Source organism: Harpegnathos saltator, unplaced genomic scaffold (genome assembly GCF_003227715.2).
Source record: "Harpegnathos saltator strain DR-91 unplaced genomic scaffold, Hsal_v8.6 scaffold21, whole genome shotgun sequence".
In the NCBI taxonomy this organism is placed as follows: Eukaryota; Metazoa; Arthropoda; class Insecta; order Hymenoptera; family Formicidae; genus Harpegnathos; species Harpegnathos saltator.
In genome coordinates, this window is record NW_020229995.1 from 69623 (window position 1) to 141711 (window position 72089).

At 36.5% G+C, this 72089-nt stretch overlaps 4 protein-coding genes and 1 long non-coding RNA gene across 8 annotated transcripts; 2 read left to right on the top strand and 3 right to left on the bottom strand.

Annotated features, from left to right (window-relative positions):
* The first annotated feature begins 12971 nt into the window (after window positions 1–12971).
* Window positions 12972–21792, top strand: repo (homeobox domain-containing protein reversed polarity). Of its 2 annotated transcripts, XR_003112831.1 has the most exons (5): window positions 12972–16149; window positions 17369–17447; window positions 17545–17768; window positions 19636–20819; window positions 20887–21792. XR_003112831.1 is itself a non-coding variant. In XM_025298185.1 (4 exons), the coding sequence occupies exons 1-4, from the start codon at window positions 15747–15749 to the stop codon at window positions 20295–20297; spliced, it is 1368 nt and encodes a 455-aa protein (XP_025153970.1). In that variant the 5' UTR covers window positions 12972–15746; the 3' UTR covers window positions 20298–21792. The 2 variants fall into 2 exon arrangements, 1 of the variants encoding a protein (XP_025153970.1); XM_025298185.1 differs by having other exon boundaries at window positions 19636–21792.
* On the bottom strand, window positions 21691–24348 carry mTerf5 (mitochondrial transcription termination factor 5). 2 transcript variants are annotated; one of them, XM_011138310.3, is made up of 6 exons: window positions 24110–24348; window positions 23860–23993; window positions 23466–23784; window positions 22854–23281; window positions 22093–22323; window positions 21691–22013 (listed from the first exon to the last, which is right to left on the bottom strand). In XM_011138310.3, the coding sequence occupies exons 1-6, from the start codon at window positions 24287–24289 to the stop codon at window positions 21821–21823; spliced, it is 1485 nt and encodes a 494-aa protein (XP_011136612.2). In that variant the 5' UTR covers window positions 24290–24348; the 3' UTR covers window positions 21691–21820. The 2 variants fall into 2 exon arrangements, with proteins under 2 accessions (XP_011136612.2, XP_011136613.2); XM_011138311.3 differs by having other exon boundaries at window positions 23466–23691; window positions 24110–24346.
* Window positions 24349–35626: 11278 nt separating this feature from the next.
* On the bottom strand, window positions 35627–37323 carry LOC112588401 (uncharacterized). The gene is made up of 2 exons (XR_003112832.1): window positions 37224–37323; window positions 35627–35692 (listed from the first exon to the last, which is right to left on the bottom strand). It is a non-coding gene; the product is annotated as an uncharacterized LOC112588401 (long non-coding RNA).
* A 4518-nt stretch (window positions 37324–41841) lies between these two features.
* Window positions 41842–43566, top strand: LOC105184611 (myb-like protein V). The gene is made up of 3 exons (XM_025298184.1): window positions 41842–42322; window positions 42515–42809; window positions 42938–43566. Exons 2-3 carry the CDS (start codon window positions 42518–42520, stop codon window positions 43564–43566), a joined length of 921 nt encoding a protein of 306 aa, XP_025153969.1. The 5' UTR covers window positions 41842–42322; window positions 42515–42517.
* A 6061-nt stretch (window positions 43567–49627) lies between these two features.
* Window positions 49628–68324, bottom strand: eIF2Bdelta (eukaryotic translation initiation factor 2B subunit delta). Of its 2 annotated transcripts, XM_025298187.1 has the most exons (9): window positions 68162–68324; window positions 67271–67333; window positions 64532–64651; window positions 63695–64447; window positions 56361–57401; window positions 53524–53651; window positions 53214–53391; window positions 52751–52931; window positions 49628–50847 (listed from the first exon to the last, which is right to left on the bottom strand). In XM_025298187.1, exons 2-9 carry the CDS (start codon window positions 67286–67288, stop codon window positions 50636–50638), a joined length of 2631 nt encoding a protein of 876 aa, XP_025153972.1. In that variant the 5' UTR covers window positions 67289–67333; window positions 68162–68324; the 3' UTR covers window positions 49628–50635. The 2 variants fall into 2 exon arrangements, with proteins under 2 accessions (XP_025153972.1, XP_025153971.1); XM_025298186.1 differs by having other exon boundaries at window positions 63695–64651.
* Window positions 68325–72089: the final 3765 nt, after the last annotated feature.

Consider the following 72089-nt stretch of genomic DNA (forward strand, 5'->3'; position numbering starts at 1 on the left):
AGAGCGCGTGATTCTACGTCATTTCGAATTGCTTTCTCATGACGTGTGGCTACGCGATGGGCAAAAACGTGTTCGCTCGTCCCGCATATAATATAAGATCACCGTAATGCGATATAAAATGGGACTATGGGTAGGAGACGATCCGTTTAGTCGCATCGGTCGGTCAGTCGTATCTGATCATTCTCCGTACTCACGAGAAACCGCGGAAAAATGCGTCCATATACGTATACAGGCCCATGAATGTCTAAAAGAAATGTCTTAGAAATGTCTAAAAGACTTGTCTCAAATGTTTCTAGAATGTCTCTAAGATGTATTTTATATGCCCTTTTACATATAGAACTCATCAAATTGAACAATCATAATAATTATTAAATTATTATATATGTGTGTGTGTGTGTGTATGTGTGAGTTATTGTTGGATTTTTAAAGTTATTATTAATTAGAAAAAGGTTTGGCAAATAAATGCGAATAAATGTAGTAGAATCAGATCTTAATTTATTGCAATCCTAAAGACTTCTACTTTTACATAGAGATTACAAACGTAAAGCGATCACGTAAAAAAAGATAGAAAAAACAAGAAGGAAAAGGAATCCGAGAAGTATTTTTAAGTATTGTACTTTGGTACGCGTAAATTAATTCGAACGAAGGTTTGAATGTTTGTACGATGGCTCTACACCTTTCAAAAGGAATAGCACCCACACACGAAGGATCGCTCTCGAAATAAGGCCTCCAGGACCCCGTATGGCGAAACCATATGCTTTTAAGTCGATTTATGCTGGCATAGAGATGACTCTTACTGCCACGCGACCCGCAGCCATTCCAAACACTCAATTCTCGGCGGAGTTTTATTGTGACTGAGGGAGGTGTATCGTTAGTCGTGGAGTTTCTCATAGTTGTGTCAGAGAGTTCGCACGGTTAGGAATATAAAAAAGGGAAACAAAATGAAGTGTTCGTTCATCAATGCAGCAAATAAATACAATAAATACAATTATCGCGCCATATATAAGCAACGATTCAGCAGAAAGATTCAGCAATATTTTTCTTTAATAAGTTTCGTAACACATTCATATCTAACAGAAAAATTTTATAGTAAACACATTACTCTCTCTCTCTTTTTCTCTCTAAAAAATTTTCCAACCAATGAATATACCGACATTCGATAATACAACTAAAAAAACTAAAACATAAAATATTTACTCGATTATTACTAATAACATATTTATTTCTATATAATTTAAATCTAGATTCTGTTACCTGGAATATATATTTAGAATAGTTACTGAGAATAAAATAAACTATTGTTTTCATGAAAATCTACGGTTTTAAGGACAAATTTATCTGAAAATAATTCCTTTCTCAACATTAGAAAATGTATATTAGTATAAATAAATGTTATTAACATTAACCGAATAAATATCTTTTTTTATTTTTTAAATATCTTTTCTCTCTAGTATATGCTTTTTATATCTTAAGAGGGCTGAAAACTATAGGAAGGTTTTATGTTTCTTAGCAAGATAAACTCTGCTGGCAGTCTATGTTCGCGTTACTGAAAAACTCTTTGTAAGATTTAAAGAAATTTATATAAAAGAGATATACAACATCTTCTTTATATATTAATTTTCAGAAAATTTTACCGCATTCTATACCAGATGCATTCTGAAGAAAACTCATTGGGACAAAAATATTGCGACCTTTGTGTTGCTGACCATATGTATAAAAGTAATAACAGGTGAATAATTAACGGAGGATATTCGTATCCATCCATGATTTTCGTATAATATTTCGGCTTGTTTCTATCGTAATATAACATACGTTTGCTTGAAATGAACGACGAAGTTGCAATCACAATGTGGAAGATTACATACGCGAAGACCAAACAGGACGAACGGCGGATGCGAGCGAGCGAGCACGTCGCGTGAGTTAATCAGGATACGACGTCATCGTTTAAAATCGCGTTTTCTCTCGCTTCGAAGGGCGATCTATATAAACACTCGTCGAAACCGCACAATATCGCATGTTAACACGACGTTCCAATGGAAATTGTTTGATTTTTCATTTTTCAAGGGAATTGAAATTCAATTTTTTCTTATCTCCCACGAAACATCTTCTTTTCTTCGATGTCACTTTCATTGTGATTTTGTTGGCATCACATGCTATTATTCATTATCATCATTCATAATTATTAGTATACTTGTTAGGCGTCATATGCGCTTTAACATTATAACTAGCCTCTAAATTTCTTGGGGTGAAATCTAATTCGAAGCAAGTGAAAATTCATTCAGAGCAACAATAGAAATACTGTCACTTATAAGGGAGTGTGAATGTAATAAAGAAAAGAAAAGAAAAATATTCACTTGATTCAAAGTGCAAAATTTACTTTATATAAATGAAAAATCACTTGAAAGGGAATAACTAGGTCACTTTATTTTTTAAGTGGAATTTCAGTCGAAGAAATTTAGAGTATAGAGATACTTAAATTATTTCTACTCTTACAGTTAATGCGTAAAATTGAAAATATCGTAAAAAGTCGTAATAAGTTGAGTTTGCATTGATTTATGATCAAAAGCTCCGTTTTAAGGTGATGAATAAATTATATTTTAATAATAATAAATAAGTGTCAAATTTATATGTGCAGATCATATTCATATAACCTTCTTATGAGTTAGTCAATACTTTTTCGAACATAGAGAGTATAATCTCATTAATTGTTGGAGAACTTGTAGTTGGATATAATGAAAAACATTAGAAATATTGAAATGGAATGGTACCGTTCATATTTTCCAAAAGTCCGAACGGAAATAAGAAAAGATTCACATGCCAGGTCGTGTGCCAGAACATACACATATACCCGCACACATATTAGAGATCTGCTAATCAAAGATTTTCTGTGTCAAATTGAATCGAATCAAACTGATAAAATTCCACCTGAATCGAACCGAATCATATTGAATCGTAGAAACTTAACTTTTAATTAACATAATTGATAACCAGTTTATAGAAGTCAATCGCTGAACGTTATTACGAGTAATTATGAAAGGGAGAGTGACAATGTTTAAACATATGATAACCGAGTATTTTTTCGGATCAATTATCTCAAATTATAATTATTAATATTAGAATTTTACTACCCTTCCTAATTATTTAATTTTTTTGTCAATTGATTTCTTTTAAAAGTTACGAAAAATATCGTCTTAGCCAGAAATCGATTTCGAATCTCCCTACTTGCCAGTTCTTGAATGTATTTAAATTTCTACAATTCGAAATTTTCGAATAATTCAAATTCGGATAGTAAGGATTCAGACTTGAATTGGGTCGAATCTTACCTGATTCGATTCAGTTCGATTTGAATTCGAATAGCTCACACATTTCTAACATATAGATATATGTGTAATAATTTATAGAGGGTTGGGAAAGTTATTTTGTAAAAGTATTTAATTACAGTTATAGTTTTTTTCACTAAAAAAGTAACTAGTGACAGTTACAAGTTACTGACTTCAAAAATAACACGTCATAGTTATAGTTATTTAGAAAGTAACGAGTTGTTATTTTTTTACAATAATTGTGCTATTATTTTAAATTTTGTAATTGTATAAATTCCTTCAATTTTATATAAAAGTAGTTTGTTGATTATTATATTCTTCATATTGTATATAATTGTTATAAATTTAACTCATTAATTTAAATAAATAGTTCGTATTTATTCTTTAAGACTATTAATAACATTAAATGTAAGAAAGTGAATGAATTTGATGAGGATAATAAATACTAAAAATACTAAAAATAATCTTGATATCAAAAATTAGATTTTTTCACTAAAATTATATTAATATTTTATAAATAAAAACTTATATTGTTTCTTTTCATTTACACATACATGCCCAGTAAACACAAAGTATCATCGATGATACAATGTCAGCTAAATCATATGGTATGTTCCGTAACTATTACTTTGTTATACAACAAAGCAACTATTATGTAACATACCATATGATTTAGCTAACATTGTAACATCGATGATACTTTGTGTTTACTGGGTGTTATATCGAATATTTCTGCATATGCTGGCCATAGCATTTTACAATCCTTCTCCGAAGATTGAGATATTTTATCCATTGCTTGAATTTTTTATATAACTGAACCATGCAGCGCACTTCACGCTGAACACGGGTTATGTCAACAAATAAGGACTGGCGACGCGCGATAGAAATGTCCAATAGGCGTACAATTTTTTTCAAAGAAACAGGTTGTGTTCGGAGGGGAGATTATCAGAGCTATTGCGTTATTTTATCCTTGTTTTAATCTAATAAACGATAAAGATAGATGATGCAATAGCGCGTTTTCCAAATGCAGCCAGAATAACTGTATATTTATCGAGTATTATCAAGCATCGCATGTCGCGTTATCGTGCTAGTCTGCCAGAAACTTAAATTTGAAATATATAAAGTACCTATTAAAGTAACTATTAAATTAGTTAATAGTTATCAAACAAATATAACTAGGTTAAGTTACAGTTACAGATGGAAAAAATGGAACGAAGTTAAGTTATAATTATAAAAAAAAATATAACTGTAACTGTAACTTCGTTACAAGTAACGAGTTACTTCCCAACCCTGAATATATAATATACAATACATAATAATATATAATATATATATAATAAGTAAGATTTTATACACACACACACATACATATATTAAGAGATTTTATTCTCCCTGAAACCCCGCTCATGAGGCATGAATAGATTCGAATTTCTCACGTTCCATTGTGCACAACGACGACTCAAGTGTCGTTCAGCCACTGGTATGTTACGCCTGATGAATTGTGATGTATATACAAGTGGAAACACGTATCCCATATTGTGTATGTTTTCTTTTGAACGTACGTAATGTAATCTTACCTGCACTTATCTGTGCTACTACATATCTGTAGAAAACTTTGTAAAAAGAATTTATAAAAAAATATGTAAAGAAAGCCAATGTTCATCTTCTCAATTGTCGATCGTAGGTGTATTAGAACTCTTGAAAGAAAATTTCCCAAAATTTTAAACTTTACCCCAATAGCTGAACAGGTAATTTATTACTTATAATTTTACTTAATTAACGTTACTTAAGATATTTGATCTTAAAATTTTAATTCTATTCTTTGACGCGCAGTATGCATCGCCTTAAATGTTTAAGAAGCTTTAACATTACTATAATCGACACCGGAGAACATCGACTCATTTTCTTTTGAAACTTATTTAGCGTAATCTCGGGTATGATAGCCACAAGGAAAAAATGGCTATAAGCTATGATTTCTTCAATAATCGCTAAACAGTGCGTTTTTGTAACCATTCTTGAAGATAATTAATATTTACAGCAGTTTATGCATATATTTTTCGAAATAACAATATTGTGAGTATTATATCTTACTATATTATGTTTTTATTTTCGATTGCCTGCAAAGTTTTTCATGGATGTACTAAAAACTGCTACAACATTGAATAAATTACAATTAAACTGTCATGATCAACGTTAAATACATGATAAAGATATGTAAAGATATGTAATTGTAATGTGACATATAATTTTTATTTCAGTATTCACCGTTCTTTTATAAATATTATAGCCACCTTTCCCTCACAATTTGGGTAAAAAGTAACAATTTGGGTAAAACATAACCCACCTTTTTCAGGGTAAGTTGGCCAACACAATCAATGTATATTGGTATCAGTACCAATTGGTAGCAGGTGGGAAACTATCGATATTTTAAATAGTCAATAATTACTAATAATTTGCAATGTTTTCATCCATAACTGTCGATAATTACCGATAGTGTCGTTAGTAACTTTCATTTATAATAAATCCCGTCCTGCAAAACAAAGCTTTTTTATTATTTTACAAAGTCTTAGGTACATCTCTAATATAAAATATATATGATCATAATATGTATGTGTGACTATATTTTCCTCAAAAGTTAAATAAGATGGTTAATACTTATATTTTAATGTTTGGATAATATAAAATTTCTATGAAATATTTTCTCTTTAACTTCGATAATATTGCATTCTTTAAGCTTCAATGAAACAATATGCCAAGTGCTATTAAAAGATAATAAAAATGAAAATATGTTCTCTGCGTTTAAAAAAACAATGCCTATTACACCCGAGTTTACTCTATCCATACCGAACGAACGAGAGGAATAAAGATGCGATATCGACCTCGATCAGGAGGAAGAGCCTGCCTGAGAACGTTTCGTCGATGAGATATTCGCGTAGAGCAGAGACAGAAAGAAAGAGAGAAACGTGGCCGCGGCCAACGAAGGTTCGCCTGTCGCCTTCGCGCAATTACATCCAATTGAGGCAATTTAGTTCAATTGATGTTAACAGGCTCAATTGGCGAGCCCTCGCTGCGGGCAACACCGGCGTCGTTAAACGGCCGACATACCTACGTCGTAAAAAAAACGGATGATGCGACAAGAAGAAAAAGAAGAGGTCCACTGGTATGTTCAGAGATCGGTCGCATCCGCCTCTCTCTCTCTCTCTCTCTCTCTTTCTTTCTCTCTCTCTACATATCTTTTTCTTGCTTTTGTTGTAAACATACAGACGTGCGATATGTCCATTTAATAATTATGTGTTATTTATATGTTATATGGAATGTCTATTACAATTACATAATGTTTTTACTTATATAATACAAATTCACATACATATTCTTTCTCTCTCTCTCTCTCCCCTTCCCTCCCTCTCTCTCTCTCTCTCTCTCTCTCTCTTTCTCTCTTTCCCTCCTGCACATATCTCTGTATTCCTTTGATTTATAATGATCATTGTCAAATGGCAAAAGGCCGTGACATGAGACAGTTGAAAAGTGAAACTTCGCGAATACTTTACACTGAAACTTTAAAGTGAAATACCTCGCACGACGCTTCGTATTTATTCTAATATATCATTTTAACATATAAAATATATAAAATATATTCTTCCAGCTATATGAAAAACATCTCATAATGATCTGACATGTAAGAGATCCTTCGTGCGGGAAAAATAAAAAGATTAATATCGGGCTCAGAGGGTAGCATATAATTGCGGCGTGGTCAGTGGGTGCTACAGCGAGAAAGGCTAAAAATGACACAACTGCCGCACTAGGACACCACGGTATCGAGGAGTGGTGATTCCAGCAGGCTGGAAGCCGAAGAGGTGGAGTTGAAAAGGCCGAGCCACTTTGCCCCTACTCTCGACGTGGAAGAGGGGGCAACGACGTATCATGCTTGTGTTCTTATTCTCCTCCAGCTCCATGCCTGCCGACCAATCGCCAGAAGAGAGCAGAGGAGGTGGGGAAACTTCCTTTGCGCCACTCATCACTGTGATGGTCTACGTCCATTCCTCCTTTTTTCACGTTCGCATAGCCTCGTTGACTTTTCGTCGCGCGTGTATGACAGACTAGCAATTTCCGAAACATGCTCACGCACACTCAAACTCGCGATTATCCCGAAGCTCGGAAATCCAACTTCTCCCGACAGTGAACCTTATTCCACAACTGGAACGCACACCTTCGCCGCACCTTCCAAGTAGAAGAACAATCTTCATCTTACTGAGGACAAGCTCGGCACTCTTCTTACTTCCCGATCCCGCGTGCCAGTTGGAATAAAGGTCACTGCCTCACATGTAGAGGCGTATACATGGCGCGAAGAGACTGTTCTTTGAGTCTCCAGCCGCACATCGCGCTCGCTTCCGGTGCGCGACTATGGCGTGTCCGGCGACGTGCGAAAACGCAATGGCGGACGACCGCTTGGCGAAGGAAGTCACTGGCGACCGTTGCAGACAGATAGACAGACGCCTAGCGATCTTCTTCTTCTTCCTCGTTGCCAACATTGACATTCCAACTCCTTGTCCCTGACGCGACACCGTTCGATCCCGCGGCACGAAGACAGCACCGTCGACACACCATAGAAGCCGTCGCTTCGGTTGCCATGTTTATCGGCTGCGTTTACGCGCAACGAGGTGCAGCCGCGGTGGATGCCGAAGAGAAAGTCGCGGCGGCGCGGAGGGTCAGTGCAGGAGGCGACCCAGCAGGCGTGTTACTGCAGCCCGGCATCACCGGGCCTTCACTTATATCGTCGCTCGGCTAATAACGCTAGTAATGTGATATGATTAGCTTAGTTGAGTTCAGTTTAGTTCGTATTCGTTCAATTTAGTGGTTCGCCAGCAAAATCACATCGAGTTAAACCCATTTAGGCCAGTTAAGTTACCGACTTCTCCTCGTTCTCTTGCCGGCCGGCCGGGCCGCAGCCTCGACGGGCCGCGGGCGCATCCCCCGCGATGCGCGGAAGTACCCTTCAAGCTGGGGGCACCCTCTCCTTCTCTCGCCCTCCGGCCTGCACTGGCATCGCCATGAAATTGGAAATTAACCGCGGCCAACGAGCGGTGTATTGTTTATCAATCTCTCGTTGCTCAAGTAAGATCACGGAAAGGTCGACGAAGTGGCATCGATCAATCAATTTTACGTCACGATTTTAGTCAACGTCCAAAATCATCTTAATATTTCTAACACACTTAAGGTTCGTCTACATTAGCTGTAAGAATAAGGCTGTAAGGTTGCAAGACACGAAATGAAATATTTTCATTCTGACAGCTTACGTTGCTTGCTGTAAAAGTAAGGCTATAAGAGTAAGCCTTACAGCCTTACTCTTACAGCTATTGTAGACGAGCCTTTAGATATACTTAAACGTAGCAACACGCTCGCAACCTGTGAAAGTCAAACTGAGCAGAAAAATCGTCCGTTATTTGACAAACAAATACGATGATCCTTGAGATACTTAAGAAAAAAGATTGGCGGATCAAATGCGACGGTGCGAGATCTGTAGAGCGGCCTAGTGAGATATTTTCAGGGCTTGTTGACTGTTTCCGAGCAACAGTGAATATTAAATGACAGCCGAAGATAGTTTAGGCTTAGAGCAAAAGGCTGGAGACTTACCAGAGATTAAAAATTGACCAAACTACGGTCGACTATTCTTCTTACAATCCAAAAATAATCAATTATGTTTAATCAATTGCTTATTGTTTACATTTTTACTGCTTACGTTTTCGTGTATGTCAATATAGGATAAACTCGGGTAAGATGGTCATGTGAAAAAGATAGCTATAGGCTGCAATTTCTCGATAATTGCTAAATAGTGCGTTTTTATAGTCATTATCATTCTCAAAGATAATTGATATTTACAGTAGTTTATACACTATTTGAAATAACAATATTGTGAATATTATATCATGTTTTTACTTTCGACTGCCTGCACAGTTTTTTACGTGTTTGTTAAAAACTGCTACAACGTCGAATAAATTATAATTAAGTCGTCACAATCAATGTTAGACACATAACGAAGATACGTAAATGACATAATATGACGCATAATTTTTATTTGTTTTCATTATTTTTTTTATAAATATGGCCCTCTTTTTGTTACCGTTTGGGTAAGATAGCTCATTTTTTTTAGGATAAGTTGGCCAACACAATGTCACAATATATTAGCATCAATACTACAAGTAAAGAACTACGATATTCCACGCAATCGGTAATTACTGATAATTTGTTATATTTTCATCAATAATTGTCGATAATGCCGTTGAGTTTTCCATAGTTATATATATTATAAAATATATATTCAATATTATAAAATAAAGTAAGTATGTAAAATTATAAGTTCTTTTATTATTTTATAAAATGTTAGGTATTTTTTTAACATGTTAGGTACTTTTTTAACATAACGTATATATAATCAACTGTCGCATAATCTCATATAGTATATTTTTCCCTCAAAAGTCAAGTAAGATGGTCAATGCCAATTTTGGATCTACCCAAAAAAAAATATTCTATTTGTAACGTGATTTTTCCCATAGTCTCATATTCTAAGCAAAGCCTTTTACAGAAAAAGAATTCCTCTTTCGAAGCGATTAAAATGAATCATTCATCTAAAATTTATTAGATATTAAGTATTCTAACTGTTTTCCTTTTATTTTTCGAACGGATTTCTTCTTATATCAATTAATTTTTCTCTTATATGAAGAGGAATATGTTGATTTGTATCCTCTTCTCTTGATTAGTCATGCTCTACCTCCAGACACGAACGAGAAAATAACTATATGCTCATAGGTCAGAATATTTAGAACACTTTTTAAAAAAGATATGTTGCTGTAATATATAACGAAGATAATTTATTCATATTTAGTCAAATATAGTTTATAATCTATTGCAAGAAGTTGAATAATATATTCTTTTTCTGAACCATGTTTCACACAGTTGGTTATGATGAATATCTTTGTAGCTATGAAGTCCATAACAAAACTGATTGCAAATTTATTTGTTATGATGATCTTATTTCATTCATACCTACTTATTGCAGAACTGAAACCAGAATCTACATCTATACATAAATTACTTTTCGCTATATATTATAATAATTTTTTCAAATTAACTACTATAACCAGTAAGAATAAAATACGGTAAGAATAAATAATAATCCTCTTAAAAAAGATTAAATAATCTGTGTATAAGAGGAAATTTATATTGAAATCAATAAAATTTGCACTATAAATATCATATAATCCCTCTAACTTTGAGAATAACGTGTTTATAATATTTTCCTCTTAATCTTAGAGGAATCCTCTTGAGCCCATATATAAGAATAAAAATTTAGATGATTCCATTTGTTCTGAAATTACTTTTTTTTTGGATGGATAATATAAAATTTCTATTATTTCTAAATATTTTCTCTTTAAACCTTTGAGCTACGAATTTTTCCTTTTAACCGATTTCCATAAAACTTTGTATCCAGGAGTTTTCTGAATCGCTGATTATCCGTTGTCAGATTTTCGAAATTCAAAATGGCATAGAAGTTTGGGTTTTTTAAAATCCTCGCTTCGCTGTATTGAATCAGCCATCATGAATTTTGAAAATCTAGTAATGGATTCATAATTAGCGACCCATAAACACCTCAATACCAGTTTTTCTTGAAATTGAAGTTTTTTTTTAAGTTTTCCGTCCGACATATTAGATTGGTCATCTTGAATTTTGAAAATCTGATGATGGATTCGTAATCAGCGACCCAAGAAAACCCTAGATACCTAGTTTCACGGAAATTAATTAAATTTTTAATTTTATGTCCACCATATTGGGTCCAACCATTTTGAATTTCTAAAATCTAACAACAGATTCGTAACCAGCGCCCCAAAAAAAATCCCTGCCCTGTATCAATTCCCAAATAAAAATAGTTAATTCTTCGCCTTGCCATACATTTATTCTTAAAAGTATTTTATTGTGTTTACTTATTTACTTACTATTAGCAATAATAAATTTAAAGAATTTATAAGTAAGTAATTTATAAGTAAATTTATTTTACATTAGTTAGGGTCACTAGTCTTAAGAAGCTAGAAAATATAAGTGCTAAGAAATCAATCATTAAAACTGCTCATGAAATATAAAAAACTGACGGAATATAGGTGGATTTTTGAGTGTCCGCCAGCGCCATAAAGTTAACTTTGATAGCACATTTTAAGCTTCAGTAAAGTAACGTGCCAAGCGCTATTAAGAAATGACAAAAATAAAAGTATATGTTTTCTTCATTTTAAAGACTTATAACCATCTTATTCGAGTTTATCCCAATGCTATTAAATTGCGAGCAACATTGTTCAGAGTTACGTACATGATGCTCATATCATCGAGGACCGTCATCGTTACAGGAGATGTCAGAAGTCTGCGAAACTTAACTAATTCGATAGATTGAGCGGTGTCTGTTTAGATTAAGGGACGATTAAGCATCCAGATGGAGTGATAAGCAACTGTCGCGTTTTTACGCTCACTCTATTTTGGAATGATAGAACCGCTCGTGATGACGCGACAGCACCCGCATCGCCGCACGATCGTCTCCGTCCTTATATTAATTGTTACTTCCTCCGTAGCGGTTACCACCCCCGCTATCGATTTTATTTTTAGATATAGAAACTATTGACGGTCACGTGTGCCGTATTGCCTGAATGAATTTTACATGGAATATAAAACTATTCGGTCCTCAGCAATTATTCAAATAACACGAGCATCCTAAAATCATGTTGGATGCGTTAAGAACGTTCTAGGACACCTTGAACGGCATCTTGGGTGCATTCTTCATAATTTTGAATAATTTTCTGAAATACGGAGGTGCAAAAATATTTCAATATAAATCCTTTCACTTTTTTCATTTTGTTCCTATAGACAAGTCATTTTTTTAGAATTAGAAAGTAACATGTTATATTTGACGCCATCATCATTACAGATGGTTATTTTTTCAGTAACAACCTGTTAATGGCATTATTTTTGACATTAACAACGTAATCATATTTTAGGTAAAGAATGTAATCGTTACTTTTACAGTTATTTTTCATATGTAAAGTATATCTATATAAAGGATAGGTGTGGTGACAGGATTTATTTAAAAATAGGTAAAGAAGAATAACACAAATTGTAATAACGCGTCATTCTTTATAACAACAATGGTAACAAATTTTTCAGAATCTTTTTCGAAGTAATTAATGTTGACAGTAACGAGTCAATGAGTAACGACTGAAGAGGTAAGAGAAGTTGCTTTGGAAAAGTGACCTCATCAATCCTGAGGGAAAAATTACACGATCATCATCGAGACTACACGAAAGTGGCAATAAGGTCGATCGGCAACCAATCAGGATGATCCCTAGGTGGCGGGAGAGATTAAAAGAGCGAGAAAGAGCAAAGGAGAAGGAGGGAGAGAGAAAGAGAGAAAGAGAGAGAATAGCGGCCGCGAAGAAATCGGTGCGACGCGCAGCGCGCGCGCTAATTAGTCGACGACGAAATTAGCGGTTAATATACGCTCGTACACACGCGGAACGGGGGGTAGTAGTTTGATTGGGCCAATTCGAGGCAATTCCTGGCGATTGCTGATTTCATTGAGCTTGCGCTTAAGAGCTCTCAGTGCCACGCCGCCGGCCAACCGACATGGATCTCATCTCTTCGAGGCGACCAAGGTGCGCACTGCGTTGTGACACCCTCGGCAATACCGGACGTCGCGTACGGATCGGCATCGGTTGACCAGCGCGTGAAGAACCATTCGGTCTCAGCGGCCTGTCGTTAAAAGCCGCAGGTTCTTCTGGTGAAACGAGACACGTGTTGCAGAAGTTCGCAACGATAATAATGTCCCACATGTTTACTCGCGATGACGTCGCGAGTTGGTGCCGAGTGCAGCAATTCGATTTTCAACCCCGATAGATAATAGCGTTTTCGGTAAACTGAACGAGTCCTGATCGATCCGAGAACGACTGAAGATATCGTAAGCACAGAGCTTATGATGTCATCGATCGCTGCTGGATCGGTGAAAATCCGCTCAGTCGAAAACGCTACAAACTGCACTAGATTGCGCTGTCTGCTGCACTTGCAATAAAGTAGATACATGCTCGACATTCGGTGGGAGAGAGAAGAAAATAGAAAGAAAACAGAAAGACTGTAAGTTTTTTTCTAAAGTGCAGCTATGAGGAAGAAAACTATTGACTTTAAAGTGTTCGGTCATACAAGGGGTGTATGACGCTATTAAGTAGCTAGTTGCAGCTATTAAGTAGCTAATGTTTTGAGAATGAGGTCTAAATGTCGCGTTCAACGTTATGTACCCATGGACAAATTTTCGTTGCAAAAGTCGAAATAGAAGTGACGTCATTCCCACATCAACAGAAAAGAAAAATTTCGAGAAGACATGCGTACAACGAGACGTTGGTGAGACGAGGCAAGAGTTAGTGTGTTGTAGCTGGAAAGTGCAAACGGCAATCAATATAACAACTAATGAGCAAACAACTAATGAGAGAGATTAATTAATTTATTAGAGTTATATCAGTAAGAGTTAATAAAAGTAAAATAAGTGCAGGCGCGCGGAATTGGTGATGAAAAAAAGACTTAGGATGGAGCCGAAGTGTTCTGGCACGCGATGAAAAATCAAATGCGCCGACCACTTTCGCTTTCCTACAGACAAAAAAAGAAAAAGAGCTGTGAAAAAGAAATCACAGCTTTCATCAGAACGATCTAAAAATCAAATTACTAATCGCTAATCGTGAATCGTTCATCGGCGAAACAAGAATCAAGTAATGACCATCAGCAATGACAATCTACAACAACCAGGTTGCTGCTCTTCCAAGTCCCCGGGTTGAAATACCGACGTACTCCCCGACCAAATTCCCACGAGCCCGTCTTGCCAACCCCCGCGAACCTTCACTTCGTACTCTTCTCGCACGATCCACCCTCGTATGCAGAGCTTTTTGCATGCAAGTCGGAGGCGGTCGCTACGGCGAGCCTCGTTTGTTTGCTCACTTATCGTCTGTAAGGCCGGTGGGACCCGGGGGTGGGGGCCGTGGAGGAAGCGGTGGCGGTGGATCGGAGCAAGGCAGCATCACCGCGCCCGCATGAAACGCATCGGCTACGGTGACGACGATGATCGGGCATCGCCGGCCAGGATTGGTCAGGGCCTCGAGTATGGGGGCGGCTTGGTCGGCGCGACGTCGAAAATATAAGCCTGTGTGAGTGGCGGCTGATTAACCAGAGTCCGGGACGGAGTAGTGGCGCGAGAGTGGTGTCCCGATAGTGAGAAGAGAGGACACATTCAGGGAGAAAGCGAGCGGATGCGTACGGAGAGTCGGCTCTCCGCGGCTCGTACAGGCGGAAAGGTGGTGTAAAGCGGCAGGTCGTAAGTCGTAGTCGTTCCCGTCGTCGTTGTTGTCGTCGTCGTCGTCGCCGTCGTCGTCGTCGATTCGGTCGGTCTCCCAAGGTCCTGTCCGATCAGCGAGCCCAACGAACGCGTCGGTATCACGCGAGTTAACGCTGCTTAAAACTAATCAAAATTAATCACAAGCTGGGCAACAATTGATCGCAATTGCTGCGGACTCCAAGTCTTCGTCGTCGTGGTCACGGTGTGCGTATGAGCGGGCAATCGGCGACTCGTTTCTTCCTTCTTCTCGCAACAAGGGCGGCTCCACCGGAAAGCGGGAAGAGCCGCTGAGGCAACGTGCTCGATCATGAGACGTGCGGAACAGTCGGAGGGTACCGTTGCTCTTGGATTTTAATTTAATCGAGGCAGTCGACAGCTTGTAATCAAAATCCATTTTCGATCGGCGGACGTTAGTTGATGGAGGCAGCGAAGAGGAAGAAGAGATTTCACGATAGATTACTTTATGAACGTAGCAAACGATGGACTCTGTGATGCTCGCAATTGCGTTTCGGATTAATTTCGGTTAATTGGGATCTTCGATTACCTGCAATTCAAATCAACTGTCATCGCTGATGAATATTATCAAGGTTACCGTTCAGTGGCGAGTTCATCAATATGGTTTATCGTTTATACCCACTTAAGAAGACTCCACGTCGGACTGCTTGATTAAGCCACACATTTCTTCGGTTTTCTGTTTTCGGACAAGGAGACGTCGCGTTCTTCATCAATTCAGAACAGTTCATCCGACAGGTCGATTTTAAGACAACTTGTATTAACAGAGACCCCCGAGTGAACCTGAAGTCATGATTTCATGGAAGACACCTTCGCGCAAAGCTCTTCGGAAAGAACCAGTTGTCAAAGGCAGTGCGGGTCAGCCTGAAACGTCATAACCAACTTGCAGCTCGATCCTCTCGAGAAGTTCCGCCTCGAATTAGACAAAAAAGTTTCATAATTATATTTCGCCTGCAACCAAAGGGCACCTTGAATTTCAGCAGCGTCGAAGAAGATCGCTCGTGAAGATGGACGGCGCTCCTTTCGACGATCCGATTTTCTCAGACTTTGGTGCGCGCGGTGGCAGTGGTGTCCACAGCATCCAAGTGATGTTGGGTCTGCACGGCGGCCATCACGGTGGCGATCTGATGCCGAGCGGCGGCCACATCCACAAGCTGGATTCACCAAACAGTCCGTCGGCGCATCATCAACATCACCAGCTGCAGCAGCAACAGCAACAGCAACAAAAGGAGCTGAAGGAGCTCGAGTTGTCCGGCATGTACGCACCTATGGCGCAGACCCAGGACGTCACGACATCCACTACGTCTGGTAGTGTCACGCCGACCTCGACGACGCTGCAACAGGGTCTGCAGCTGGGCAACGCGCTCGGCAAGAGGAAGCCAGACGATCCCATCAACGCGCTTGCTCCCGGTAATAGATCTTCGCTCATTTGCTTCGCTTTTTCCCGATACGCAATCCTGTGACAAGCCTTTAGCCGTTTGCCTTAAGCGCAAAACTCCCTATAACATAATCTAAAAGCTCTGACACTTGAAGTCATAATTATTAAGCTTCAAGCAAGCTTCCAATCAGGTTCCGGTTAAGATAGTGGTAAACACCTTTTGCCAAAAATTAAAAAATAACCTAAAAAACAAAAAAAAATCGAAGGTTTGCTACACCTATTGTGGATTGATATTTAGAGTCCTAGATTTTGAATTCTGAACGTCAGAACGATTGAAAAAAAAGCTCTTGACGAATAACAGTCGGGAAATAACATGTTATTTCCTGTGGCGATATTACAAATTACTTTCTTTTCGGTGATGACTTTACAACGAGCATTTTTTTTAGTAACGGTAACGCTGTAAAGCAAATTAAGGAATGCTTTCTGGATAACGGTAATGAATATAATCGTTACTTTTTTATCATTACTTTCTACTTACATATATAAGAACTCAGAAGAATGCGGAATGAACGGAAATGACTCGTAAAGAAAGATAATCTTTGAAAATTTATCAAAAAGAGCAATGGAAATTATAACGATTCATTATTTTTTTAACAATAACGATAACGAGTTGATTTTTTCAAAGCAAATAACGGTCCTCGAGTAGAATTGGTAATGCACGTCACTTGTAACGTCATTACCATTTAATTCTACCTTTTTACAGTTAATTTTTAATAGTTACTTTTGTATCTTTATTCATTAGTAATCTCATATAATACAGAAAATTGAAAAAATGTTGCTGCAACGTTGCAACAATGTTGCAGCGATGTCACAGAAATGTTGCTGCAACTTTTATGCTGTATAGGAATGTTCATTGTAACGTAATTACATTTTTGAGTAATGATATAATGTATAATCATTATTACTTTGCATATATGTACATCTACATGGAAAATGGAAACCATAAGAAAAAATTTTCGAAACTTGGTAAAGAAGTAATGGAAATTTGTAATTTATTTTTCATCACTCCTTTGTCTTGTCTTTGCTTTTTGGATAATGATGATATTAACCAATTATTCTTCAAAAATAAGTGATAACGGTACGGAGTTATTGTCGTCAGTGGGTAACGAGTAATAATAACAAGTTTGCTTTTGGAAATTTCCACAGATAATCCTACGAATAAAATCCAATAAATATATTACATTGTTATAGTCAGCAGCGAGGCACAGCCGGCCAAGAAAGATTCGAAAAAGAAGACTGACAGTAATAATATTAAGAAGAAGAAAACGAGGTATTCATACAAAGCGCGAAAATATGTTAACTTTTTCTTTTTTTACTTTACAAACGTACAGAATTTTGATCATTCACATCCGACTTCTTTGCTTCAGAACAACCTTCACGTCTTTCCAACTGGAGGAATTGGAGAGGGCTTTCGAGCGGGCGCCTTACCCGGACGTATTCGCGCGTGACGAGCTCGCGATGAGGCTCTCCCTGTCGGAGACGCGCGTGCAGGTGTGGTTTCAGAACCGTCGTGCCAAATGGAGGAAGAAGGAACCGCCGCGAAAAACCGCAGGCTACATGGCCGCGGGATCGGCGAGCCCTGGTCTGTCAGGTATATCTTTATTATTATAATAGTTAATTTCACACGTGTTCGAGAGGGTCTTTGATTTCATCGTTTCTTTCTTGAAAGAGCAAGAGAATATTATAAATAAATTAACATAAACTTTTGTCTTTAAAAGTTGAAAAACTATTAAAAAATTACAGCGTTGGGAAATAACAGATTACTTGTAACGTCACTAATGTTGCAAATTACTTTTCTCTTTAGCAAACACGTTTTTGTTATTAGTAACGGCAATTACATTTTTTGGATAACTTATCTCAATAAAGCTTTAATGCAGCTTGTCACCGAATTCTCATTTAATCTCCATCCAATTATATGTGAACTGAAGTTTCCTTCCTGTATAAAATACATTTACACGTGATAGAAAGCGTAAAGAAGCGCCTTTAAAACATCTGAAAAGAATAACGGAAGCAACCCATTACTTCCCGAATAACGTTGAAGATAATAAGTTATTTCCCAAAATGAGCAATAATAATGAGTTACTTTAAATAATTAGAATTTGAAGTATTCGACATTTCAAAATTTTAAAAATTATCTTAAAAAAATAACTTTCCAACTCATGCAGATTTATTAGAATTATAAAAGTTATAAAAAATATAAGCATTATAAGAATCATTTTTTAGAGGAAATCTAAAAGATCTAAAAATTCTTATAAAATAATCCCTCGGTAAATACAATGTTATTCAACAGTATGCCGACAGACTGGCAGCAGATTTGGTCAGAATATCAAAACAGATCCATTTATATCCGTAAGCTCATATTCTGCCGAACCTGAGTTGACATTCTGCTGACATTGACATCAACACAACGATAGATTTGTCATAGAAATCAAGCAACTTGAGTAGCATGTTCCATTGAAACATATTTAAATAGTTACGGCAGATCTATTCGATTTCTACCGTCTGTTAGCAGATCCTGTTATATTCTGCTAACCAGCTGTCGACGAAACAGCGAATAGACTTATGAATAGAATAGAATTCTATTATATAGTATCATAGACAGTATCACCCAATTTTTTTGTAAACGTCATATTTTAGGGAAAAATGTTTCAAATGAGAATTGTATGATTTCAAAGGGGACATGTAATAATTGTATCATTTTGTTCATAAATGGTGCCATTTTCGAGATACCCACTGATTATCAATTTTCTTAAATGAAAACTCCAATTTTTTATTAGAATATTTTTTTCTACTAATTATATTAAATATTGAAAAAGTTACCAAGTTATCCTTAAATAGCTCAAAAAATATTAGGCAAATGAAAAAATGTTTCGACAAAAGTTGTTCAAATTAATTGGTAGAAAAAAATGATGTACAAAGTTGGAATTTTCATTTAAGAAAAGTAATGATCAATGAATATTTCGAAAGTGGCGTAATTTGTAAACAAAATAAGTTATTTACAAAATAGTTGTTACACGTCCCCTTTGAAACTATACAACTTTTGTCTGAAACATTTTTCTTTAAAACGTTTACAAAAAAATCGGGTGATACAGATGATCTATGACATTCTGTATATTAGAATTATATATCATCCCAGTAAACGTCAAGTAATAAGAGTTACATAATTGTTAGTTAAAATTCTCCAGTCAAAAGTTACATTACGATATAACATATGTGTTATATTACTATAACTATAACAATTATGTTAGATATAATTTTCCACTCAGCAGCGTATATGCAATATAACACATACATATAGTAACAATTATGTTATTGTTACTTGATGTGTTTGCTGGGGAAGGGGGAATATATTAGAATTTTAGAAATATGTATTATATTAGAATTTTATTAGAATTAAATGCTATATATATTAGAATTTGCTTGCACAAATCTCAGTCTAAGCTCAGACTGACCCACAGGTTCCTTTACGTCTTTAAACAACACCCTGAATCCATTCGCGTCGCCGACCACGGCAACAGCACCGCCAGATGCGTGGCCGTACTCCCCCGCGTACGACCTGGCGCCGCACTTGAATCTGCTGAGCCCGTCCAATTCACCGTACTCGACGTCCACGTTCGGTGGTGGCCCTGGGGGCGGCGGCAACGGCGGCGCTTATTCTTACGCCGCCAGTATGCTACCGCAACACGATGCGGCGACGGCTGCGTTGTTTTCCACTCCAGCAGCGGCCGGGGTGAACGCCATGCGCGTCCATCAAGACTACATGAGCCCGGCCGGCGGCGGCGGTGGCAGTCCGCCACCGCCGCCGGGTCCAGGGCCGCTTACCCGCGCCGACTACCAGACGATGGTAACGACGCATTCGCCGCCGGGCCATCACCTCGGCAACTCAGGCATGTCCGAGGACGAGCATGGCAGCGGATGCCTCGCCGACAAGTACGCGCAAGAGCAGACCGACTACGGCCAACAGCAGCAGCAGCAGTCGCAGCAGCCGACGGATCAGAAACCTGACTACGGCATGCACTCGCCGCAGACGCGTCAAGCAATGAAGGAGCACCAAGTCATGGTGAAGAGCGAGCCGAACAATCAGCAGAGCTACGTGCAGCTGCCTCCTTTTCTGAACTGACTCGCGGCCTCCTGCGCTCTCGATCACTTCTAGGTGATTACACCGCGTCCAGATGCGACCTGTCTCCGTCGGTGTCTCGCGAGCGCGACGAGTATTAGAGTCCATGGTACGCGGGCTCCAAAATTGACATCTTATTTCTGATTTCGTAACCGTTATCGTAACAGAGACGCAGGTGGCTCTGCCGAGAAGTTAGTCGCAATTGCTTCTCTTCTGACTTTATCGACGTACAAGTAACTTCTTCGCAAAGAGCTTCCAGAGATGACTTTGGACTCTGACTATTGCAGCTCTTTCCAAATCGAACGGTCGACGAGTTATCTCTGCACCACGCCTTAATGCGATACCGCTGGAACAATATGAGTAATGAGTAGTGAGGGATGAATCAATTTGAGCTTGAATGTTAAGGGATTTATATATATGGTCGTTCTCGTGAGCAATCGCGAAGAATCGAGCGAGTTCTGTTCCCGGACAAAGGCGACATCATGTTTGATATATAAGGACGTCGTATAGAGAAAGAGTGTGAATGTGTGTGTGTGTGTGTGTGTGTGTGAGAAAGAGAGAGAATATAAAATATCTTTATTTTATTTAACAGGAGATCGAGAAAGTTGTATCTTTACTGCTGTTATTTCTTATACTGAAGCGCACGATTGAAACTAGGACATGATCATATTCGCGGCCATTTTTTATAATTACGGACGGTTGGTCGCCGTTTTACTTCTTTCTGGAGATTTCTTGAATCGAAGCGCTAGCAAGACATGAATGCGCCGAGTCATACGATGCGAATCATGAGGAAAACGAAGTAACAGTTGTCCTTCACGTGTTTGGTTCGATACCGAAAGCGGCGAGCTCAATTTACTCGCATCTTCGTCGCAATAATCGAGGAGTGACGGTGTCCTAAAGTTTATATTCAGCTAATGATGAAATGTCGCGCGCTCGAGAAAAAAGATGGGAAAAATGTATCATTACAGATCATTAGCGATCCAATTTGACGATATTTACGTGCCTTCGACGAATGATTAACGCCTTCACGCAGTGCCTTTGTATAAGAGATGTGAACTTTAATCAGAATAATTTTGCTTTGTATCGCGGTATACTCGATTTCTATGTGAGAATAATTTGTAATAAATGAATGAGTGATAAAACCAACTTGATGTACAAGCGTTCTTTATTTCCGTGCGCAAATCGATCAGTTGCGCTGATTCTCCGTGATATTAACCAGCATGATCGACAGGATCGTTTAGGGCATATAATGCTCGCGATAGCGAGCTATTCGTCACTTTTACGAAGTCAATGAAGTTTTTGTAAATTAAAATATATAAATTTCTTCATTTATATTCTCTTTCTACAAAATGTAATTTTTCAGCGTTATTAGCTTTTCGATTTACAACAAATTTACGATGTTTATGTACATTATATATTTCATTATATCGTCGTTACAGGTACCTCGTTCTTGTTACATTAGCGTCAACTTTGTTAGTAATCTTAACACTGGAATCATCAACATTTGCATCACTATCCATAATATGTTAATTCTTTGATAAACACGAAGATTGTTTCTGTGTATTGTGCCCTTTATTCCAGATCCCGTCGCCTGTGAAGTGAGTGTCCTTCTCTATCATGTATAGACAGAGCGCTAGATATTGCCTATTGGTGAAGGAATATTCCGTACTCTGAGAATATTTTTTTCGTAGATCAGCTAATAATTCCTCAATTACGGATCTGAAGACAGCACAGAGCAAGATGCAATTATTTATTATATAAAATAATGTTTTTTATTTAATTTATATAGCATCGTTACCGTGAATAAAGCACGATGTGTATATTGGCGCATATTTCATCAACTGTGAAATTCTCCATCAGATAATCCAACATCTTTCCAATGTCATGGAAACCGGCTGTCTTCCAATGCGGATGTTTCATCAATTTTTTGACTACTTCAACATTTGTCAATGGAATTTTCAGTTTAGTGTTGAGCAGATAACGTAGAGGCTTTTGCGACATAAGTGTACTAGAACCATATTGGAGAAATCTGAAATAAAAAGTGCATTAGTCCAAGAATATATATTATATATAAAAATGTATGATAAAAATATATTATATATTAAAACATATAAAGAGTATACTCCATGTATGAGTTATGAGGAATAAAGAAAATAAGAATATCACTCATACGGCTTTGTTTAACTTTATTGTTTAACTTTAAGTCTAATACTTTCTTAACTTCTTTAATTTTCTCTTCTATTTAAGAAATATATCACTTTACACACTGAGTGCTGCATTACCCATATCTGAGCAAAGTGCAAATTTATCATTACCTACTCGTGGATGATTTTACCTCTATGATCAGAAATAATTTAATTAAGTATGTAGAAAAATATCGAGTGAAAAACAAAATATCATTTCTATAACACATTAAGAAATTGAGTCTTGTAAGGTTTATATGACCCATGAATTCAACTAGGTGATCAACTTATTATAAAAATATATTATATAAATTGTGAATCATGAAAAAACATCTCTCATGAAGTTTTTATCAAAAATGTTCCCTCTATTGCTTACCGGTCCATTGTCTTTGTTTGTGACAAGACCGTGTGAGCACGGGCCCACTTGATGCGATTTATGTAACGAAGATACTCCACACGATCCATGGCCATATTTTTGTAAAGAATCAGTTGCAAGATTCGCGGATATTTATGCCATAATTGTAAGTCCGGGTGTTTCATTATCATTGTCATTCGTTCGAGAAAGACATCACTGCCCAAAGTGAAGATTTTCATGAACTTATGCACATAATCTTCTGGTATTTCATAGTGTTCAAATAATTGTAGTAAATGCTTTATGTTGTTTGCATCTTCAAATAACAAATATGAGTGCTTCTTCAAAACTGTTTCAATTGGTAATCCAACAAGACCCGTATCTTTGAAGTTGTTCAGTAATGACTTTACATTCTCAGGAGATGCAGTGATGATCTTGGGATTTTTTTCTATCTATCAAAAATAAAGAAATATAATGATAATATAAATAACTATATTATAACAATGTATATAACATATAATATATAACATGTAATAACTGTATAACATGCAATATATTTATATTGTTATATTTGTTTATATTTATACTTTTATAATATAGCATGTTTAACTTCTTTTTAATACTAGCTATACTTACATACTTATTAATAAAACCAAGATCAAGCCGAAGTATTTTTAACATTTCTGCAATCATACTTATGCTTTTATTTTTCAATTCACCTTTCAATAATATTTCGTTGTCTAAGTTGGGCAAATTAAATATCTGAGTTTTACAAAACAGATAGCACTTGTTGTAATATTCTTTAATTTTTATTTCATTATTCAAGTTCAATAGAGACATATCAGTCGGAGATTCGTAAAGTCTGTTGAATATATTCTCCTTTACATCTTGTTCATATGGGATATAAGTCTGTTCTTTAAATTTATATACAGGTTTGTTCAATTGACTTATTATTCTGTAATTTTGGGAAGTTATTAAGTTTCTTACATTCTTATAAAAAAAAATATTTGATACTTCTATGTGTACCTACTTGCTTATTAGAGTTACATTCAGTTTTTGTACTCCTATATCTTTTAGCATATTAATTCTATGCTCCAACGTATGAGGAAGCAACTTCAAGCAATATCCGAAATGTTCAAGTGGTTTTACTTCAACTTTATGTATCTGAAGCAAATTTATTAATCTCTAGATTGTATCAGTAAAGTCACAAATAAAGAAAAAGAATTAAATTAACGCAGCGTCGATGTAATTGCCAATGAATTATATATTGTTATACATACTCGACATAACTGACAATTGTTTATTAACCTGTGTCTACTATAAGTTATTGTTTTATTATTCATATCGACAAATTGTTTGATTTCATCGGAATTTAAACCTAAATTTGAAGTTAAAATCTTCTGAAATACATCCTTTTTTAGCATTCTCATTCCATATAACCTTGTTTTAACGTATCTCATTTCCTTATATGATTAGTCTAAATTACGATTATATAGCAATACAATACACTTGTTTGTATAATTTATATTTATGTTTATACAATTTTTTGATGATGACAATTTATTGATGGTTCAAATTATACAAATTTGTACACAAGCATATCACACGTAATATGATTAATACCAGAGAGAAACCTGAGAGCGGCACCGGGCGAAAGCATATGTCTGTCCTGATACGCCCCCTGAGAAAATAGACGTCAACTAACTCGATGTCTCGGTAACGATTCGAGGTTTGTGTCTGTGATTTGAGTCTGGTTAGGCCCAGTTCCACAACTTAGGCCCGGTTCCACAACTTACTGTAAACGAAGTTTAACTCGTTAACCCTAGTTTAGACGAAAAATTGCGTTCCATAACTGCCTTAAACCATGGTTAACGTTGATTTCTCACAGTTAAAGTTAAACCCAAAACTTTGGGCGTTTAATGAATTTAAACGAAGTTTAACACTGCAGTACCATCAATTTGAGAAAAAAATTTATGACTATCCCGGTTTTGGAGTTCAGTTGACAAATATTTTGAACGTTTGAACACCAAAGAGATATGGCTTTAGAATACATATTATCTTCATCTAAAGATGAAGATTTTGAAAACCTAATTTATCGACGGACAAGAAATACCAGAATAAGACGACCATCATATTTGGAAGAATTTGATAATGTCGATTTTCATGCACGATTTAGATTATCAAAAGAATCTGTTATTGCAGTTCTAGCAGAAATCGAGCATGAAATTTCTCATAAAACAAAACAGTAAGTATATAAATTTAATTTAAAATATTGGGTTTTTTGCTTCGATAGATTATATTCTAAAACAGAGTATAAAACTATACATAAAAGTCAATTATTATATGATAAATGCAATCAAATCAATAATATAAACTAATTGATTATTATTAACACTGGACTTCCACCTTTTAATAAATTAATACTTATATACAAATATTAATGTTAATGTTGGTTAGTGTTTACTTCATACGAAACAGATATATTGTTCTCTACTAGATGTCATAGCATCCAACTTATTTCAATTTTTCCTCTTTTCACTATTAGCAACAACCAATCATACTCTACGTTTGAAAAGAAACCCTGGTGAAAATTTTTTAATGAAAATTTATGACTTTATCTACAAAGCGGAATTTTCATAGAAAGTACGAAGTTTTTTGTGACAAAATCCGATTTCTTCTTTTCTTTTCAGTAAAATTCTGAAAATATTCAAAAAATTGTGAAATTCTATTTCAATGTAATAGACCTGATTTAATCATTTTATTTTGTATACAAATCAGAGATTTTCGTAATAATTGAAATTATATTTCAGACATTATAAGAAATAATGATTTTTATGATAAAATTCTACTTTTTTTGAAAATGTAACATGTCTTCTCTGATTTTATCTTTTTTATATAATAATGAAGACCGCTCAATGTTAGTTATGTTTCCAATACTTTTTCAGAAAAAGTCATATTTCCAACACTTTTTCGAAAAATGTAGGAATAATACAAACATTTTTTGTCATAGTAATTTCTCCTATAAAATCTGATTTTCAATGAATTTCAAATGTTAGAAAATACTAAGTTACCATATTAATTTTCACGTAAAATGGAAGCAATAGTTAAAATAAATACTAAAAAACAATCGTAAAATATCGTCTTTTTAGAAATTATATAAATTTCCTGTTAAATGAAATCGAAAATATAATCAATACTCATTTCGAAATTTAAAAAAAATTTTAATTTTAGTTTCCTGCATGAATATGTACTAGTGAGTAAAATGTTAGCAATATGCTACCAGATTGATAACAATTTGTTATTAGCATTCCACAACAAAACAACAGCCATCCGCATTAAGCTTATGTCCTGTTGGCAGAACCTGCTGACATGATTCGATGGTAGATTAGCGACAGAAACAGAGTAGAACACATGAAATTGAGAAAAAAAATTCTCTATCACTTTGCAAAGTACTTATAAAATTAATAATAATTGAAAATAACAATGTTTAGAGATTTCTGAAATTAATAAGTGGAAAATTTGCATATTTAAAAAATGGTTAAAGAACTGTTTCGTTCAGAAAGACTAAATTAACAAATATTAAATAACTATCGTATTTAGCGACAGATACAGTGATATTGAACTTTGAATCTTGGACTTTGAGCCTGTTAGTAGATACGACAGTCATCAAATATTTGCACATTAAGTCATTCTGAACAAAACAGTTCTTAAATATTTTGTAAACAACATGAAAATGTTTAAGTTATTAAATAAAGAAACCTGTGAACATTGTCATTTTTAATAATTAATAACTCAAAATTTTATCTGTAATTTTGCAAAATAGTAGAGGACATCTTGCTCAGTTGGATAAGTTCAACATGCACATGAAAGGATATGCGAATGTTTTGTAACATCCAATATTTCGAAATAAATTTATATCGTATTTTATAAATTGTGTTTGTATTTAAAATACAAATCTTATTTATTACTAATGTTTTCTATAATATTACAAAGAATATATAACATGTAATATGTTAACATTTTTACTGGAGATTATTTATTTCATGCAATTAATAAATGAACAAAACAGTTGGAGTCTATATAAATACGCAACTTTATTTTTACGGAGATGCATGAAATAATTTCACTATAGATGCACAAAATGTGGACGTGTTGCCTGTTTAAGAAACTGTTTTTTACATGCTGAGTGACCCGCAATGTGTCAAAAGATTATATGTACAGTACACCTAGACAGCGCATATTTGCAAAGGGCGTTTTAATGATATGCAAAAGATGTCCACAAGACATTATATGTTCTAAAATATCCCTTGGAAATTTGTGCTATTCGGATATTATTTAATCACCGAAACAACCTTGTGGAATAGTACATATATAGTGCATATTATCGATGTTTATTAAAATACATTGTCCTAATAAAGAGTGAGGATTAATAGCTCGTAGAGGACATTTATTAATCAAGCACTTTCGTATATGTGTTATCGTAACATCATTTGTCAAAATAAAAGGATTAGGATCTAATATTATTTCTTTGATGAAAATTATAATTTTGATTTCTTTATTATGCTTATAGCTGCAAATATTGGTAATTATACCAAAAGAATTATTTTCAATTTCAACGACATAATCGTTTGTTTTTTTTTACTTTGGTATAACGTTTTGTCGTAAAACGAATGTTATTATATATCATTTTCGTGGACTTCCGTTTCCGGTAGCGTAGGAGTGTGACGTGCGAGTGAGTAGCCAGAAATTGTAACGCGAATTTGGTGAGAAAAAGAGAGAGTGTAGGTGTGAGAGTGAGTGAGAGGGTGAAAGGGCGGGAGAGGAGGGGAGGGGAGAGAGGGAGGGGAAGGGAAAGGGATAGGAAGGTGGAACAGGGCAGAGAGGAATTCAGGAGCAAGAAGGTTGGGTGACAAAGCAGGAAGAAGGGCATAGAGTATAGAGGAATAGAGTGGAGATAGAGTGGTAACAGTGGGTGACGGGAGAGGTAACAGCGCCAGAGGGAAGTGAGTAAAGGAGGAAGTAGGTAGGGAGCAGAGGGAGTGGTAAAGAAGAAAAGGTAGAGAAAGGTTAGAAAGGGAGATGGAGGATGGAAGAAAAGGAGACTTAAGGGGGTTAGTGGGAGAAAGAGGGGAAAGGGAAAGATTGAGGAGCACAGGAAGCAGGGGAAGTGTGAAAAGTGTAGGAAGTGGGAAAGGAAGGGGGAAGGACAAGGGAAGGCAAAGTGAGGGGAGGGGAGGAGAAGATGGAGGAGGGAGGGTGTGGGGGAGGAGAGGTGAGGGTAAGGGGGCGGGAGGGAAGGGAATGGGGGAGGAGGGGGAGGTGGATAGGACGGAAATGAAGAGGGGGGGGGCGGAAAAGAAAAAGAGAAGGAACAAGAAAAGAGAGCAGGAGCGGAGGATAGAACAGGGGAGAGGGAACAAAAGAGGGAGGGGGAGAAGGGAAGCGGGGGGGAGGAGGGAGGAAGGGAGGAGGAAAAAGGGATGGAAGGGAGAGGGGGAAGAGAGGAGAAGGGGAGAGAGGAGGAAGAAAGAAAAAAGGAGAGGGAAAAAAGGGAGAAGGGAGGATGGAGAGTAGCGTTCTGGAATGTAGCAGGAATAGCGAATAAGGACAAGGAGTTTTGGCAGAAGTTAAAGGAATGGGAAGTAGTAGTGATGATGGAAACGTGGTTGGATGGGAAAGGGTGGGAGAGGATAAGGGGGAGGTTGCCAGGGGAGTATATGTGGAAGGTACCATTGGCGAGACGAAAGAATAAAAAAGGGAGGGCATGTGGGGGAATGTTGATGGGGATAAGAAAGGAAATGAGGGTGGTAGAGGAGGAGGAGGAGGGCAGAATGAAGGGGGTAGTGAGAATAGGAGGGAAAAGATGGAGAATCATGGGAGTGGAGATCTGGAACGAAAAATGGGGGGAATGAAAGAATGGATGGAGGAAGGAGAAGGAGGAAGAACGTTAATAGGGGGAGATTTTAACGCGAGAACGGGGGAAGAGGGAGGGGGAGGAGAGGGAGGGGAGGGGGAGCGCGAAAGAGGAAGGAAGTCAAAAGACAAGAAAATAAATAAGGAGGGGAGGAAGATGGTGAGGGTGACAGAGGAGAGGGGATGGGAAATATTGAACGGAAATATAAAGGGAGACGAGGAAGGAGAATTCACCTACACGGGAGGAAGAGGGAATACGGTTATAGATTACGTGATAGCAGATAGAGAAGGGAGGAGGAAGATAGAAAGGTTAGAAATAGGAGATGAAATAGATTCGGATCACCATCCGATGGTGGTATCGATAAGGGAGGAGGGGAGGAAGGGAGGAAGGGAGGGAAGGGAAGAGGGGATAAAAAGGGGTAGATGGGATGTGGAAGGAAGAGAGAGGTTTAGGAGAGAGATAGGAGAACAAGAAAGAAGGAGTGGAGGGTTGAAAGAGGAAATGGAGGAGAGGGAGGAGAGGATAAAGAAAGCGTTGAAAAAATGGGACAGAGAGGGGGAGAAGGAAAAGGGAGATAGAAGAGTGTTACGTCCTGTAGATTTAATTAGTAAAAATTCTTTCCTCTCGCGGATTTATATTCTCTTAATATAACTATAATAGGAATATATACATATATAAATATAAATTAGGAAACAGAACCATCTGGCGAACAGCCGTCGCGCCAAATGAAAGGCGATTCGGGAAAATTCCATAACAGGAAACAGTGCCCTGTTGTAAAAATCTATATCTGGATAGTGTTCGCCAAGTGTGTCCGTCGTCCCAGCTATAAAAATTTGAAACTCCGCGCTAACAAACCTTCAGTGAAACAAAGCAACTCAGAGCATTCCTGCTTTAAAACTTGAAACTTACATCTTCCCAATCAAAAACCATATGTGCCCAATCAGTCAACCAACAAAGCCTACTTCACTGATAATCGTAAAATCTGATCTCAGCCTTTGATTTACGGCATTTTGATTTTTCCAGCCGGCCACTTGTATACATTTCTCTATCTCAAGAATCCACCACCTCCACGCTTGTCGCGCTTAACTCATTCAGCCAATCATATATTCACTTAAAACTATGAGACACCCACGCTCCACCCTTTAGCCCTTCCATATTCATATCTCCAAAAACTAACTGTCTCCTCCCACAATGTCTTTTAACTTTGCTAATGGCTCAGACTTTTTCCCACTAAGACCAATCCACCCCTTCCTCAAAGGCCATCTCTCTATCCACCCCGATAGCTTCTGCCTCCGATTATCACTATAAAAACCGCGGTAATCCGTCTCCGCGACACACTACTTCTACTTCTAAAGGCAGTCACACTCTCACTCAAATATTCTGTTTTCAAGATTCAAATATTCAGATAATATTTCTAACTCATATATCTAAATTTGTGCAAATATTTAAAACAATCAAAAAAAAATATATATTAGTGTTTGTGTCATAATTGGACAAACGGAAGGGAGTGGACGAGCACAACCTAACCTACCGAGCAGGAGCTATCAAACTACAATTTTATTTTTTTTGCTCACCTCCGGGATAACAGGAGTCAGCAGTAAGTTCTGTTTTTTTTATATACACTCTTATTTATTGGTTCCACCCGTTTATTGAAATACATTTTTAGTGGGCCATTATTGTCATTCTGTGGTATCCATCCAACAAGTCCTTCATTTCTTTGAGACGGTGTACGAGACTAGAGATCTATATGAGTTCGAACACCAACTGCAATATCTCCGTTCCATCATAAATATTTCATTTGAAACAGATTTTCACCCAGACCCGACACTCCTACCCCCTTTTCTACTCCGACGTCTACCTATTAGTCCTCCCTCGTCTCCTACACGCGCTTCTACTCCTTCTACCCCTTCAATATCGTATTCTCCCGTCTCTTTTTCTGAATTATCCACCCCCTTAAATTCTCCCGACTACTCACGCTCCCCCTCACCCGACTAGCTCTTTACTCATATTCCTTCCTTTTTTTTTATTATTTCCTCCTTCTTTCACTCCTCATACACACACACATACACAGTCATTCATCAATTGTATTAAACCGCGCCGTAATTCATTTTGTTATTATACTCATTTTAATAAATCTGTTTATATTTCATTTTTTTCCAATTGATTTCAAAATCACATATACCCTTCCAACAGTCAACTCATGGTCCTATCCCCGGTAAAGGGATTCGCGTCCCTAACCGAAAAACGGACCTCTCGTCGTACGTCGGTGCCCGAGTAAAGGGACCCGTCGAGTCCCTGACCCGTTCACTGACACGCGTGTACGAACGAGGTTCGCCTTACTCGCGAACGAAAGGGTTGCGTTCCTCCTCTAGGACGTAACAAGAGGGTGGTGGGACGAAGAATGTAGAAGAGAGAAGAGGGAGGTGAGAAAGAGGCTAAGGGAATGGAGGAGAGGAGGGGGAAAGGAGGAGGAATATAGGGAGGGAAAGAAAGATTACAAGAGGTTGTGCGAGAAAAAAAAGAGAGAAGAGAAGAAGAAGATAGAGAGGGAAATAGAAAAGGCAAAGACGGAAGGGAAAGTGTGGGAACTGGTGAATAAGGAAAGAAAAAGAAGGGAAAGAATAAGTAGGGAGATAGGAATGAGGGAATGGAAAGAATATTTTATGGGGGTATTAGGGGGAGTAGAAGGAAGAGTGGTGAGAGGAGGAAGGGAGGGAGGAGAGGAGGCAGAGGAGGCGGAGATAGAGTGGGAGGAAATAAGGGGGGTGATAAGGAGATTGAAGGATGGGAAGGCAATGAGGGCGGATGAGATACCAAATGAGGTATGGAAATATGGTGGAGAAGAGGTGAGGAGGTGGGCAGGGGACATTTGCAGGAGGGTGTGGAGAGGAGAAGGATGGCCGGAGGGATGGAAGGAGGGAATAGTAGTGCCAATAATAAAGAAGGGGAAAGGGGAGACAGTGAAGGAGTACAGAGGAGTAACACTGATGCCGTCGTTGTACAAAGTTTATGCGAAGGTGCTAGCGGAAAGATTGAAAGAAGAACTGGAAGGGAAGAGATTATTGGCGGGGAATCAGGCAGGGTTTAGGGAAGGAATGGGAACAATAGACCAAATATATGCGTTGAATTATCTGATTAACAGGCAGGTAGGGAGGGAAGGGGGAGGGTTGACAGCGGTATTCATAGATCTGAGAGCGGCGTTCGACTCGGTGGACAGGAGTGTGTTGATAAGAACAATGAGAGAAAGAGGGGTCAGAGAAGGATTGGTGGGAAGGGTGGAAGAAATGCTGAGAGAGACAAAGAGTAGGGTGAGAGTGGGAGGGCAGATAGGAGAGGAGTTTTGGACGGCGAGGGGTGTCAGGCAAGGGTGTCCACTGAGCCCAATTCTTTTTAATATAATGATGGCGGACATGGAGGAAGAAATGGCGAGGGGAGGATGGGGAGGGGTAAGACTGGGAGAGGGAAAGATATATACACTAGCATACGCGGATGATGTGGTGCTACTGGCAGAGGAGGAGCAGGAAATGAGGAGTATGTTGTATAGGTTGGAAGGGTACTTGGATAGGAAAGGCTTGGAATTAAATACGGAAAAACGAAAGTAATGAGGAATTTAGGAAAGGAGGAGGGAGGAAAAAAAAAATAGGATGGTTATGGAAGGGAAAGAGGCTGGAGGAGGTGAAAAAATTCAAGTACCTAGGATACTGGATACAAGGGAATGGGGGCAAGAAGAGCAATTGAGAGACAGGAGGAAAAAGGCGGCGGTGGTAATGAGAGAAGTATGGGGGATAGGAAAAAGGATATGGGGAAAAGATTGGAAAAAGAGAATATGGCTATTTGATACATTGGTGTGGACAGTAGCGGGGTATGGAGCGGAAATATGGGGATGGAAAGAGAGAGAAGAGATAGAAAAATGCATGAAAGGTATATGAGATGGACAATGGGAGTGGACCGAAGGACGCCGGGATACATGATAAGGGAAGAGCTGGGAAGGGAGATGATGAGGACAAGAGCAGGCAGAAGAGCATGGAATTTTGAGAAAAGGCTGGAAGAGGGGAGGGGGGGAGATGGCGAGGAAATGCTGGGAAGAAATGAAGGGGAGGTGGGGAAGAGGAAAGATAATAGGGAGATGGGAAAGGGAAAGACAGGAGTTCAGGAGGGAGAGGGGGATAGAAGAGGGAGGAGAGGGAGGGATGGAGTATAAGGAGGTAGAGGAGAGGGAGAGAGAGAGACAAAGAGAGGAGAGATGGAGGAAGATAAGAGAGTCGGGATATAATGTATGGTATAAGGAGATAAGAGGAGAAGGAGTGCCGAAATATCTCGAGAGGGGGTTGACGGGGGAAAGATGGAAGAGAATAATTCGGTTCAGATTAGGTAGTGAGGTGAGAGGGGGGAGGTATTGGGAGGAGGAAGAGAAAAGGAGATGTAGGGTTTGTGAGGGGGAGGAGGAGACACAGGAGCATATATGGGAGACGTGTGGAAGGGGATGGAGTCGGGAGGGGGTAAGTTGGCAAGAAGCGGTAAGAAGGGTGTTGGGAGAGGAAGGAGAGGGAGAGGAGTGGATGAGGGGGATAGAGGAGATGAGGGGGAGGGAGGGGGAGGATGGGAGGGAAAGGGGAGGGGGAAGGGAAAGGGGAAGGGAAAGGAGAGGGGGAAGGTGGGGGAGAGGGAAGAGGGTAGGGTACCCACAAGAGAGAATGTAAACGGAAACGGAAGTCCAGGATAGGGCAGCGTGTGTGTGTGTAGGTAGGAGGCAGAATGGCGATAGAATAGGTTAAGGAAGTTGGAAGGCGCGGAGAGAGAGAAATTGTATGGGAGGAGTGTAAGCCCACTAAGTGGGGAGCAATAAAGCATTATCAATCAATATATCATTTTCGTATATGATTTACAATTTATTACTTTATATTGAAAACATTGTGCTTCTTGTGGGCTAAGTATATATTCTTCCCCGGAACCAATTAAAGTATAACGTTGTGTATTAGAAATAAATTTCAATTTCCTTTTGTATGTATTATTACAAAAATTTTGCACTCCGTTACAAATTTTAATACTTCTAGACAATTTTATAAGAGATTGTTCCAATAGGAACCTGCGTGAAATTTGCAATGCAATATATGTAGGAGATTTTTTCATTTGCACCAATAATCTATTTTCATTTTCAAACGGAAATGTATTTATTACCCATAACGGTCCCCAATTTTTTACACTGCTTGAAAGATATAGTAAGAGATGGACATTGTACGTCATTGCACGTTTTCCAAAATACTGTTGATATAAAATAACAAATTTTTTTAGCAGTAAATTTGCTTTTCGTATCATGTCGATTGAAATGGATTTTTGTAAAAAAATATGAATTGCACAGACTAACTGTGCAAGATGTGCTACATATTTTTTTGGTAATATACCATATAAACATACTAAAGAATACCACATCAGCCATGATCTCCATTCAGAAGCTTTCCATAATGACCGTTCATGTAAACTTCTCGGTTGACGTGTTATCCCAGCAAAAAATTTTGTAGCAAATTGTCGCCAAATTGGCACCAAACTTGTACAAAATTTGCTGTCAAATCCGGTGCCATCTGTGTCCTCAATAGCATCGGAATTTGCTAGCAAAGCTTGTATACATATTCTGATGCCAAATTGGGGCCAAATAATGAGCAAGGCTTGCTGACAAAACTATATAGAAAATTGGCGCCAAATAATGAGCAAGACTGGCTGACAAAACTCCACAGCAAATTGGCGCCAAGGTCCCAGCAAGGCTTGCGGACAAAACATCACACCAAATTGTCACCAAATACCAAGCAAACTTTGGCGACAATACTCCACAGCAAATGACGCCAAATACCGAGCAAAGCTTGGCGATAAAACCCTACAGCAAATTGACGCCAAATACCGAGCAAAGCTTGGCGACAAAACCTTGCAGCAAGTTGACGTCAAATACCGAGCAAAGCTTAATGACAAAATTCCACAGCAAATTGGCGCCAAATATCGAGCGGATTCTGCCATATTCATTTATTACACCCCTCCCACTTCAACCAGCTAGGTTAGGTTCAAGTAAAGCAAGGAGTACAGATTTTGGCCAAGTGTATAATGTACAATGCAAAAGCAAATGAATTTATTAGAATCATTCATTGTTTACGTACAGCTGGAAATGACTTCTGATAATGCATTTGCTTGTCAATTATATATTATGCACGAATCTGTATTCCCCACTTAATTATTAAGTAAAATCAAATATGTTAATAAATTTTTATTAATATTTTACAAATTTATTATACTTAATGATTTATTATTATTATTGTAACAATTTTTTTTAATTTGTTACAATGTCGAAAATACACTAAAATATAAGGGTAATATTACATTTGTCGTACGATAATCTTTTCGAATACGTTGATTAGTTAACAAACAGAATATTTCTAGGATTGCTCCGCGTACGCCAATCAATCTATCCGAAAAGCTTGTCGTACGATACATGTAATATTAGCCTAAGTTGGCACTAAAAAGTACCGATTCAGATATTGGCATTCAAAAATGCCTTTTATTGCACTGAGGTGTTCCCGTTATGTTTTAAAAATAGGCGCTGAAAAGTACCGATTTACTTCTCTCTCTTCGAGAAGAGAACGTGTGGTATGTGCGTGCGTATGTATGTGTGTGTGCGCGCACGCGCGCGCATGTGTATGTGTGCGTGCATGTTGCACCCTCCTCTCCCTCTGCCCCCTCTCTCTCTCTCCCTCCCTCCCTCCCTCTCTCTCTCTCCCTCCCTCCCTCTCTCTCTCCCTCCCTCTCTCACCCTCTCTCCCTCTCTCCTTCTCTCCCTCTCTCCTTCTCTCCCTCTCTCCCTCTCTCCCTCTCTCCCTCTCTCTCTCTCTCTCTCTCTCTCTCTCTCTCTCTCTCGACCTCCTGCGACCGTGAGTGTTGTCTTCGACCTCATCCTCGTCCCATGCATCTGTAAATTTAGAAATTTTTTATATTTTTTAATATATATGACGGACGCGATTAATAGATGAGGTCAAATAAAATACAGGGAACGAAAATGAAAAATTGAAGAACATATAACTTTACTACCAGCAATCAGTGAGGAATAATCCCTGCTGCATGCTAAATGCTAAATGCTAAATGCTTTGCTACATTTCTCTCTTACATGACCCTATTTCTGTATTATTTCATGAATGTAGGCATTTTTCAGTGATATTCAATATACAGGGTGTTTGATAGCTGATCATGCAGACAAAAGTTGGAGATAGATTGGGTGTAGCCGAGAAGAAAAGTCATGTACCATAATGTCAAATTGCCAATAGTTATCGAGTTATTAATTAAAACATGTGAGCCAACGAACGTATAGAGAGCGGAGGGCGGCCGCAGTAAGCCCGTAGACATTTGATACAGGCGGAGTCAGCGAGTGACGGTAGGCGAACGCGCGTGGCGAGGGGCAACGTAAACGACAAGAGGCGAGCGCGCGTGACGAGGAGCGAGCGAAGGCGAACCACGAGGAGCGAGCGAGCGCAAGCGACAAAAAGCGAGCGAGCGCGAACGACGAGAAGCGAGCGAGCTATAAGGAAAAAGCTATGAAGAAAAAGCTCGCTCGCTCCTCGTTGCGCGCGATCGCTTCTTGTCGCTTACGTTGCTCCTCGCCGCGCGCGCTTGCCTACCGCCACTCATTGACTCCGCCTGTATCAAATGTCTACGGGCTTACTGCGGTCGCCCTCCGCTCTCTACACGTTCGTTGGCTCACATGTTTTAATTAATAACTCGATAACTATTGGCAATTTGACATTATGGTACATGACTTTTCTTCTCGGCTACACCCAATCTATCTCCAACTTTCGTCTGCATGATCAGCTATCAAACACCCTGTATACATACTAAACAACATACCGTGAAATGTATTGAGTATTACAGAAAACTGTATACATTGGCTGCGTTCAGAAGAACAAAATGATCAGTGAACGGCTAGTGATTCTCGCTCCTGATTGGCAAATACTTCTGGGCCTATGAAAAATATAAAAGAATGCTCCAGTCACAGACAAAATAATCACTAAGCGCTCACTGATCACTTTGTTCTGCTGAACGCAGCCATTAACGAAATAATATTGAAATTGCGTCATATGTGAGGGAGAAATTCAGCTAAATATTTCCAGCAGATGTATTACTCCTCACTGTTCAGATATCACACAATATTTACAAGATATTTTAAAAACATAGATGTTGGATATATATGATAAATATTCTAATGTCTGAGATTTTCAACTATGGAAAAAATATGATAAATATCTAAAAATATTTATGATATTGTTCATATATCTTTTATAAATCGGAATTCTTTTTATAAATATACGTATGACAAACATGTTTAGATATTTATCATACCCTTTCCATGCCTGAAAATGTCGGACACTAGAATATTTACGAAATATTCAACATCTATATTTTCACAATATCTTGTAAATATTGCATGTTTATTCAACAGTGCTATATACCTTATGTCGGGTCTTGCTGGTCCTGCTCCTCTTCCTCGTCTGCACGCTCGTCGCCATAGTTTAACTACATACAGTTACGACCGATTTAGAGATCCGATTTTCTTTTGCGCATGCGTTGACTGTACGGCTAAGAATATGGCGGACTGTTATTACGAAGTCACATGTGAATAAATGAAAACATGTAATATATATGTGAAACGTATATGTGAAAAAGCAAAAAATTAAAAATCTAAGTGTATTTGTGTACTATCCACATAAAATTAATGCCAGAGGTGGTAGTTCCTGTTCTTTTTTTACATGTAAAAATATTTGTAGAGGAACGGAAAATAAAATTAGCTTTTTCCGATTTCCTAAGGATATTAAAAGGTATGGTTATATATTAAAAAGTAAGGTTATGCAAGAATTTATTATAAAAGATATACACAATGATATAAATATTTAGAGATTTTACAACTTTTAAATAATTAGTTTTAATTATTTTGGAATTTAATACGTTCTTTATATGAGATATATGAAAGTCTCAACTTATTTAATAATAAAAATTAAAAGAAAAAAATTGTTATAGAAGTAAACTTTGGGTGGAAGCTTGTGGGCGTCAGGATTTAATAAAGAAGACATGTAAGGAATTGTATAAAAATTATCGTGTTTGTGCTATACATTTCTCACAAGAAATGTTTCTTAATGACTTACGAAACAGGCTTCAGTCGTATGCTGTTCCTATAAAAGAGTGTAATATACAAAAGAGGAAAACTACTCCAATGTCTCAGTCTAATTGCTAAGAACCATTAGAAGCAGGTAAGTTATTTAAGACCAAAATATTACCCCAAAATTAGTTTTATTATATTTTATCTTTCCTCCGTCTCTTTGTTCTTTCTTCTTTTTTGTCTCTTTGTATAGATATACGTACATATGTGCATATATTTTCATTATATTTTTCATATGTTTCATTATTCCAATTGTTATTTATGGTGTAAAAAGTAATATGTTTGTTTTATAGGATCAGCCATTCTAGATAATGTAAAACCTAGTACTTCATATTGTACCAACAGAAATGCAGAAAGGAATAGGTAATTGTTATAAAAGGAAATACTTTTATCACATTGTAATATTTTATGAAACTGCATATAGCTTTAAATTTATTTGCAGATGAAGGATTATCTATTCCTGAACGCAGTAAAAAAACACAAACAGATTTGATTTTATCAAAAAATTCACCTCGGAAAAAATTATTAAGGACAAATTTCTTGTGATGTTTGCTTAACGTATGCAAAACAATACATTGATTTAGACAGCACATCATATTATTGTTTTCTTCAAGCATATAATTCTACTGAAGAAAACTTCTATGGCAGTTTATTAATGCCAAATGACGAGTTTATTGAATACATAAAAAAAGTTAGAATATAGTTTTTTTCGATAATATTAAAGAGTTAATAGTACAACCAAAAATTATTCATAATTTAATATGTATTTGCAATAATATTAAATTTAGTCATCCCTGTCCAAAATTCCCAATACAATATTTAATTAAATTTGTAACGGCCGAACTCCGCTGTTCGGTCGTCGCTACGCGTTTCGCGCGGATAATGCTCGTCGGAGTCCGGATTCGAGGAGGAGTAAAGCAGCAAGACACTTGACAATGGCAATCGAAATAACTTAGCTTTATTGTATGTTTACTGAGATACAAGAGTTCGGCCCCGAAGGCGGTGTCGCGGGTTGCGTCTATAAGGCGCGTCGGTACGGTACGGTGCGGTGCGGTGAGCGGTACAAGCGCTCGTACGGACGGATAGGCCGTGCGGACGCGTGTAGACGGTAACGACGGTAACGGCGCGGTGATCGGTCTCGTTTCGCGACGCTGGGCATCTCGGACAATTATCGCCTAATACTCGTCTCGCAATCGCTCGCGTATAGATGGTCGCCGGACCGGAGATTTCGATTCTCGGTCGAAACGCACGCACGCGAGTCGCGGGATACGCGAAATGATTTTGTCCGTCGGGACCGAGGACTCTCGACAGAGAAGGCGTACGCACCTTCCCTTTTCCCTACGTTCGCGGAGGAAAGCGACCAAGTGCTGCGGACACTCAGCGGAGACGGCGGGCACACCGTCCCGGGTTCTTGGTCGCTAGACGGATCGCCTGAAGGCTGAGTACGCTCAGCGGAGTTCGCCGACGGACGAACCCCTGACTCAAGGCGGCGGGTAAAGGCGAGAGACTGTCGAGTACGCTCGACTGAGCACGCGCACGCACGAGCCCACGAAGACGGGAGACGGCCAAGTATCGAGTACGCTCGATCGAGACTGCGGACGCACAATATTTTTATTTGATGTGCAATTGGACACACAACATTTATGCACCATATTTTTATAAATGTAGCTAAAATTTTAATTGTATTATAACTATGACTATAACTAATAACTATAATAAATTATATAATAAATTGAAATCTAATATATATTATAATATCTAATATAATAAATAATATATAAACTAATAATATATAATATAATATCTAATATAATAAGGATATATAAAATATTGTAATAACTATATTTATGTAATACAATCACTATTATTCACTAATAATAATTAAACACTATTGTTACGTCCTGCGGACTCCGCGTACTTTGAATTTGTTGTCAAGTAGGGCGGATTGCATTTTATATTATACTACCAAATGTTCACATTCCGCGACCCTCCGAGAACTATGACGTCACACACACAGATTTCTCTTTCTTTTCTCTCTGTGTTAATCACCAGAGTTTCCTCTATTTCCGTCGGAAAAGATCCGTTGAGTCATTTTGGCCATATACCTCCTCTCCAAATAACCTTAAATAACTTCCCGTTCGGAGCAATAATTTTCTTTGAAGACGGACCGACCAGACAATCTTTCATGCTGTTATATGATGTTGCCAGCCTTTGATCTTCGGAAACTCACGCGTTTCCCACGTTATTCATAAATTCCTATCGCGCACAACCTCTGACTAACCCTAGCGAAACCTTGAAATCTTTTACTGCCATAGATACCCGATCCTTTATCATATTTATCTAAGAACCCTACTAAAACCCCACTTCCGAAAAGTTTGCAACAAAATCCTATACCCATATTTGGACATAAACTTTGGAGCCTGACGCAACTTCCTAAACCCCTCCTCTCGACCGAGGTAACGTTTTTGGTAAAGTAAAAAAGCTATGCCACTTCTATTTCTCCTCCCGACCGACCCGCAGCCAGGACAGAGCCTTCTCTCCAACACCCCTCAGAGTTTCTTGATAACCAACCCTACTAGTGAGTCAGATCAGTGTTCTTCAGTCATCTATTCTTCTGTGCAACGATCTCGTGCACCCTTGAGACATTGCGAGAGATCCTGCTGAGACCAGTTTCTAGTCCTTGGCGCAACTTGGGTCCATCCTCACAGAGACGCAGCAACCACATCTTTCATTGTCTACTAAAATCAGAGAAGTCCAGCAGTAAGTTACTTATATTTTCTTTTACCTGAGTGACCTTTTTCGTTTCATTTTTTTTTCTTTTCTTCTCTCTCTTTTCTTATCCTTTCGTTTTACTTCCATTTTCTATCTTCCTTGGCATTCCTCCTTAATTGTTAAATCAGACGTCAGTGGCCCAATCCTTTCGATCACAGTCGGACATAACGAACACGGAATATTGTTCTGAGTAATCGAGAATCATTGTTCTGAGCGCGATTGTTAACCACATATGTATACAGACACATTATAAAATCTTACAAATTTTATTTCATTGTGAACTTCCGTCTAATCACTAATAAAACAAGTTGTTTGTAATTGCAAACCAATCACTTTTTCCAAATAATTATTCTCAACCAAAAATTCTCCCTTCCCTCAACTGTCGCTCATGGTCCTATCCCAGGTAAAAGGATTCAGTTCCTTGACCTAAATAAAGGACCACCGACGTACGTCTGCGCCAGATAAAGGGGTCATTCCGATCCTTGATCTGTTCCGCAGATTTGCGAGTACGCCGGAGCTTGCGAAAGCAAGCGTCAAGTTGCGTTCCTCCTCCAGGACGTAACACTATAATAATTAAACACTATAAATCACTTAAACACTATCAATTAAACACTTAAACACTATAAATCACTTATACACTTAAACACTATAATTTACTATAGAACTAAAAATGAAGAAAAACACGTTATAATATATTACAGAATATTCACTACATAAACACTAATAGCACTGAAAAATTTGCGTTTAGCGTTAATTGCACTATGCTGTATTGAATTGTTTAATCATTAACGGTCAAGGCAAAACAAGTCAAAATTAACTTATGGACAAGGGGAAGAGAGAGGAAAAGAGAGGGATCGACTGTGCTGCCGCCTGGAGCACCAACCACTGAACTGAACTTCCGGAGCCAAAAAATACGGGGAGTTTGAACCCCCTGGCTCGTACCGTATGAGACAGGCAGGAGTAGAGCAGGATCAGCCATTGAATACATTTGTCATAGATGGGAGCATAGACTACTCTGTTCCACTCGCTCCACTCTCATTATCGTAAGCACCCACTGTGATGCGATTCTGCAACTCGTTATTGGAGTTAACGACACTTTCGTTATCGTTGCGCAGCTTTTGTATACCGTAGAAAAGCTGCGCAACAATAACGAAACTGTCGTTAACTCCAATAACGAGTTAAAGGCCCATTTATGCTGGCCGTAACCGCTAACTTATGCCGGAAGCGGTAAAGTTCAACACTGGGATTACAATGCTTTCGTTCACAATACATTTCCGTATACTGGTGACTGAAGCCGTAACTGTAAAGTTAACTCAACTTTAACTTCTAAGGAATACGGCAAGCGATCTTAAAAGAAAATGCTATGGAGATTGGTTACAAATACAAACTTGATGTACACAAGTCTATGGTTGTAATCAAGATAACCTCATTTTTATACTGGTTTGTGCAAAGTGCTGCGGTACGAAAATATGAGTGAAATGGATTCAATGAATAATGACATAAAATTAATAACTTTAGTGGAAAGATTTACACATTTATATGATAAGACAAATCCAAAATATAAAGATCGAACAGTAATAGACAATTCGTGGTTATTTATAAGTGGAGAATTACAAAAATCAAGTGAGTATATACATGTTATAGTTTATAATACAGTAATATAATAAAACATATCTAAGATAAGACATTTTGATTTTATAATGGAAGAAATAAAATATATGTATTAACTAAATATATATAAAATTCTTTACTTAAGACAGTTCGGTTAAGATTTAGTCAAATACCATTTATTAATAATTATATATTTTCTTTTAGCAAATGAATGCTCGATGGACGTCGTTACGTAACAGATTTTCCAAAGAGAGAGCTAGAAAAATACTTTCTGGATCAGTTATGCAAACGGCATGGCCCTTAATGAAATATCTAACATTCTTACACTCTGTGGTGAAAAAACGACGAACATTTGGGAACATTGCGATGGAAGACGAATCAAATTCCCCTTCAGAAGCACAGGAATTTGATGATCTTTATAAAGACAGTGCAAAAAGCCTGATCGCAGAGGATGACTCTATGCAATACGTTGACTACATGTATTTAGATGATGAGACAGGTATATCTAAAATTATACTTTCTTATTACTCCCATAGTTTCTAATGTTAAATATTATACACATTATTATAAAACTTTGAATGAACAATACTTTTTATTGATAACTATGTTAATTTTCAACATGTGCAGGGATTGTCACTGACACACCTAGCAGGGAGGCATCTTTACAATCTTTCTCAAATATTTTAAGCGACAATACGATAGCATATCTCAGACAAGAAACAAAATCGATGACACCTATATCGCAAGAGCCTGTGACATCTACACCACAAAGATTATTAACACCGAACAGATCTACACCAGACAGACCTAACATATCTATACCACAAAGACCTGTAACACCAAACACATCTACAGAAGAAAGACCTGTCACATCACAAATATCAATATCACAAAGACCCATAACACCAAACACATCTACAGCAGATAGACCCGTTACTCCAAAAACATCTATATTACAAAAATCCATAACACCAAACGCATCTGCAGCAAAAAAACTTATTACATCAAACACATCTATACCAAAGAGACTTACAAGTCAAAATAAAAAAGAATCTCCGGACACTAAAGAACAATTAGGTAATGCCGTAGATGTTTTTAAAAGTTTCGTTACTCACCAGAATACCGCAAGTGCAGAAGACGAATCTTTAAAATATTTTTGTGACTCCTTGTACGGAGATTTAAAAAGTGTCGATAAAAGTGACTTAATATCTTGTAAAATTGATATTATGCAAATAATTTCAAGGTATACAGAATAAAACTTTGTCTTTATACTAATTAGTATAAAAACAACGTTTTATACTGTTTCACATCTTATAATACTATTTCGTTTTACATTTTATTACTTTTATAGTTTATATAGTTTATACTAAAGTAATATATAAGTGTATATTATTATGATTCACAATAATATATATTAATAAAAAAATATATATGTCGACATTGGAGCTTTGCATGTTTAATTGTACGTTATGCTCTTGATAATCGACAATTATAAATTTGTTTTTGATCGTCTAAATTCTTTCTAGGGTAAGGTCTCAGAATATAAGATTTTAATGGAATATGGCTTTATCTCCTACAAAATAGTGTGGAAACATTATTTGTATTCGACAATGGCGAGTCTGGTGATAACTATTATACCAGATTCCAGTGCTCTTTCAAAAGTTGACTCTTTAAAAACACCATCACTTTGTGAACCAAAAGCTCCAATTTCGACAAGTATATATATATATATATATATATATATATATATATATATAGTTGTATTGGGTTGTGGTAAAAGTTCTAGTAGCGTTGTTTAATAGTTTTTTTCATTTAATTCATTATTAATTGTAATTATGTTTATTTTAATTATTAATTTACAGTATTATTAAATCAATTGTAATTTAGTTTACTAAAAGTTCGCTGCAAACAAAATGTTCGTTACAACTCAATGTAATAATAATAAGAAGGAATAAGACTGAGGTATAAATGCAAACAGTTTATAACACTATATGAACAATTTATTTTCATATGACAGAATAAAAACATAATACATTGTTTTCTTTTTCAAAATATATTAGTTCTTATGATTAATTGTTACAACTCAATGTGATAATAATAATGAGAAGTGTATCAGACGTTACCTTCTTGCCTCGAATGTAATGATAGTAATGGGCTTCTTCACTGCGTTGAAACTGAAGCTCTTCGTTGATCGGTTGCAAAGTGGTGAACGTTAGACACGTGCAATAAAATGTCGCTGATTCCCACGTGACAGAGAGTTGCGATAAAAATGCGTTTGGATACGATACAGGTGTTTCAAATCACTAGATTTGTTTTCTTAAAAACAGCTCGTTTAATAATCAACAAAAAAGATATGTCTCTTGCGAGAATCCGTATAGAGAGTGGGAGACACCTAACTTAGTGCTGCGGTGTACCGGACTTGTGTAAAGAATGACGATGTCTCTTCGGATCGCCTGAGCCTTAATATTTATAGTTCGCGAAAAACCAACCGTGTTCGAGCGGGATTGGTTTAATCTGGATTCACGTTCAAACTTGAAGCGTAACGAATACGACCGTCCTTCGATGTCGCATGAAAGAAAACAATGTCTTGTGCTCGAGTTTTTAATCAGTATTCTAATCAGCATTGGTATTGTTTTGACGAATTTACACGAGCTAGGCTCGGACAACTAGTTTACATTGTTACCTGTTCATAAAAAATGGAACAACAACAACTCGGAATGTGACATCGAAGCGTTGATATTAGCACTATTTGGAAGCTTCTTGCAAATCAAGGCATCCTCTCGAGAAACTTCCAGAAACGTGAAATTTAGATTATCTCGAGAGTTTGTTTTTATATACAGAGTTCACGCATTCGCTTCTTCCATACGAAACAAGAAGGAATAAGTCTTAAGTATAAGTGCAAACAGTGTATATAATATTTTGTGAACAATTAATTTTTATATGAAAAAAAAGCTTTTTATTCCTTAGAATATATTAGCTCTTATAATTAATGGTTACAACTCAATGTGATAATAATAATAATAAAAAGAAGAAATAAGTCTTCAGTATAAGTGCAAACAGTCAATAACACTTTGTAAACAATTTATTTTCGTATAAACGAGTAAATAAATAATATATTGTTTGCTCTCTTGGAATGTATTAATTATTATGATTAATCTCCAATTTATCATGTATTAATATATTTAGCATATATATTATTCAGCATTAATATTAGCATTACCATTAATATTATTCAGCATAAACGCAATTTTGACGTAGCACAAAACGATTAAATAAAAAAGTAATGTGTGTGTGTGTGTGTGCATGCATATGAGTACTTGTACATACAATTTTATATAATGTAACGAGGCGCAGATGCACCTCGTTACTACCGGCCCGACCGACCACCTGTCGGGCCGAAGAATGGCGCTTTGCGCCACCCTAAAGTACAGAAACGATCGCGCCGCCGTTATCACGCGCTGCCGCTAGCGCGCGCGGCCGCGATCACGCGCCGTCACCGTGCCTCGCGCCGATAGGCGCGCCGCTCGATCGCCGCCATATCAATCCTAGCGCGATCAACTATAAAACGGCGGCGATCGAGCTTCTAGTCACCAGACCGATCCGTACCGCCGTTCTAGATAGACGCTCTATGCCGATAGCTAGAAGATCCGGACCGTTTCGCTCTGCTTTCCGTATTCCGACTACCCGACCGGCGACTAAGCAAACGGGATTGTGCGTCCGCAGTCTCGATCGAGCGTACTCGATACTTGGCCGTCTCCCGTCTTCGTGGGCTCGTGCGTGCGCGTGCTCAGTCGAGCGTACTCGACAATCTCTCGCCTTTACCCGCCGCCTTGAGTCAGGGGTTCGTCCGTCGGCGAACTCCGCTGAGCGTACTCAGCCTTTAGGCGATCCGTCTAGCGACCAAGAACCCGGGACGGTGCGTCCGCCGTCTCCGCTGAGTGTCCGCAGCACTTGGTCGCTTTCCTCCGCGAACGTAGGGAAAAGGGAAGGTGCGTACGTCTTCTCTGTCGAGAGTCCTCGGCCCCGACGGACGAAATCATTTCGCGTACCCCGCGACTTGCGTGCGTGCGTTCGACCGGGAATCGAAATCTCCGGTCCGGCGACTATTTATACGCGAGCGATTTCGAAGCGAGTATTGGGCGATAATTATTCGAGACGCCCAGCGTCGCGAAGCGTGACCGATCACTGCGTCGTTACCGTCGTTACCGTCTACACGCGTCGCGCAATAGGCCTCGCCTTCCGCACGGCCTATCCGTCCGTACGAGCGCTTGTACTGCTCACCGCACCGCACCGTACCGTACCGACGCGCCTTATAGACGCAACCCGCGACACCGCCTTCGGGGTCGAACTCTTGTATCCCAGTAAGCATACAATAAAACTAAGTTATTTCGGTTGCCATTATCAAGTGTCTCGCTGCTTTACTCCTCCTCGAATCCGGACTCCGACGAGCATTATCCGCGCGAAACGCGTAGCAGCGACCGAACCGCGGAGTTCGGCCGTTACAATAATATTGCAAAAAACTTGCTGAACAAAAGTATTTTACAATAATAAGCATAATGTTATTACGAAAATATCCCAAAACAATATAATTTAAACAAATACTTTAATATATATACTTATACTTTATTATGAAAAATAAAAAGAATATGAGAATACTTATTCGGGATTATATCCTCTAAGAACATAATCCCATTGCCAAGGAACTGCTCCTTCATTGGAAAGATAGTTAGCCATAATGTCCCGAAGTCTAATCATGATTCTGGAAGCATTATTTGATCCTAAGCATCCAATTCTTTCGAAACTATTCACATGATCCTCTCTAAACAAGCCTGGTGTAATGTTCCCATCAGAATGAACTTTGTCGATAAAAGATGGAGGACAATATACTCTATTATGCACAGGAACTTGTTCTTCAGAAATACGTAAAAAATTATGCAAACACACTGTTGCTGCAACAATTTTCTCTACAGTTTCCACATCAGCAATAATATTATTTCGCAATATTCGCCACCTTGACGATAGAATGCCAAATGCATTTTCAATTGTACGTCGTGCTCTTGATAACCGATAATTAAAAATTTGTTTTTGATTATCTAAATTCCTTCCAGAGTAAGGTCTCAGAATATAAGATTTTAATGGGAAGGCTTCATCTCCTACAAAATAATGTGGAAACATACTATTTGTATTTGGCAATGGCGAATCTGGTGGTAACTTTATTATAGCAGATTCTAATGCTTTTACAAAAGTAGACTCTTTAAAAACACCTCCATCACTTTGTGAACCAAAAGCTCCAATGTCGACGAGAGTGAATATATAATCAGCGTCACAAACAGCCATTAATATGATGCTAAAAGATTTTTTATAATTAAAATAGGCATTTCCAGATTTATTCGGAGCCTGAATGGTTATATGCTTTCCATCTATAGAACAGCAACAGTTGGGAAGTCCATTGTTCATAAAAACGTTTACTCTTGTTTCGCCAATCGTCAATTGTTGGTGTTTTTAAATAAATTGGAGAAAGTACCTCCCAAATGGTTTCACACGTTTCACGAACAATTACAAACACAGTTATTTTTCCTATTAAAAATGACCATGCTACTACCTGCATGTTACAGCCTTGTGCCAGATAACTGCAATAATAATTTATGTAATATTATTATATAATACTATTATTTTAACAGCTACGTTTATTATTTATAAAACAAAAATTAACTATCATAATTTATAACATTTGTATACTTACAATAATGTAATAACAAGTCTATGTTCAGGACTTATCGATGGTCGGTTACTGCGCTTCACTAATTTATGTTTAATAAGATTTAATAATATATAAAAACATTCGGACGACATTCTCGTATATTTTATAAAATGTTCTTCATCAACTCTTTTCATGTCATAAAATAAATTATGAAAATGTTCTTTGTTTCTTCTTTGTTTATTTATTGGACGTACTGTCCAACGACGTTTTTTTCTGTGTGCTTTAGCAGTTGGTGTTGCATTAGCAGCATAATATGTTAACCCAATGATTGTTATAAACATTGCACATATAACTACCTTATTTGAATCCATTTCATTAATACAAAGAATATCAAAATAGTTAAAAGTGAAGTAATACACGTTTGACAGTTTTTAATAAACTCAAAACGATAGTTTATATTAGAATTTATCTATGATTTACGGCATACAGCAAACCATTATAAACCAGAAAGTCTAAATTAGCGGCATAAGTTAACGGCCGTTAAGTTACCGGCATACGGTTACGGCCAGCATAAATGGGCCTTTACAGAATCGCACCACTGTTTCTACTGAACACTAACCGATCGTTGTGAACTCCCTCCCTCTATGACTTATAACGTGTGAGTGGCGTTGGAGCATCTATTGTATGCACAGAGCCATCTATTGAAGAAGAAGAAAAAGATTTCCTAACCTTATGCATATTATTTTTCAGATTTTTATAACTTTTGATCCGTTTGAGAGCAACACTTTTTTCTTGCCAAATCACGTTCTACGCACCAAAATACACAATTGTGGAAAGTTTCACCGCAATTGATAAGGAGGCCTGTATTCTTCACAATTACCAAAATTATTTATATAAATATTCTTAATTTAAGTATTTTCATGAAGTTGCTGCACTATGCTACATTAATACAGTAAATGCAACTATAATAAACAGACTTTACATTGCAATGACAGGCTTCTTAACCTATCATACCAATTATCTTTAACAATTTATTTTTCGCAAAGTAAAGCCGAGCGACGATTTTAACTTATAAATTCGGCTTCTACATGTCAAAATACATAAGATAAGTGAGTTTGAGCGAAATCCAAGGTGTTGTCAGACTTCTAAATAATTACCAAATATTTTTTCATCGATATTGGAGGTGGAGAGGGTATTCTGTATAATTACCAATTGTACTTTTGGAAATTATACTTTTAAATCTACTAACATCCATTTTCTAAAAATCAATCACTCCAAAGTTGCATTCTCTAACTGCAACCATTCTTCTTAATCTATGACGTCAGACGTATTTTGTTATTCGTAACTCGACAAAAAAGTTTTGAAATTTTTGGGCAAGGAAGCAGTGTAACAAGACCTACCGTTGCTTTTTCATATATATGTATATTGATAATTTTAACTTGCTCTACATTGTTAACAGTGCTATCTACTTTCCTTTTCCTTTAAGTTTTTTCCTTTTTCTTTAATTTTACAAAGCTAATATCTTTAAATATTAAAAATTGTTTCTGTATTCTCATATTTTTAATGGAAAATAATTAGCAGATAATAACGTACAATTTATTAATATCAATGTCTATTTATTAATTACATATTTTCATGTTAGCAACAAAGCAAATAATCAAACGAGAGAATAGATCACGCAAAAATCAAGGCTCGATAAATACAATTTTCGTAGAAATAAATCAACTCTATAAGGAATATATTTTTTCATTTCTTACAACTAATGTTCGAGTTGAATTGTATTGTACTAAATAGCGTATCATTAAATCATTATGTGTGTGTGTGTATGTACGCGTGCGTACGTATGTGTGTATAATATATTCGTCGTTAAAAAGTCCCTTAGGTGCTTATTAAGCGAAATTTGCTAATATCCGCAGCTGTAATTTGATTTAAAAAGTTTATTCCAATGTATGTATGTATGTGTCTATATGTGCTTACATATAACATATATATTTTTATATATTTATATACGTAGCAATATACGAATTAATCAATATTAATTCACCTACTTCACAAAATATTTATCGAATGATCGTTACAGTTGTTATGGTGTCGCGTGACAACGAATACACACCATATATATATGTTATACTTGGTAATTTCAACTAATATATGTGCAATTCTCTCGTAGTCACTGTCATGTCTTTAACATCATGCAAGATTTATCGGTTGAAGAATTTACTTCCAGAAGATATCTTAGGTTCATATTTCAAAAAAAGAAAATGCGTGAGTAAATGTATGAAATTACTCTCCATTATCTACACAAATATTATCTTTATTTCTACTTAATTTGTATTTAATTCGTCTGGCAGGTTGAAGAGAAAAATTACATTTTAGAGCAAATGATTGAAATCATTAAATGTTAGAGATAAATAAGTAATATTTAAATAATCCGATATTTAAAGATAATATAGAGTTCTTATTTTTCATTTAAATATATTCACACATTCTTAATTTTTCTCTATATTTAGGAACTCTATAGTTAAAACATTTTTTTTTAATATAGATCTAAAACAATTTAGGGAAGTAAGTTGTTTACATTTGTGTGTGTGTGTGTGAGAGAGAGAGAGAAATATAACATAAATTTAAAACTCTGAAGGTTTAATTCGTAGGATCACAGGAACACTGGTGCATGGCAGAATGGCCAGTTCCGTGACGACGGCAGTAATGAGATCGGCTGGTGTTACGTCATATGTGATGTTTAAGAGATTCAGCGACTTTCTCGCCCGCCAGTTGGTGAGCAGAGACTTTCTCGAATTACCATATTGATTCGAAGTTACGAGATCATCCGCATTCCCTGAAATGATAGGAATGAAAGAAATGAACAAGTATAATAGTCATTAAGCTATGTAGAAGACATGAGATTAAAACTGAATTAAATTGAAATTAAAGATTATAAAGAGTGAATAAATCAATTGAATAAAATGTATATACAGGGTGCACGATTTATCTGAAGACATTGAAATATCTCGAGAACTATGCATTGGATAAAAAAAAGTGGTTAATGAAAGTTGTTAGTCTCGAAGGGGGACATCCAATGATACCAAACTCGACCTCCCACCCCACCCCCTGGGGGTGGGGATTGGGGGCAACTTTGAAATCTTAGATAGAAACCCCCATTTTTTATTGCAGATGCGGATTCTACGTCACAAAATACGTAAATTTTGTCCGAAACTTTTTTTTTTATTCGTGATAGATGGCGCTGTAATCGCAAAAAATTATATTTTCCGCAATTCTCCAGAAATGATCATTGGATTGAGAAATAAAAAATACCTGTTCAATATTTTTAAAGAACATAATAAAAGTTATTCCCCCCCATTCTCTCGGGGTAGGGTGGGTGATAACGTTCAAATCTCAAATGGGGACCCACATTTTTCATTGCAGAATTAGATTGTACGTGAAATTTTTATTGAAACAATTTTTTTCATTCGTGATAGATAGCGTTGAATTTTTCCAAGAAACCATTTTTAGCGTTACACAGGAACAACGACGAGGACGTAGTAGTTTTATGTTCCCTTCGGGTGCTTTTTTAATGTGAGTCCCCTTGCCTCTCACAGATCGGGGTGCTTTTTTAATGTGAGTCCCCTTGCCTCTCACTGTTCAATTAATTAGAGTAAGTGTTCGAAATTTTTACCTTCAACTTCAATACACTTATTGATCTTTTTTTCAAATGACTGTACACAGGATAGAAGCATATCTGCGAGAGTTTCAGCGCAAGCGTTTCTTATGCGTTCTACCATGTTTTCACGAGTTGTTGGCACTTGTTGATAAACCTTATCTTTTAGGTAACCTCACAGAAAGAAATCCGGCGATGTCAAATCAGGCGACCTAGCAGGCCAATTATCGGGCCATTGGGCCACCTCTGCCAATCCACCGACCATTGTAATCACGGTCTAATACTTCGTGCTGCTATTGAGTTATGTGCTGGGCAACCGTCATGCAGATTTGAACGTTACCACCCACTCTACCCCGAGAGGATGGGGGGGAATAACTTTTATTATGTTCTTTAAAAATATTGAACAGGTATTTCTTATTTCTCAATCCAATGATCATTTCTGGAGAATTGCGGAAAATATAATTTTTTGCGATTACAGCGCCATCTATCACGAATAAAAAAAAAAGTTTCGGACAAAATTTACGTATTTTGTAGCGTAGAATCCGTATCTGCAATAAAAAATGGGGGTTTCCATTTAAGATTTCAAAGTTGCCTCCAACCCCCACCCCCAGGGGGTGGGGTGGGAGGTCGAGTTTGGTATCATTGGATGTCCCCCTTCGAGACTAACAACTTTCATTAACCACTTTTTTTTATCCAATGCATAGTTCTCGAGATATTTCAATGTTTTCAGATAAATCCCACCCTGTATAAGTGACGGGTGCACCCTGTATAAGTGACGGGTGAACAAAGTTGGCAAATCTAGTAAGATATATATATATATATATATATATCTTACCGGCCAAACCCGATTTCAGGATAAACTAGTTTCGTCTAGGCCAAACTAGTTCCAAAGTGCAGTAGGATGAATCAGTTTTGCCTAGTCCAAATTAGATTCTCCTATGTGTATTGTAATAGTATAATAAAATGAAAAATATAAAGTATATTTTAAAGTTATAATAAAGTTAAACACAATAGTACATAATAATGGAAAATTGCATGTAATACATTATTGTGTGAATCAAATAGATTTTTTAATTTTGCTTACCAAGTTCATTATACACAATGGAATCAGTCTGCACTCGTCCACATGTCTTATGCGTCTCACACGCTACTAGAACCGGTACGTTGAAGGCTTTGGCTATCAAAGCGATTTGCGAAGTTCCGACTCGCGACATCACCGCGCCATTGGCCAATATTGCGTGAGCACTAAGAAAGACTTTGCTAACCTAGTCAATGATGAAATAATTTGTCATATAAATAACATTATTACATATTTGTTAACACGTTGCACAAAAAAATAAATATAATAGCTCAGTGTAAGAGAGGATAGAAGCCGAGGTATACAAACATATCAAAGTAATGAGAATGTAAACAAGTTGAATTTTCAAAGAATTCTTTTTAGCGTTTTAATGACGAAAGTTGAAATTTATCGAAATAAAATTTGCTTTATTTGTGTATTTTCAGCTTTTCAATTCGCATCCTGCATTAGTCAGCTACGCATTACTTACTTCTGACATAATGAAGCTCACAGCGTTGATGAACATATATGAACAATTGATTCCATGTTTCGCTAAACGTTTCAATTGTTCTCTTCCTTCTAGCCAAGGTCTGCCGTCGACTACGATAACGCGGAATTGTTTACCCGCAGCATGTGCATCCACTAATATATTATAGATTAAGGATGAGCTAAAATTTTATACCGTTGAGAGTTAGACTGTTTGATATCATCAGAAAACATATTTTCTACTTATATGTAAGTAAAAAACTTATAAGCTATATATAATTTGAAAAATCCATTCTTATAAATTCGATACTTACAATCCGTAAATTAAAATGATATTTCCGTTTGATATCTTAGTCTGTATAGTTATGGATATTGCTTTGCCAGCCAGTTGAATTTGTTCCGTTATGTAGGTGTCTATTATACCTGTTAGCTTGGTTTTCGCCTGAGAAATAAATAAGAAATCCTTGAGAGATAGACAATAAAATTCCAATTAAGAATTAATAATGTCGCAATTACTTGTTCTTCCATGATTATAAAGAAAAGCCAACATACAATATAAAACTAAAATATTTTATAAAAATTTTTTTTATTATACAGGGTGCCAAATTTCAAACGTAACAGGTAAAAAACCTCGAAAACTATGAAAGATATTAAAAAAGCTAAAACACGTGTTCCATGATTTCGAAGGGAAAAGAGAATGGCATTATTAGCTTTATTTGGAGGGCATTTTCAAGGTCAGTTGAAGGTCAACTTAATTTTTTTAAATAAAAAGCCCAATATTTTATATCTTCTTTTTCTATCAATTAATTTTAACAACTTTTGTCTGAAACATTTTTTTATTTGCCTAATATTTTTTGAAATATTTAAAGAAAACTTGGTAACTTTTTCAACATTTAACTTACGATATCTCGCTAACTATTCGTCGAAAGAAAAAATAGTATTAGACTTTTTTACTTTATTTACTATCAAGAATATATTACTGTAATAGTGCCCTAACTTTTGTTAACTTATCGACCTTTGAAAATTTCAAAATTATTAAATTAACAAAAATTACGGCAATATTATAATAATATATTCTTAATAGTAAATAAAGTAAAAAGTTTAATACTATTTTTTCATTTGACGAATAGTTAGCGAGATATCGTAAGTTAAATGTTGAAAAAGTTACCAAGTTTTGCTTAAATATTTTAAAAAATATTAGGCGAATAAAAAATGTTTCAGACAAAAATTGTTCAAATTAATTGGTAGAAAAAGAAGATATAATAAAAATTGGGCTTTTTATTTAAAAAAATTAATTTGACTTTCAATTGACTTTGAAAATGCCCTCCAAGTAAAAAACTGATAATACCATTCTCTTTCCCCTTCGAAATCATGGAACACGTGTTTTAGCTTTTTTTAATATATTTCATAATTTTCGAGATAATCAGCTGGAAAATTTTCAAATGAACACCCTGTATATAGTGTCCCAATACTTTCATATAAAAATACCTAAATATTTCTTTTTTAACGATATAAGAAATATTAGAACACAATGTGAATAGTTTCAAAGGAGGAATTTCGTGGAAGAAAAATTTTTTTATGGTCCGTCTCAAATTTGTTAAAGGTTTCCAGTATTTTTTGCAGGAAAGCATATTTTTTCTATTAGGTGCGCAACTAAGTTTCCGCTGTTTTTCAAGAGATGGCTCCAGTAGTAAGTGCTGGTCGATTGTGACATAACCAAAACGTTATGAACCAAGCTTAGACATATGGTAAACAAACCGCTTTGACACATTAGTGATTTTGTTTTTGCGTCATATACTTTTGGTTGTGTGAAAATATCTGATTTTGTGCCAAATAATCGTCATTTGCGGGAAGTGTTGCTTTTCTTCTTTCATTCGAAGAAAACGGCAGCTGAAGCGCATCGAGAACTCCAAAAAGTTTACGGAGATGCTGCTCTAAGTGAAACAACGTGCCGTGATTGGTTCCGTCGCTTCAAAGACGGTGATTTCGATGTTGACGACCGTTCGCGTGAAGGAAGGCCAAAAACCTTCGAAGACGCTGAATTGGAGGCATTGCTCGATGAGGATCCGTGCCAAACGCAAAAAGAGCTTGCTTCAGCATTAGGAGTTACCCGCCAAGCCATTTCCAAGCGATTGCATGCGTTGGGAATGATTCAAAAACAAGGAACTTGGGTTCCTTATAATTTGAAGCCAAGAGACGTTGAGCGTCGTTTTTTCGCCTGTGAACAACTGCTCCAGCGGCAAAAAAGGAAGGGTTTTCTTCATCGCATCGTTACGGGTGATGAAAAATGGATTCATTACAGCAACCCAAAGGGAACAAAATCATGGGGACTGCCCGGTCATGCTTCTACGTCATCGGCTCGGCCGAATATTCACGCTGCGAAGGTTTTGCTGTGTATTTGGTAGGACCAGGGCGGTGTTATTTATTATGAGCTGTTGAAACCGAACGAAACCATCACTGGGGAACGGTATCGAACTCAATTGATGCGATTGAGCCGAGCACTGCGCGAAAAGCAGCCACAATACGAGCAGAGGCTCGAAAAAGTGATTCTACAGTATGACAACGCTCGGCCTCACGTTGCCAAACCCGTTAAAACCTACTTAGAAACGCTCAAATGGGAAATCCTACTCCACCCGCCATATTCCCCAGATATTGCGCCGTCCGATTATTACTTGTTCCGTTCGATGGCACATGGTCTGGCTAATCAGCAGTTCCGCTCATATGAAGACATCTCAAAATGGCTTGATTCGTGGATAGCCTCAAAAGACGAACACTTCTACCGTGACGGTATTCGAGCTCTGCCAGAAAGATGGGAAAAAGTTGTCGCTAGCGATGGGCAATATTTTGAATGATTCATTTGTAACCATTTTTTCACAATAAAGTTGCATTTTCATAAAAAAAACAGCGAGAACTTAGTTGCGCACCTAATATAACATTTTATAGAGTATGTTGAAGTGCATCGAAGTAGTTATATGAGTTATGACCGTGAGATGATTTTGAATATAGAAAAGCAGAAACAAGTTCCAAAAAAGTGTTAGGATAATATGATATTGTTAAAAAGAGATATTTAGTTCTCTTTGGGATATTCACTGGGACACTCTGTATAATTATGGAGTCGATTTTCTCTTCTCCCCTGAACGAAAGCACTCACCTCGCATGTCGACATAGTGACCGAGAAATTCGTCATGTGCCACTTGAGATGACGCATCGCGTTTTGCATTGAAACAGCCACCGGCCGACAACGATGTAGGTATGCGAGCAAATCCCGCAGACATATCTCGAGGCTACGAGTGAAGTCAGCCTGTTCCGGCTTCTCAAAATCCAGGATTACCTGCTTGACAGCTGCCAATAGCGCGACACACCTCGCATTGCTGCCGACGATCGTTCTGCCCGTGTACTGCGCGCCCAAACCTATGATTGCCGGATGAATATTCGAATTGATCGGCACGCTGGCCAAAGAGAGCTCCCTTTCATTATATAGGTGCTGGAACAGGTTCACCTGGTGGTCATTACTTTTCTTCACGATTTTTTTTACACTCACAGCTTCGACAACCGCTTGCTGTGTACGCGGTTTTTCTGAAGGAGTTTCTTGGCTCCTTTCGTTGCTTTTCGTCGAGGATAGTTGCTGCTTTGCTGAGATTTGTTGAAGCTGCTTCGCCGCTCTCTGAGCCTCCTGCTTAGCTCTTCGTTCCGCACGCAATTCCGCCTTGCTCTTGCCCTCAGCTTTACCGTCGGCTTTACCGTCGGAGATCGTGTTGTCTAGCCTAGAAACGGCCGGAGACATAACATTTGCGACTTGAGCGATCGGAGATTGCCTAGTCGCGCTTTTTATGGAACTCTCCTCGGTTTCTTTCGCAGCTTGGAGACTCTGTGACAACGTCACCATGACGTTAATCTTTTGCGAGTTTTGCGCGTTGGCCACAACGGGATTGTCTGAAACTTTTTTCACCGAAACCGACTCGGGTTCAGTTGGCGAAAGCTCGTTTATGCTGTCTTTCTTAACATTGTCCGTAGTTTTCTCTGCTTTTTTGCTCTTTGCTTTTGCTTTAGCGGCCGCCTTAGCAGCCTTCTTTGCTTCGCGTTCTGCCTTCACTTCTTCTTTCGTTTTCTCGGGAAGACTAGATACACTATCTACGTCTATCATCTTGATCGAGGACATCGGTTCGCACGGAGACGTGTCCAATTTCTCATCCTTAAAAATAGCGACTAAATTATTTTGAATATTCTTCTCTCCTCTACCTTTATGAAAAAACCCTCAATTTTGGATGTTAACACTAAAAAAAACCCTTAACTTTGGGTGTTAAACACCAATAAAAACGCTTAACTTTGATGAGTTATACACCGAATGAACGCTCAATTTTTGGTGTTATACACTGAATAAACATTCAAATTGGGTGTGATTTCAGATTGTCAATTGAAGGTTACACCCAAATAAGGGTTAACGCTCAACGAAAACCCTCAAAATAATATCCAAGAAAAGTCTCAAAATAATACCCAAATAAAACCCTGAAAAGGAAACCCTGAAATTAAATGCACCCAAATTTTGCAATAGACGCCAATACACACAAATTAAAGCATATGTTCGTGAAATCATTGTTTATTTGTTGTTTCCACTTAAGAACTTAAAATAAGCTATTGATCGAATAAATAAATAGGCTAAATATACTTTCATTTAATTGTATCAGATTCATTTTGATAGTATTTGTTTTCAGTTTAATTGTAGAGTTAATTAACCATCAAACGTAATACTCGAATGAGGTGTAATACTCTAATGAGGGTATACAGAGTGTCCCATTTTAATGTCCCACTCCAAATAACTCTTCAGTATTGAAGTTTCAAGGAAAATAATCTAAATAAAAGTTGTAGGGATTTAAGTGAGCTACCTCATGATGACCTTGACTCTATTTTCAATGTCATTTGAAGGTCAACTTGCGTTTTTTAAATGGGAACCCTTATTTTTTATTACACTGTTTTTTTCTACTAGTTAATTTGAACAACTTTTGTTTAAAATATTTTTTTATTTGTCTAACCATTTTTCAGATATTTGAAGAAAACTTGAGAACTTTTTCAATATTTAACTTACGATATCTCGCTAATTATTTGTCAGAAGAAAAAGTGGTATTAGACTTTCTTGCTTTATTTAGTTTCAAGAATATATTGTTACAATAGCGCTCTGATTTTTGTTAACTTACTGATTTTTGGAAATTTCAAAATCATCAAATTAACAAAAATCAGAGCGCTATTGTAACAATATATTCTTGAAACTAAATAAAGCAAGAAATTCTAATATCACTTTTTCTTCTGACAAATTATTAGCGAGATATCGTAAGTTAAATATTGAAAAAGTTCTCAAGTTTTCTCCAAATATCTGAAAAATGGTTAGACAAATAAAAAAATGTTTTAAACAAAAGTTGTTCAAATTAACTAGTAGAAAAAACAGTGTAATAAAAAATAAGGATAATTCCCATTTAAAAAACGCAAGTTGACCTTCAAATGACATTGAAAATAGAGATCGAAGTCAAGGTCATCATAAGGTAGCTCACTTAAATCCCTACAACTTTTATTTAGATTATTTTCCTTGAAACTTCAATACTGAAGAGTTATTTGTGATGGAACATTAAAATGGGACACTCTGTATATACACTCATTGCGTAAATAGTAAACATTAGATAATGAATACATATGTTTAATGTCCTACTCAAAAAGTACGACATTAAACATATGTTATGTATTTAATACCTAACGTTTTTATATGAGTATATGTATATATATCTTTATTCGAGTATTACACCCAGTTGATGGAACACCATCAAAATGAATATGTAACAGTCAAATGAAAGTATATTTAGCCTGTTTAGTTATTCAATTAATACCTCATTTACAAGTTATTAAATGAGAATACAATGAATAAACAAGGGTTTCACAAAAATATACTTTCATTTGTATATATTATCGTCTACTGCAAACTTGAAATATTCTGAAAAATGAAGAATAAAAGACTAATTACTCAACATTATATTTTATTTAAAATATAGATTTCTTAACCACTGGCACGCGCGCACTATTGCACCATTGACGCTCTAACCGACACACACTATTAAATATCTACATCAAACTAACACTTAATATTAATGGTCATATTTAACCGACCCAATACTAATGCCCAATGCTTAACCACTCAATATTCAGTGTCTATACCAATAATACACCGAATATTGATGGTTATACCCAACTGACACCCAATATTGAATGTCTACACCAAGATAATAACGAATGTTGATGGTTACACCTAATTGACACTCAATATTGAGAATTTACATCAATGTTAAACCGAAAATTTGATAGTCACACTCAACATTGATGCTCAACACTCAACTAACACCGAATGTTGACGGTTAACACTCAACTTTTATGGTAAACATCCAAATTTCAATGTTTATACCCAAAATTGAGGGTTTTTTTTCATAAGAGTGGCCAGCGGTGGTAGCGTTGTAAAGAACGAGCCTTCGACGACCAACGATAAGAATTCGAAGAAGAGTCCCAGGAAGAACACGGAAACGGCGTTAAAAACGCAGCGGCGAAGTCACGGAAGACAGATGCCGCGGCTGATCCACAGAACTCTCAACCCGTGAAAAAAACCACACCCAAGCAGCAGAATACAGAGAAAAATAGTATCGAAAATGGTTCGAGCACCATCAGCAAGAGCGAGAAACCAAGCAGGTCAGCGCGGGAACTGGTTTTTCCGACCAAGAAGGCGAATGAAAAACTCGTAGTTCTGGAAAAGATGAGGCGAAGTGAAAGCGCAGCGCGAGCTAAAGAAAGTCGCTAAATTAAAGACGAAGACAGCGGGAAGCACGGCTAGCGATAACAATGATGTCAAAGACAGCTTTTCAACAGCTAACTGCACGGGTAAGGAAATAAGAATTTTCGTAAACACGGCGGATCATTCGCCAAAGGCGACTATCGTAGTTGACGCGCAATGTTCGCAGCTTGCGACGAAAATCGAGCCCAAGCTGGACTCAGAGGAGAGCAGTGTCCAAGGTGACCCGATCGCCATTTTCGAAACTACGAAGTTGAATGTTTATGCACAGGAATTGACCTCGTCGATTGAAACCATGGATAAGAAATCTAATTTCCCGGAAAAAGGAAAACAAGATTTGAAAGAAACGGAGCCTGATTTACTGAGTTCGCAGTTCGTGTCGGAAACTGAACTCAAGCAGATTACCCTTATGAAAAAAAAAAATTCCTCAATTTTGGGTGTAAACATTGAAGTTTGGATGTTTACCATGAAAGTTGAGTGTTAACCATCAACATTCGGTGTTAGTTGAATGTTGAGCATCAATGTTGAGTTTCGGCTGGGTGTAACTATCAAATTTTCGGTGTAACTTTGATGTAGATTCTCAATATTGAGTGTCAATTGAGTGTGACCATCAATATTCGTTATTATCTTGGTGTAGACATTCAATATTGGGTGTCAGTTGGGTGTAACCATCAATATTCGGTGTAGACACCGAATATTGAGTGGTTAAGCATTGGGCATCAATATTGGATGTCGGTTAAGTATGACCATTAACATTCAGTGTTAGTTTGATGTAGATATTTAATAGTGTGTGTCGGTTAGAGCGTCAATGGTGCAATAGTGCGCGCGTGCCAGTGATTAAGAAACCTACATTTTAAATAAAATATAATGTTGAGTAATTAGTTTTTTATTCTTCATGTTTCAGAATTTTCAAGTTTGCAGTAGACGACAATATATACAAATGAAAGTATGTTTTCGTGAAACCCTTGTTTATTCATTGTATTCTCATTTAATAACTTGTAAATGTGGTATTAACGAGGTATTAATGATTAATTATAAAATGAGGTATTAATTGAATAACAAAATAGGCTAAATATACTTTCATTTTGACTGTTACACGTTCATTTTGATGGTGTTCCATTAACTGGGTGTAATATTCGAATAAAGATATATGTATACTCATTATGCAAATAGTAAAAACGTTAAGTATTAAATACATAACATACAGGGGGTGGACAAAATAATGTGAACACCAGACTAATATACAATATTTGTTAATTAATAATGTGTAGTGCCACCGTTTGCTTTTAAAACAGCTGTATTCGTCGCGGAATAGATTCATAGAGTGTACGGATAATATCCAACGGAATGTTGTCCCATTCTTCCGGCAACATCTCCGCCAATTATCTCAATGATGATGGAGGTGGAAATCTGCTCCTCACTCTCTGCTCCAAAACTCCCCATAGCTCAATGATGTTGAGATCTGGCGATTGTGCTGGTCAGGACAGATGCTTGATAATATTCCGATGTTCCTCGAACCAAGACTGAACTTTTTTGGCCGTATGTATGGGCGCATTATCGTCTTGGAATATGGCAGTGTTTGGCAACAATATACTGGTCATAGTAAGAACTTCATCATTGAGGATGTTTAGATATTCATTCGCCGTAATACGGCCATTGAGAGTAATAATCGGACCAGCGGAATACCATGATATAGTCGCCCCAATCATCACGGAGCCGCCCCCATGCTTGACTGTGGATAGTAAGCAATCTGGATCGTAGGCTTCTTTGGAGAGTTTCCATACATAAACCCGGCCGTTTGTAGGGAACAAAGTAAACGATAATTTATCGGACCATACTACATTCTCCCAATCATCAATTGTCCAAGTTTTATGATCATGGCACCACTTCTTTCGCAGCTTTGCGTTGGCATCCGTTATAAAAGGGTTTGAAATTTCAGCCCTGCTATAAATGTTACTTTTGTGAAGCTCCCGCCGCACTGTTTTTGTCGAAACAGGGTTGTTCAGATGACTGAGTTCTGCTGTCACCTTTGCTGCAGTAGTTTTATATTGCTTGGTCACAATCCTTTTTAATATCCGGCGTTAATAATCCCTGTTTGTTAACGTTGTTTTGCGCCCACTCCTCTTCGCAAATGTTGTTTTGCCACGTTTTGTGTAGGCTGTCATCACAGTGGATACTGTCGCTCGTGAAACGTTAAACAGTTCAGCCGTTTTTGTCACAGATGCTCCTGCTAATCGAGCATCCACGATTTGTCCTCTTTCAAAGTCTAACAGGTCGCTAATTTCACCGTCTGATTGTTAACACCATCGCAGAACAAAGTGAGTAGTATACTGAGTTATAAACTAGAACGATTATTAGGTAAAGTGCGCCACATACCACTTTGATAAAAAAGTTTCAGGAATTTATTCAGAAAATTAAAAATACAAGTTTATTCATCAAAATCGATATTGTCCCCTTCAAAATACTCTCCATCGACTGCAACGCACTTATGCCAGCGCTTGATCCAATCCTCAAAACATTTTTGATATTCAGTTTTCGATATGGCCATCAGAGCCGTCTTCGATTTTTCCATTATCTCCTCTTGGCTGCTGAAACACGTTCCCCGGAGCGGTTTTTTAAATCGACCGAACAGGAAGAAGTCGCAGGGAGCCAAATCAGGCGAATTCGGTGGCTGTTGGATGGTATTCGTTCCGTTCTTGGTCAAAAAGTTGCAGATAATGGCATTGTGCGAGTCGATTTCATTTTTAAAATCGTAAAAAATCGAAAATATGCACAGAGGCAGATGTACTCAAGACGGCGTAACTTTTACAAATGTCAAGCTATGACGCTGAAATTTGGTGGGAATGTCTATGACAGATGTGGCAACCTAACCAAAAAATAAGAACTCAAATCGGGTGACTGAGAGCATCACACGCTGGTCGTTCCTGAAACTTTTTGATCAAGGTGGTATACGCGCCGCACCGTTCATACCTTAGCAGGGAGCCCAACACAAACAAATATGTAATATTTAGCATGGTGTTCACATTATTTTGTCCGTCCCCTGTATATGTTTAATGTCGTAGTTTTTGAGTAGGACATTAAACATATGTATTCAATACCTAATGTTTACTGTTTGCGCAATGGGTGTATATATACTCTCATTAGAGTATTACATCTCATTCGAGTATTACGTTTGATGATTAATTAACTCTACAATTAAACTGAAAACGAATACTATCAAAATGAATCTGATACAATTAAATGAAAGTATATTTAGCCTGTTTATTTATTCGATCAATGGCTTATTTTTAAGTTCTTAAGTGGAAACAACAAATAAACAATGATTTCACGAACATATGCTTTAATTTATGTGTATTGCTGTCTATTGCAAAATTTGGGTGCATTTAATTTCAGGGTTTCCTTTTCAGGGTTTTATTTGGGTGTTATTTTATGAGTTTTCGTTGAGCGTTAATTCTCATTTGAGTGTAACCTTCAATTGACGATCCGAAATCACACCCAATTTGAGTGTTTTTTCGGTGTATAACATTCAAAATTGAGTGTTTATTCGGTGTATAACACTCAAAGTTGAGCGTTTTTTATCGGTGTTTAACACCCAAAGTTAAGCGTTTTTTGAATGTTAACACTCAAGATTGAGGTTTTTTTCATAAAGGCATGGACTCCGTTACCTTGTTGCCGTACGCCTTCATTTTAGCGGCCTTCTGTGTACTTATCTCCTCTTTCGTCTTTACCGGAGAATGAAATGTTTTTCCCGATGTACTGACGATCAGAGATGTTGACACGTTCATATCTTCGTTCTTGGCGCTTATGTCGCTTTGACTACTGGTTGTTTTTATGATGCTTCTGTCGCTTACGTTATTCGCTGATAAACAATTCACGTGGTTTGTTATGCTCACTTTCGCTTCATCACTCTTGATTTCGATACTCTCGGGCTCGATATCGTTTTGCGCGGAGTTATCAGAATCAGCAATGTTTACGTTTACGCTTTGTTCTAAAATTTGTCCATTTTCCGTTAAATCCGAGTCTAACCTACTTGCGGAACAACTAGAATCACAGTTTAAATTGAAAACATTCGATTCGGAATTCGACGAGGAAGCGTTTAAAGAGTCCTCCTCTAATGTTACGCTAGCAACAGATGACTCTGCATTATGTTTCTTCTTCTTCTTTTTCTTCTTATCGTTTGTAGTCTGAGAAAAATTTTCCACTCCATTTATACATCTCGCTTCGTCGATCACGTTGGACGAATAATCCGAATGAGGAAAGTTTGTTAGTTTAGCATGACTATCTTCTAAGCTCGCAAGTTTCTTAAGAATAGCAGCGATGGTAAGATCATTCAACGGGTCTGGTAAAGACAAATTTACCGCTGAATGTGAAAATACGGATTTATCCCATCCGGCAGACGCCAAATCCAAGGCAGTTTGCTGCGATGTTAGTGTCGATTTATCACTTATGTCTGCACTATTCTTTGTTGTGCTATTCACTTCGTCCTTGATGTGACTACTTACACCGTCGAGAATATCTAGATACTGTCGTTCCTCGGCTCTTCGAGCATCCTTAAGGCGCTTGCGACGGAGATGCCTCGCTGTGGCTTTTGTGACTGATTTTCGAGCCTCTTGTTGAGTCAACTGAAATATATAATTGTAATTATTCGATTCTATGATATATGTATGTATGTGTGATTACTTTGTTTGAAATATATAATAAAGTTTGACTAAAACATATACTTGTAAGATATTTTGTCTAATCTTCCATTATATCTAATATATATCTCATTTCTTGTTACATTCTATATTGTAAATGTGTATTTTAGAAGAAAAAAATTAATGTTTAATGGATATTTGAACTGATAAATCAATAACTATAACTTGATAATATTGAAGTAAACAGTTAAAATAATATATTTGTCAATAATTTTTATAAAAATTAAGGGAACTGCGTATAATTTTTATTAATTGCCTGATATAATTATATAAAGAATATGAATAAAATGATATAGAAATAAATATTTAATTTGCTTATTTAATATATATCTTTAAGACTCAAATTAAAGCTCAATAAAAATCATATCAAAATATTAAGATTAATTAAGAAATCTGAATGATTGATTCTTAATTAACATGTAAATTAACTGAAAATCTGAATCATGAAGTTTGTTATTTATTAATTGCTTTGAAGCTCAGCTTTAGTTTTCTAGAAATATATTATTTAAAGTTATTTATAATTCAAAGCCAGTATCTTAATATTCATTTAAAAGAAGGATAAATATTAAGAATAAACCAAATAGTTTAGTAAGGGTCAGCCTACGCATAAAATCATTAGAACAGTAAAAGAGAAGTTCAAAGTATTATTATTATTCTATTGTATGTAATAAGATCCAGTAGTTTTTAATACAAAGATATAATAAAGACGATAAAACAGCTATCTTTATGTTTAAATATAATAAACGGTTATTTAAAAACATTTTAAAATAATAAATTAATAAAAAATAAATTCTGTATTATTAAAAAATAAATTCTGTATTATTAAAAAATATCCTGAATTTTTCTTTTTAACATAATTTAACATTGGAGACATTATTTTTCATCACTGATAGTTACACAAATCAGACTTAAATTGTGAAAATAAAAAATAATTATTAAGGACTATATTTGAGTAAAGATTACTATTTTATTTTCAAAATTGAGGTTTAATTTATGTCCCAAAAACTATCAATAGAAAATATTTTTTTAGCTGTGCAATAGTTTAATGGTTCAGAGAAATTAGTTTATTGTTCTAACAAATATATTGAAATAAATTAATTTCAATTTATTATACAAAAAAATTATACAAATTATAAAAATAATCATTATACGTAAAAAGAAAAGTAGTTGTTTCATTTCAGGTAATTATATGGAAAAGGGTACACCTCACCAATATTTTTCATTTTGAAATATGTTATGAAGGATGAAATTCTGAGTGACTTTTCCTAATATAATTATATGGGGGTCGCTTATAGTTTCTGAGATATTTGACTTTAAAGTTTCATATTTGTACGTTGAAGTATATGTGAAGTACATGACAAGCAGTTTTCATTCACTTTAAATATAGGAAATAGTACATATAAGCGGGAGAGGGGCTTCGTCCCTCTCCCGCACCCCAAACAAATCCTAACTTAACCTAACTTAGTGCATCTTTATATATTTCTGGACATTGTTGAAAAAAGTTCTTTTAAGATCTATCACCTGGCTCAACTTAACTTATTATATCTGCATATAATTAGGTGTTGTGGCTTTAAGGAGATCTTTTCAACATCGTCCTACAATATATATAAAGATGCAATAAGTTAGGTTAGGTTAGGATTTTTTAGGGAGAGGGTGCGGGGGAGGGGCGGAACCCCTCTCCCGCTTATATGTATTGTTTCCTATATTTCTATGTATACACTATGTTTGAATTAACTGTTTGGATTGTACTGTAAATAACATCAGCTTATGATATCTGGAATTTAATTCCAGAATAATAAAAATTCCAAAACTTTAAAATCAAATATCTCGGAAACTATAAGCGAGCCCTATATAGTTGTATCAGGAAGTCACTCAGAATTTCATCTTTCATAACATAGTTTAAAATGGAAAAAACTAGTGAGATGCATTCCTTTTTATATATTTACCTCTACTTCAAATATACTTCAACATACAATTATAAAACTTTAAAGTCAAATATCTCAGAAACTATAAGCGACCCCCATATAATTATATTAGGAAAAGTCACTCAGAATCTCATCCTTTATAATATATTTCAAAATGAAAAAAATCGGTGAGGTGCATCTTTTTCTATATATTTACCTCATTTCATATTATATTCTGAGTTGCAAAATTTTGGATTTTACTACATATGTTAAAATTAATAATAGATATACACAGAATATAGTATTAAGTGATATAACAAGAATATAGTATTAAGTGATAACAATATTAAGCTAAATGATAAATAAAAAATAAATAAGTCAATAGAAGGAAACAGATGAATAGAAAAGAAAGAGAAATATGTGTGTGTATGTAAACATACTTAAATATTTAAGCAACATTAATAGCAAAGCATACAAAATACCCATGTGAGTAGCTAGTTTGTTGAGATTATTGATTCTGAGTATGCACTATCATTAGTAAATGAGTAAAATTTATAGATTTCATGAAATAAAGATGTTCTTTCTTAGAAAAAAAGTAATAATTTCAATTTCATTTAGATATGTATGTGCATTTACTAACATGGTTCTCTTGCTCCATTGTTACAGCCCCGATGCTCAAAGCGTGACCAAATGCAGCAGCCAGCTAGGAAGATTAGAATATCTTAAGTTTAACTTTATGCTAAAATTTCTATTATCAGGGAGATATTCTTTGATAACTTCTTCGAGCACTTGGACAAACATTTCCCAGATGTCAATGTAGATTAAATGATATTTCATATAAGTAGAGCAGAAAATATAATTTCTTTTCTTTGGATCCAGAAGACATATCATATGATTCATTAGTTGTAAAATATCCTATATGACATAACCTCCTATTACTATGTTAAAAGAGATATTCTCATTTACAACTTTCAATATGTAATTGAAGAATCATTATACAACATATTAATAATAATAATAATAAAAGTATAGATTTTTTTATATACATCAAGATTTTGCTACACATCAAGATATATCGCAATACATGAAATTGTGTCACAATATACCAAGATGTAATCATGCGAGATATTAATAATAGTAATTTACGACAAACACATATGAATGTATGAGATACATGTGGTTTTTATTCGTTCACTTCCTTCTATGGTTTATTAATAGTAATTAATGTAATACAATGAGTTAATCGAGAATTGTATCTGTTGAGTTCGGAAAATAATATTCTAAGACACATGTCTATATTATTTCAATGAGATTATTTAATTAATTTTGAATGACCAAAATATTATGTCAGATAACGAAATAATATTATATAATAAAAGAGGTTTTTCATTAAGCATGTTTTGTGTGGTATGTCGATTATTCTTCCGATTGTATCCTAACCTAATGCGAAATGCGGATACACGTTTTTTTAACATGAGTTACTTAATTTTTAATGAAGCTTCATCTGTACGATTTCAAATAGCAAGAATACCTGTTATTCGTGACCTTTCAGATGTGACTTAATTAACACTTAATCGAAACTCTGGCTTGCCTCATAAAACTATGAAACATATGTTCAAATTTATCGCCATGATGAATAAGAAGTACAAACTAGGGGTACGTTCCGTTTCACGCATATGCGCGCATTTATCTATAGTTGATGTCACATATACCAGAGAGAAGCCTGAGAGCGGGCATGGTTGCATTTACAGCGTTATGGAAAAGTTGGCTGACTCGCAGCGCCAACTGGGTCCATTTTTCATGGACATGAACTGCTAAGCCAATGTCCACGATTTGTTGGTACTATTCCGTGCTATGTCCATAATTATTTGGTTCTGTTCTGCGCTATGTTCACGAGCAAGCTAGATTAGTTCGATAAAAACGAAGAATCGGTCTTTGTCTTACCACCAGCGAATAGACAATCGCGACGAAGAGAGCCAGCAGCGATGTCATCGTAAGGCAGACGTCGCCGTCCCCCCTTTCAACCCCTTGTTTTCCTTTCCACATTGTTTTATATTCATAATTCGGGAAGAAAATAATTTCGAGAGTTCGGATGATTTCTAGCAATGACGCGACGGAGATAACGCGCGGCTACATTAATTTGTCATGACTTTTATATTACTTATAATTACATAAACGCCTATATACCCAGTGAAAACAGCTTAGTGAAAATGATATCAATATGACATCAAAACGTTGTTTATTGCGTCAAAAAAATAATTCAATTTGATGAAAAATTGACATCAGGTTGATTAACGTTGTACGCAATTAAATTTCATTTCTCATTTCAAAAAAATATAAATAGTTGTTTAGATGATAATTATAATGTTATATGGCAAAAATGTAACCCACATCATGTTGACATCAAAATGACTACAGAATGATGAGACCTATTCCAGAGAGAAGCCTGAGAGCGGGCATGGCTGCATTTACAGCGTTATGGAAAAGTTGGCTGATTCGAAGCGCCAACTGGGTCCATTTTTCATGGACATGAACTACTAAGCCAATGTCCACGATTTGTTGGTACTATTCCGTGCTATGTCCATAATTATTTGGTTCTGTTCTGTGCTATGTTCACGAGCAAGCTAGATTAGTTAGATAAAAACGAAGAATCGGTCTTTGTCTCACTACCAGCGAATAGACAATCGCGACGAAGCGAGCCAGCAGCGATGTTATCGTAAAGCAGACGTCGCCGTCTCCTCTTTCACCCCCTTGTTTTCCTTTACACATTATTTTATATTCATAATTCTGGAAGAAAATAATTTCGAGAGTTCGGACGATTTCTAGCATTGACGCGACAAAGATAACGCACGGCCACATTAATTTGTCATGACTTTTATATTACTTATAATTACATAAACGCTCATATATGCAAATTATAGATAATTATTGCACGTATATTTTAATATTGTACAATATGGTATATAATAACAACAACTTCATTTCTTATAGTAATTTTTTAAGATCTTCGTTGAGATCGTGAATTGATTTTTTTCTTCATCAATCAGTTTTCTGCAAAAATTAAGATTTTTTAAATAAAATATAAAATGTTTCTCTCCTCTTATCTCCGAAGAGTTAATTAAAAAATATGTACTCCACAGAGTCAACTAACAAATGTATAGTCAGAAGAGTCAATTCAAAAGTGTACTCCGAAAAGTCAATTTAATAGCGTATTCCGAAGAGTCAATTTGAAAGCGTACTCTGAAAAATCAAATTAATATTGTAATCCGAAAAGTCAATTTATAACAGAATATTTACTTCGATGATTCAGCTAAAGAAAAAATAATTATTATTATATCGAGAGAATAATATTTAATTTATTATTTATACTTATCTTACTTACGCTTACCTTCTTTGACTGAAAAGATTTAATTTGTTGACTGATTCAGGTTCAGATTTGTTAAAATATCTCTTATGCGCAACTCTTGAACAGGTAGGTAGTAAAATAATTTTCTTTCTTTACAAATTTTATAAACTTTTCACGAACGTAAAAATTGAAAGATTCTCAGAGAACAAATAACATTTCTTGAACATTTAAACCAAAGGAAAATCTTTTCCCATTAATAAAGAATGAATAATTATTATCTCATATATTTTTATTGAGTAGTGCACTGAACAACTATGACATTGTTCTGAGAGTTTTCTCATTTAGAGCGACGAAACAAATATATTTTATGAATTTGACGGTAAGGCTTACACTAACATAATTAATTCTTTGAATACTGAGATAGAAATATTAATACCAACTATCAATGTACGACCCGCGATTTTAAAGGATAACGAGAAGGATAACGATATTAAAGATGGAAATATTGAGAATAATAGAGATAACGAAAAACCTAAAGATAAAGGGGAATATATTCTTGACCGCGAAGAAAGAGAACCACGAAATGCGGCATCATGCGACGGCCAAGGTACATTTAATTATATACATATTAACTCACCGGAGGAAAATCTCGCAACCCCTGTCGAATCAAGAAATGTTGAAAACAAAAATTTTGAAAAGGGGAATCAATCTCAACTTCCCCGCCTAGTGACGAAAATTCAGAATAAGAAGCAAGGAGCGACCTTCCATGCTCCTATTAAACAAAAAGAAAAAATTAATCAACAAAAAATGTTCGAATCGACTCTTCTTGTAGGATTAGGCAAAGACTTAGATAAGATTTCAAGGAAAAATTCCCAATTCTCCTATCCAAACCACGATCCTCCCGACCAAGGGGACAATTTCCAGATTCCTCGTCCAAGGGAGAAAGTGGGTAACCAGGAGGAAAAATCTCTTGAAATATATAATAACTCTAAGGAAAACACTCTAAAAACTAATGAAAGTATATATATTATCGAAGAAGAGTCACACGATAAAGTACAATCGTATTATCCAGAATATAATTTCTCAAATGTAACTGAAAAGATATGTACAAAATTTAATGAAACTCAAGAGGGAGTATTTAAGGCTTCCTATGAAAATGTTAAAACTCAAAAAATTAAAAAATGCAATGAGAATTATACAGATAGAAATGAAAATATTATAAATGATGCTAACTGTGTGCCAGTAATTGATCTTTCAATTTTCCCTCGTAACCAGGAATCTTTACAATCTTCCGACCAAAATAATGCAATTGAATTTAAATGTAATCACGCTTCTAATAACAATACGACAGTTCTAGCTCTCCCAGTCTCAACTACAAATGCTGGAAAGCCTGCAGCAGCCGATTTCTTGACGAACGGACGAAACATTGACACGTCTCAACGATACGACGGAACAAAACAACAGTGCGATATAGACACTGCCACTTATCTCAATAACAATTTCATTAATTCAAAGTTGCATACAAACGTTCTCCAAATAAATTCAACCGACAACCATGATGACGAACGATTAGACAGACTATTTGACCTAATGGGTTTTAACCATTTAAATAAAAACGAAACTAGTAGCATAATTGCATTAATACAATCTCATCAAGATTGCTTCTATTTGCCTGGAGAACAACTGACTTCGACGCACGTACTGCAACATCGCATACCGACTATAGACGAATATCCAATTAATACAAAACAATATAGATTTCCTCAAATTCACAAACAAGAAATTGACAAACAAGTACAAGAACTATTAGCCAATAGTATTATTCGGCCTTCTCAATCGCCGTATAATACTCCAATTTGGATTGTACCCAAAAAGGCAGATCAATTGGGCAATAAGCGATGGCGTATGGTATTGGATTTTCGTTTATTAAATGATAAAACTATTGGAGACGTTTATCCGTTACCTAATATAATCGACATCCTAGATCAACTCGGTGGAGCTCAATATTTTTCTGTATTTGATTTAGCTTCAGGATTCCATCAAATTGAAATGGATCCTCGCGATAGACATAAAACCGCGTTTACCACACCTTTTGGACATTATGAGTTTAATC

Excerpts from the sequence above, each read along its gene's own strand:
- mTerf5 (XM_011138310.3), bottom strand. The coding sequence starts at position 24,289 with ATGAGATACGTTAAAACAAGGTTATATGGAATGAGAATGCTAAAAAAG. Across the intron at positions 23,994-24,109 it reads ACAATTGTCAGTTATGTCGA|ATACATAAAGTTGAAGTAAA; the intron begins GTATGTATAACA and ends AATTTGCTTCAG. Across the intron at positions 23,785-23,859 it reads AATGTAACTCTAATAAGCAA|AATAATAAGTCAATTGAACA; the intron begins GTAGGTACACAT and ends CCAAAATTACAG.
- repo (XM_025298185.1), top strand. The coding sequence starts at position 15,747 with ATGGACGGCGCTCCTTTCGACGATCCGATTTTCTCAGACTTTGGTGCG. Across the intron at positions 17,448-17,544 it reads ATTAAGAAGAAGAAAACGAG|AACAACCTTCACGTCTTTCC; the intron begins GTATTCATACAA and ends TCTTTGCTTCAG. Across the intron at positions 17,769-19,635 it reads GGCGAGCCCTGGTCTGTCAG|GTTCCTTTACGTCTTTAAAC; the intron begins GTATATCTTTAT and ends ACTGACCCACAG.
- LOC105184611 (XM_025298184.1), top strand. The coding sequence starts at position 42,518 with ATGAATGCTCGATGGACGTCGTTACGTAACAGATTTTCCAAAGAGAGA. Across the intron at positions 42,810-42,937 it reads GTATTTAGATGATGAGACAG|GGATTGTCACTGACACACCT; the intron begins GTATATCTAAAA and ends CAACATGTGCAG.
- eIF2Bdelta (XM_025298186.1), bottom strand. Across the intron at positions 53,392-53,523 it reads ATCATTTTAATTTACGGATT|CTCATCCTTAATCTATAATA; the intron begins GTAAGTATCGAA and ends ATAAAATTTTAG. Across the intron at positions 52,932-53,213 it reads TGAGCTTCATTATGTCAGAA|GTTAGCAAAGTCTTTCTTAG; the intron begins GTAAGTAATGCG and ends ATCATTGACTAG.